Source organism: Apium graveolens, chromosome 1, assembly GCF_009905375.1.
Source record: "Apium graveolens cultivar Ventura chromosome 1, ASM990537v1, whole genome shotgun sequence".
Taxonomy (NCBI): Eukaryota; Viridiplantae; Streptophyta; class Magnoliopsida; order Apiales; family Apiaceae; genus Apium; species Apium graveolens.
In genome coordinates this window covers 184,554,842-184,620,474 of record NC_133647.1, presented here as the reverse complement: position 1 = coordinate 184,620,474, position 65,633 = coordinate 184,554,842, and the positions used below count along the sequence as shown (strand labels likewise).

Here is a 65,633-nt window from a genome sequence, read left to right as displayed (position 1 = left end):
AATCATTGAATGATACATTCAACAGATTTCAGAAACTATTGAATGGATTAAAGCTGTATGGGAGAGTGTACCAAGTCAAGGACTCCAATCTAAAATTTCTAAGGTCTCTACCAAAGGAATGGAAGCCTATGACTGTTTCTCTAAGAAATTCTCAAGATTATAAGGACTTCACACTTGAAAGATTATATGGAATTTTGAAGACTTATGAACTTGAGATGGAGCAAGATGAGCTGTTGGAAAAGGGAAAGAGAAAAGGAGGATCAGTTGCACTTGTAGCTGACAGTGAAAAAGTTGAAGCCAGAAATGAGGAAAAGACAATGCCAAGTCTCAAAATTGGCACAAGCAAATCAGAATCAAGCAAGGGTAAAGAGCAAGTTGCTGAGGATGAAGACAATTCCAGTCAGGATGAATCTGATGATATTGATGAACATCTGGCCTTTCTGTCCAGGAGGTTTGCAAAGATGAAGTTCAGGAAAAACATAAAGTTCACTAAGCCAAACAAAAACATGGTGGACAAATCAAAGTTTAAATGTTACAACTGTGGCATTAGTGGACACTTTGCAAGTGAGTGTAGGAAACCAAATTTTGAGAAAAAGAAATTTGAGCAAGTCGATTACAAAAGGAAGTATTTTGATTTGCTCAAACAAAAGGAAAGAGCTTTTCTCACTCAAGATGATTGGGCAGCAGATGGGGTAAATGAAGATGATGATGTGGAATATGTCAACCTAGCCCTGATGGCTAATTCTGATGAAAATGAAACTAGTTCATCAAGCAACCAGGTAATTACTACTGATCTCTCTCAGCTTTCTAAACATGAATGCAATGAAGCCATAAATGATATGTCCAATGAATTATATCATTTGCGTATTTCTCTTAAATCACTAGCTAAAGAAAACACTAGGATCAAAGAAAATAATGTGTTTTTAAGTGATAGGAATGCTGTGTTAGAGAGTCAGGTAATTGAGCTTGAAAAGATTAAACTTAAATGCTTGACTGTCGAGAGTGAACTAGAAGAAGCTGTTAAGAAAGTAGAAATTCTTTCTAAACAGTTAGAAAGTGAGCAAGAGGTAATCAAGGCCTGGAAAACATCTAGGGATGTTGGTGTTCAAATTGCCAAGGTTCAGGGAATTGAATCATTCTGTGAGGATGCCTGGAAGAAAAACAAAAAGAAGTTAGAATTAATTGATGGATTGTCAACGGATGTGGAATCAACGGATGATGAAAGTTATCCGTTGAAGGAAGAAAAGGAGCATCCGTTGAAGGCTCATCAATTAAAACAGGCAAGTTCTTTTAAAAATAAAAAGAATGATTCAACTCTCAAGAACTTTATCAAAGAAGGAGCTAGCACATCCAGAGATGTTAGTAAGGTGAATATAGGACACATGACTTTAGATCAGTTGAAAGATAGGCTTAAGTTGGTTGAGGATAAGAAGGAAACTAAAAGAAAATCTAAAAGAAATGGGAAGGTAGGGATTAATAAACATAACAATTACACACCTGATAGGTATGCTCCTAGAAAAGTCTGTGTATATTGTAAAAGTGTTAATCACCTATCTGATAATTACAAATCTGTTAAAAATGCTCCCATGCCTTCAAATCGCTCCATGCCTAACATGTCTATGTCACCTCTGCATGCTATGCCTGTTATGTCTCACCAGAATCCCCATGCACATTTTGCAAACATGCCATACATTAACAATCCTTACTTTACTGCATTTAGTATGCCTCAAATGCCATACAATATGCCTATGTGGAATAACATGTTTGCACAACCTATGCCTTATCAAATTCAATCAAATGTGTTAAATGATTCTGTGACTAACCCTACACTTCAACCAACCACATCTGAGACCAAGGTTGACCCAAAGTTACCTAAGTCAAAAGATGCAGGAGGAATGAAGTCTAGGAACAAGACTAACAAGGCTGGACCCAAGGAAACTTGGGTACCAAAATCAACTTGATTGATTTTGTTGTGTGCAGGGACAAAGAAGGAATCTATGGTACTTGGACAGTGGTTGTTCAAGACACATGACAGGAGATTTTACCCTGCTCACAGAATTTAAGGAGAGAGCTGGCCCTAGCATAACCTTTGGAGATGACAGCAAAGGATTCACTATGGGATATGGCTTGATTTCAAAAGAAAATGTCATCATTGATGAAGTTGCATTGATTGATGGTCTCAAACACAATTTATTGAGCATCAGTCAACTATGTGACAGAGGGAATACTGTTTCTTTCAATTCTGAAGCCTGTATTGTCACAAGTAAAAAGGACAATAAAGTGGTTCTAACTGGAGTTAGAAAAGGAAATGTGTACTTAGCTGATTTCAACTCTACAGATGCAGAATCCATTACTTGTCTTCTCAGCAAAGCAAGTCCAGTTGAAAGTTGGCTATGGCACAAGAAGCTGTCCCATTTGAATTTCAAGACAATGAATGATCTAGTCAAAAAGGACTTAGTTAGAGGAATGCCTCTAGTGGAATTCACAAGGGATGGATTGTGTGATGCTTGTTAGAAAGGAAAGCAAAAGAAAGTATCATTCAGTAAGAAGCTTAAATCTGCAATTGATGAACCACTGTAACTTCTACACATGGATCTTTTTGGACCAGTCAATGTATTGTCAATTTCAAGGAAAAGATACTGCCTAGTGATTGTAGATGATTTCTCAAAGTTTTCATGGGTTTATTTTCTTGGATCAAAGGATGAAGCTAGTGAAATCATCATCAATCATATCAAGCAAGTCAACAATCATCCTGATTTCAAAGTAAAGAATATTAGGAGTGACAATGGAACTGAGTTCAAGAATTCAACCATGAAGATGTTCTGTGGAGTAAATGGGATCATGCATGAGTTCTCAGCTCCAAGAACTCCACAACAAAATGGTGTGGTGGAAAGGAAGAACAGATCAATAATTGAAGCTGCAAGGACAATGCTTGAGGAGTCAAAGCTCCCAACTTATTTTTGGGCTGAGGCTGTTAACTGTGCATGTTACACTCAGAATATTTCTCTAATCAATCAAGCAAAATGCATGACTCCCTATCAATTATTCAAGAGAAGAAAACCAACTTTAAACTTTCTACATGCCTTTGGTTGCAAATGTTACATCTTAAGGAATCAATCTGATCACAAAGGAAAGTTTGATGCAAAGGCTGATGAAGGAATATTTGTTGGTTATTCTGCTGGAAAATCATATAGGGTCTACAATCTAAGAACCAACATTGTCATGGAATCTGTACATGTTGTGTTTGATGATAAAAAGATTGATGGACTAACAGATGAGGGACATCATGAAGGACTCAAATTTGACAATATTGAGATATATTGTGATGATAGTGAAGATGAGAATGATGAAGAAGGCATCTCAAGAAGAAACCAGAGTCTGCCTTTGGATAATGCACAGAATGTTGCATCCGTTGAAAGTCAAAATTCAGCTTCCGTTGAAAGAAGCAATGCAGCATCCGTTGAAAGACAAAGTGCATCATCCGTTGAAGTTCATAACGAAGCATCCGTTGATCACAGTCTGTCAACGGATAATCACTTCACCTCATCAGTTGATAGAACTCCCAATTCCTTTCAAAGGATCAGCAACTCAGGGGGAGTTTCAACAAATCAACATTCTATCTCACATCATGACAATACTGAGGCAACCTCATCAAGGGCTAATCTACCACCTCAAAGGAAATGGACCAAGAATCACCCTTTTGAACTGATCATTGGTGATGCTACATCTAAAGTACAAACTAGAAGGGCTACTCAAGATGAATGTCTGTATAGTAGCTTTTTATCACAGGAGGAACCTAAGCGAGTGGAAGAAGCTCTTTTGGATCCAGATTGGATTTTAGCTATGCAAGAGGAGCTAAACCAATTTGAGAGGAACAAAGTGTGGAAGCTGGTACCCAAGCCAAAGAACAAGAGTTCTATTGACACAAAATGGGTATTCAGAAACAAGATAGATGAAAATGGCATTGTCATAAGGAATAAAGCCAGATTGGTTGCCAAAGGCTATTCTCAACAAGAGGGAATAGATTTTGATGAAACATTTGCTCCAGTTGCAAGACTTGAAGCCATCAGAATCTTTCTAGCCTATGCAGCTAATGCCAATTTCAAAGTCTATCAGATGGATGTCAAGAGTGCATTTCTAAATGGGGAATTGGAGGAAGAAGTTTATGTAAGCCAACCTCCATGTTTTGAAGATCCAAATTTTCCAGACCATGTGTATTATCTGTTGAAAGCACTCTATGGACTAAAGCAAGCACCTAGAGCCTGGTATGAGACTTTATCAAAGTTCCTTCTAGATAATCACTTCACAAGAAGTACTGTTGACAAAACTCTCTTCTTTAGAAATGTTAATGGCTCTAAGATACTTGTACAAATTTATGTAGATGATATTATATTTGGATCTACAGATGATAAACTTTGTAAAAAGTTTGCTAAATTAATGCAAAGTAAATATGAAATGAGCATGATGGGAGAGCTAACTTACTTTCTTGGTTTACAAGTTAAACAAGTTAGTGGTGGAATTTTCATTAGTCAAACTAAATATATTTATGATCTTTTAAAGAAGTTTGACTTAATGGATTGTTCACCTGCAAAAACTCCCATGGCCACTGCCACCAAGCTTGAATTAAACAAGGCTGAAAAGTCTGTGGATATTACAAGTTATAGAGGCATGGTTGGCTCACTTTTATATTTAACTGTCAGTAGACCTGATATTATGTTTTCTACATGTCTTTGTGCTAGATTTCAAGCTGACCCTAAAGAATCTCACTTAGTGGCTATTAAAAGAATTTTCAGATATCTCAAGGGGACTCCAAATCTAGGAATTTGGTACCCTAGAGAGTCTGGTTTTGATCTAATTGGCTACTCAGATGCAGATTATGCAGGTTGCAAAATAGACAGGAAAAGCACAACAGGCACCTGTCAATTTCTAGGAAACAAGCTTGTATCATGGTTCAGCAAGAAGCAGTATTCTGTTTCCACATCAACAGCTGAAGCTGAATACATTGCAGCTGGTAGTTGTTGTGCACAAATACTGTGGATGAGGAACCAGTTATTTGACTATGGTATAACTGTTAACAAAATTCCAATATTTTGTGACAACACAAGTGCCATTGCCATTACTGAAAATCCAGTGCAGCACTCAAGAACCAAGCACATTGATATCAAGTACCACTTCATTAGGGAACATGTGATGAAAGGAACAGTGGAACTTCATTTTGTTCCAAGTGAAAAGCAGATTGCAGACATATTTACCAAGCCACTTGATGAATCAACATTCACAAGATTAGTAAGTGAGTTAGGTATGCTTAACTATTCATAATCTATGTCTTCTATGTAATCTGTCTCGTAGCCTGAAATGTATTTGCTGCAAGAACAAAGTTGGCTTTAATCAAGACTTATCCTATCAACGGATATTCCCTATCCGTTGAAAGCCAAAATTGTTCTATCAACGGATATTCATTATCCGTTGAAAGACAAATACATTTCTGGTAATTTTATCCTTCAACGGATAAAATAGGGTTGTTCATCAACGGATAACTATTTACCTTATCCGTTGATGTGTCACGACAGTGAGTCACAGCCGTTGATTCTTTTACTCAACCGTTGATACAGATATACAGTGTTGTATGTATTTGTATTTACGGTAGTTTTCAGAATTTCTACAGTTTCATTTATTCATGAACGGCTTTCACTTACTTAAAAGTATCATTTAATTATTTTACTTGTGTTTTAATTCAAGAAAGTATAAAAGCCCAATTGAATTCTTATTTTCACTTTACGCTTTCTTGCAATTATCATTCTCTTTCTCTCTCAATTCTCAAGTTCTTCTCTGCAACCTCTACTCACAAAAATGGCACCAGTAGTCAAAATTATGTCTCAAACAGGATTTGTTTATGAAAAGAATAATTTCATAGTCTTGGTTGAAAAGAAGGAAGCCCATTCTGATTATCACAAGATGATGGACTTCATCAAGAACTGCAAACTGAGCTATGCAATGCTGGAAGCCCCAACCATCTACTGTGAAGTGATTGAGGAGATTTGGACAACTGCAGAGTTCAACTCCACAGATATGACTATTGCCTTCTCTCTCAAAGGTAAGGACTATTGCATTAATTGTGATGATTTACAATCTTGCTTTAAGTTGCCTGAGAATAATGCCATGACACCACACACTGATAAAGATGTCTCTGTTATGCTAGATTCCATAGGCTATGCTTTTGATTCTGCTAGTTTAGGTAGTATTAGAAGGAAAGGCCTTAGGAAAGAATGGAGTTTTCTTGGAGATGCCTTTATTAAGGTTTTCTCTGGGAAGATTAGCAATTTTGATGCTATCACTTCATCTCTTGTTAATATGCTCTATATGCTAGTTTCTGATAGGTACTTTAATTTTAGCAACTGTGTTATGCTAGAATTAGGTTCCAGATTAGGTAACAAAGCTAATAGACCACATAACATCTACTTTGCTAGATTCTTTATGTTATTGGCTAACCATGTTGCTGAAGGTTTGGTTATATCCAATGAGAATAATAAACTCAAATGCTGGGCACAAGAGAAAAGGGTCCTTGCAGACCTTTTGAGAATGAACCTCAACAGCCAGGTGCCATTGGTATACTTGCCAATCATGAATGCACCACAGGTAAGTGAGGTAAATATTTCTATAACTCCTACTATTTCCAACCCCAATGTTTTTTTGCCTTCTAGTGTGGCTATGGAACATGTGTCATTGTCTAAACAGGTTCCTACCAAAGCCACCAAATCTAAAATCTCCAAAGTCAAGTCAAAGAAACCTACCTCTGTTGTTTCTCAAAAGACAACAGTTGTAACAACTACCATAAACCCTGAAGGGAGTGAACAGGGTGTGAGTGGTGAGGGGAGGGGTGAACATCAAAAAGCCCCCCAGGATAAGGTGGGAGAGGTGAGTGGTACCCAATCCAGCCAAGCTACAGTCTCTCAAAAGACTGTAGTGGTTCAAAAGGAGTCCAGCACATCCCTAGTTGCATCCTCCCAAAAGGATGTAACTATTGAAAATAGTCCCCAACCAGGGACACAGAACAAAAGAGGGAGGGACACTGAAACTACACATTCACGAATTCAAGCCTTTTCAAGGAAGAAAAGGCCAAAACCCTAGTTTCCACATAAGGGACATACACAGCACAGATACACCCACCAGTATCTGTGCCTTCTCATATTCAGCTTGATGTGATTCCAGCAAATGTGGAATCACAGCCCCATTCTCTCAATATAGAAACACATCATTCCTCAAACTCTCCAACACCCTCTCTGGATGTGGATATGATATTCACATCAATTCCTGATTCTCCCTCATTAAAACTCAGGGAGGAGCCCCACTCAAAACCTGGTGATCATCGTCTTTTAGATGATTTGTTGGATCATCAGCCAATTCTTTCAGATGTAGTTGCAGAATCTGTGTCACCACACTTAAAATCAATCTACACAGATTCAACAATTATATCACTTTCTATCTCTACATCATTTCCTTCTTCAACGGATATCTCTCATCCGTTGACAAGTGGTTGTTATTCAATGGATAAGCTTAACAGCAGTTATCCGTTGATACCATCAGTTTCTACTTCAACGGATACTCCCTATCCGTTGATGGCCTCTATACACTTAACAGAAACAACTCTAACTGTAGAGGACATGGCAACTGTACAATCACTTTTAGGCTTGAGGGAAGGGAGTGATTTTTTGAGTGAGAGGTTGGGTTGCTCCCAGGCAAAAGGAGAGGTTGAGCGTCACCAAATACATGCTATTTCTTCCAGCATGGCAAAAGTAAGTGAGAGGAGTGCCACCTCAGAAGGTGAAGGTGAGGGTGTGAGGGTGTGTGTGAGCCAGGGGGAGCCCTCGATGCAAGAAAAGAGAGAAATTGAGAGAAAGGCAGGTACAGAAGCTATAAGGGTGGATCCAGCTATTGCTAGTGAGTTAATGAAAGTGGATGATACAGATAAGGAAAGACAATTTCAGCAACACTACAAAGCTGTCATTGATAACATTTCCTTGGATGCTGACACTTTTACTCACCCTGTTTCAGCCTATCAATTATTGGCTGCACAGGGCAATGTGGAGGCAGAACAGACACTACACATTGTACACACTTCAGAATCTCTTCTCAGAGACAAAGCTGCTGTCAACAGGCTGCCTTCTCAAGCTGGTGAGCCATCTGAAGAATTTGGAGTAAATTCTAATGATGATGACTCTAATTCCTTGAATGAGAGCATGAACTTAGGGGGAGTAGCAGGCCCAAGTTCTGTTCCTAATCTTCCTGCATGGGCATGGAAAAAACCATCAACACCAGGAGAGTTTGGTGTCACTTTGGTCAAACAAGTCATGACAATTCAGTAGGCCATTCAGGAGACTCAGGATGCTGGTACCAAGGCAATTCTTCAAGCTCATCTGGAATCTCTGCATCTCTTGCAGTTGCAGCATTACCAGCAAAATCTAAGTGTGGATGAGCTCAAGCTGGACATTGCTGATCTGAAATCCTACAATGCTGAGAAATTGGATTCAGTTATACCCTATGGTACTATGCAAGATTTGTTGGGGAGACTAAGGAAGGCCTCTGATGCTGACAAGAGGCTGGCCAGATTGAAAGATAGGGTTCAAATCATTGAAGACTCTATGGTCACCCTTCTTCAGAATCAACAAACTCAAACAAATCTACTCATGCAGCTGGCACAAGCACAAGGCTTGACCCCTACCCTTGATGATAACAAAAAGGGGGAGAATAAAGGGGAAGGGGAAGGAGAGCCATCTACAACAGTTCAGATTTCTCAAGTGCTAGTTCATGTCATCACAACTTCTCCACCAATTCAAGTCAAAGGAAAGCTAGATAGAATTGATCTAATCCAGATAGCAGCAGCTGAATTGCAAGTCAAAGAGCAAAGGAAGAAGATTGATGAAAAGATGCAACTAATATTTGGTTCTACAACTTCTCAATCACAATATGTGAAGCATAGCACAAAAGTGGAATCAATTATTATGGAAATCAAGCCAGTAGGGAGGCATAAGGATGGAGAAACTTCTTCCAAAGATCTGCAACCTATGGTTCTCAAGCCCAACAACAGATGCAATAAGGACTCTACAAAGAATCCTCTAAAAGAGGTGGATTTTCCTCTTCCAAAAGCTGATGAGGACAAGCTTTTAGGTAGAAGTATTGCATATCTCAAAGAGACCATGGATGAGGCTGTAAGGAGAAACATGGCTATTATCTTCAGAGAGGGAAAGAGCATATGTGTGATGCAAGGACATCCCAAATTCTCAATAGCCAAGAGGGAAGAAACCAAAAGGTTGAAGGAAGAAGCCAAACAGCAAAAGGCTGACAAAAGAGCACAAGCAAAGCTTGAAAAACAGCTAAAGTCAAGTCAGGCTGAAGAACAGAAAGAAATTGAAGATAAAGGTGAAGATGAAGCTATGGGGGATATGGTTGGTACTGAGATGGAGGAAAGAAGTAAGGAAGAATGGCAGAAAGGGAAAAGAAAGAAGGTCAATGCAAAGAGAAAGAAGGTAGATAAGACTGAAGAAACCCAATCAATATCCAAACCACTACCCTCTATTCCTGAACCCATTGTACCTGACCCCTTCATGAACATTCATGGTGAAACAATCATTCCCAAGGAGGAACCAATTGATTGGGACACCATCAAATTGCCCACCTTCCTAACCTCTTCTCCACCATCAAAGAAGCAGAAAAGAAGAATCAAATCAACACCCTCTAAAGCCTCAATCAAATTCACACAGAAACCTAAGCCTAAACCTCAAACCTCTAAAGATGATTATGTTCACATCTGTGACATAAAAGAATTTTCAGACATTGAACTCTATCTGGATGAGCTGGAGGATGTAAGGGGAATAGTTGCCTACAGACAGCTACCAGAAAGACTAGTGCTCAAATACAAAGGAGCTGGGGAAAGAACATGGCCTCTTCACAGAATTCTGAATGAAGGCTACTCTACCTTGATTAGAGTCTACTCAGCCATACATAAGGATTCTGGCTTTACCAGAACTGCCAGGACTAAGATTCTCAACAAGATTGCCATCATAAGGAAAACTTGGAGGGAGCCCAATGCCTTGCCTAGAACTTTACTCATTCAAGAGAGAGGTATTGCAATTCACAAATCACCTCATTGGTTGATGGAGTTCAGAGACAACAAAGGAGTCAGAAGATTTTTCAGAATTGAAGATCAGCTAAAGATTTCCAGTAATGAAACTCTCAAGGATATGCAATCTAAGTTAGATATCAATGAAGAAGATGAAGCTGAATTCTACAGACAACTTCAACTTCAAATAGAGGAGAATGACAGGAGGCTAGGAAAGAAAACCAGGGATCAAAGGAAAAGAAAGTAATTTGCTCAGGCTAAAGGAGCACCCTTGGAAACAATGTATTTCTTCAATTTTATCTCAGCATATACACTTTTGCAGCACTTTTGAATTTCTGCTTTGTTACAGTTTATATATTTGTTAAGTGTTTTGTTATCATCAAGCTAAACCCAAATTTATGCCTACAGTTCTAGTAGACATAAATAGGGGGAGATTGTTAGGAATATGTGTATTAGTTTGATGATAAGTTCAGCAAAACACTTAAGTAGAAATCTAGTGTTTGTAGCCTCAACGGATAAGACCATCTTGTCTATCCGTTGAATGAGTAGCCTTACTTAGCAATAAGTTTGGTATTATAGCACATCTCACTTTCTGATTTCAAGCTGTAATTCTTAGATGTTGTTAGGAGATAATCAGTCATGTTGACTGCTAATGGATGTACAAATAGGAGGGCTAATTGTAAATATTTCATGCCTTGTAATTTTATATAAGTGAAGAAGTGTCAACGGATGTTGAAGACCTTCAACGGATAAGAAACTAAGCTTCAACGGATGTCTCTAATGCTTCAATGGATAATATCCATCAACGAATAAGTGCTTCAACGGATAAAGCTTCAACTGCTAGAGCATCAACGGATAAAGCCAAAAACGGATGAAAGCTTCAACGAATCCTCAGTCTCATAGCAGTTGATAGTGACAGTTAACAAAGCTGACAGAGGCACATGGATTGACAGAGATGTGGTAGCCTATTTCAGGAATAGCAGAAAATGCAGCCGTTTTAGTCTGGTTCACAATGGAAAGTCAACAGATAATTCTATATTACACTGGATAAAAATGGAACAGAAACAAGTGGAGAACTATTGTCTTATTGTACTTTATCTTTGTCTTCACTTGTAAACTTGGTGTTATATAAACCAAGTAGTAGCTAGTAATTAGGTGTGAATTTTCCCTTAGCTGTTTAGAAATATCAAGAGAGAAAATCATCTAGTTTGTACTAGGAAGCAGCTGTGATTTAATTTTGAATCACAGATTTTCTGAAATAACACATCTCTGGTGGAACAACAAATCCACCAGAAAATTTTTTAAGTTCTTTGTGTTCATTACATTTGTGTTTAAATATATATATGTCTGCATCAGCTCCAAGCAATTCACACACATTTGATCACTCAAACACTTAGTCTTACAAATTGCTCAAAACTTGAAAAAGTTTTGAGATTTACATTCAACCCCCCCTTCTGTAAATCTCATTGTTAGTCCACTGGGAATAACAAAATTCAACAAGACAAATCTGATTGAACTAATATGACAATCGGTATGACAATCAATAGTCATACCGAAAGTCATGTTAGTACAAATAATTGTCTTGCCGAAAGTTACACTGGAAGAGGATTGTCTTGCTAGTTCAATCAGATAGTCTTGCTAGTTCATTTGATAGTCATACCGAAAGTCATACTAGCTCAACTGATTGTCTCACCGAAAGTCTTGCTAGTTCAAAAGGATTGTCATGCCAGCTCTATTCTATTCGGTTGATTACTTAAAGACAGAAGCAGCCATTCAACAAAAAAAATTATCCAGAACACAGAAGTCAAGAACAAAGCAGAAAAGAAAAACAAGCAGCAATATTTCATCTTTTCATCTGCATATTTCAAGATCATATTTCTAGTTTTTATTGTTAAATCCAAACCACTAGAAATCTTTATCTTGCTCTTGTGTAACAATAGCGGATCAAAATCCCTAGAACTTAATCTTCAATCGCGTTTAGCATTTGATTCTAATTATTGCAAAAATAGAAAAAGTTCATGTCGAATTTATTCTAAATTTGTGATAATTAATTTGAGATTAATTCCTTGTAATCGATACAGTTGTTGTAACACCTTTCAAGTTTAATAATATTATTATTTAACTTGAATTTTGTTTCACATTTTTTATTCCACATTTAATTCGATTATTCGGTACTGTTTGTATTCAACGCCCCCCTTCTACAAACACATTGGGACCTAACAATTGGTATCAGAGCCTTCTGATTAACGAACAAATCAAGATCCTAGACTTTTATGATTTTTCAACTCCTTGAATTTTTATTTATTCAAAAATTCATAAGGACTTCACAAAAAGTTGGAACCGTTAAAATTCCACTATTTGATAAAGAAAATTACATCATGTGGAAGAAAAAGATGCTATTATTTTTACAAGTTGCAAATCCCAAATATCTGAACTTGTTAAAGAAGGGTCCAAAAACTCCGATGGTTATTGAACCAGAGGTGATAGAAGATGATGTTGTGATTACCAAAGCTAGAACCTATCCAAAAGAGCCTGAAGATTTTACTCCTGCTGAAAAGGAAGAAGTCTCCTTGGATGCCAGCCTTCAATTAATATTAATTGATTCCCTTGATCCCTTGATGAACAGACATGTGATGAACTGTAAAAATTCCAAACACATGTGGGAAACTATTGAGGTGATTAATGAAGGCACAGAGGAAGTTAGGGAGAACAAGTTGGAGATCCTAACCTCCGAGTATGAACATTTTAAATCAAATCCAGGAGAAGGAATTTCTGAAGTGTTTGAGAGGTACAATGCATTGATCAATAACCTGAACATAAATGGAAAATATTATTCAATCAGGGAGGTCAACAAAAAGTTCCTTTTAACACTATCAACTCATCTTGAACATAGAATCACTGTCATTAGAGAAGCTAGAGATCTGAGTGAGATTTCTTTGGATAGACTCTATGGTGTGTTGAAAACCTATGAGTTGGAGCAGATTCAGCAGAAGGAAGTCTACGGGAAAGATAGAATGGTCAGCACATCTACTGCTCTTGTAGCTGAAGGTCAACAACAACAACAATCTCAACAGTCGGAGAGAATGGTACAGTTTTCCAAGGCTGAGGAACATATGATAGTAGCAGAATATGATCCTCCTACTACAAATCAATCCAGTGATGATTTTTATTCCTTGGAAGAGCTGGAGCAATTGGAAGATGAGTCAATGGCCCAAATTGTCAAGAGATTCTCCAATGTCAGATTCAAGAGAAATCCCAAGTTCAAGTACAAGTCCAACTACAACAGATTCCAGACAGGTGGATCTTCATCCTCTAACACCAGTAGTGGTGGATATAAAACAGGGATGGTTGATCGGAGCACCATTAGATGCTATAACTGCAATGAGTTGGGACACTTTGCCACAGAATGCAGGAAGCCAAAGCAAGTAAGGAAGAACTCTTATGATTCAAATCAGAAGAGTAACTCTGAAAGGGCTTACCTAGCAAGGGGAAGAAGCTGGGATGATACTGATAGTGAAGATGAAGAAGATGAGAATCTTGCTCTTATGGCTATTGATGGAAAAGCTTCATCGTCAAGAAAAGAGGTAAAATTTACTGATGCTGAATTAGTTTATCATCTAGGAGGTTCCTTAGATTGTGTTCGTCGTGATAATGAACTGTTAAGTCAGCAGATCAAAGACCTTGAGAAAGAGGTCAATGAATTAAGACTTGTGCACATTAATCAAGACAAGTTAAAAGAACAAGTATCTTTTCTAGAGAATAGAGTTGACTGTTATAGACAACTCGAAACTATTCTCAAAGGCAAGATCACCAGTCTTGAGACTAAGGTTAGAGCCTACTTCAATTCTTGTTCGAAGGCTAAAGAGTTCTACAGTAAGCAAGTTGTTAATTAAACATCTGGAATAGGTTATGATTACAATGTTGCTATTGGAGAATTAGGCATAAACTTCCCTCCTCATGTTTGTGTGCTAAAGGGAGGGAAGTATCACATGTGCTTAAGGGTGTTAATGAACCCCTCTATAAAGCATCAATTGCTGAACCATTTGATGCGACCTCTTCTGTTATTCAAGAAGAAATACGTGCTGAAGATCATGCTAATGAGAAGGTTATTTCCAAGTCAAGTGTGTCGAAAGTTCCGGTCAAAGTTGTGAAAGCAACTGAGACTAACTCAGACACACATGAGTTGGATAACAAAAATGCCATGTCTACCATGCATAAATTGCCTACTGTTAATATCTCTCATAAAGCATGTGGTGTTTCTAATTGTATGTCTTGTGCTTTTAATATGATGTATGCTTATTTTAATGGTAAGCATGTTTCTAATGATAAGACTACTCCTCGTCAGCATGTGAATAACAAGAAGCATGATAAGTCTAAGACTGCTAGTCCTTCTAAGGCTAGAAAGGAGACATTTGTGCCTAAGCTTAAACAGAAATTTGTTAAGGCTGTTTACAAGGTCAAATGTTCAGTCATTGAGAAAGTTGAGACCATTAAAATTAAAAATGTTGTTTTGCCTGACAAAGGACAATTCTACAAGTATGCCGGGCCCAACCAAGTTTGGGTTCCGAAGAAGGTCTAATCCATTTGTAGTGCAGGGCATTAAACAGGTGTAACCGGTAGTGTGGATTCTTGACAGTGGATCATCAAGACATATGACCGGAGATAGAGCCCTGCTATCAAATGTGGATTGAGAAAGCTGGCCCCCTGGTTACCTTTGGAGATAACAACAAAGGTTTATCTGAGGGATATGGCTGTTTGCAAGCTGGATATGTTATCAGTGAAATTTTGTATATTGTGCTAGGTTATTATCAGGAAGCAGTATCTAAAATATAGCACCAATGACGAGACTTGAGAATATTACGACATATCAGGCACCTGATGCACATTACACTTGGAATTGGACTCTAGTAAGATGTGTACAAGTGTACTCCTGGTTGGTGAGTCAAAAGAGGAAGTCAATGCACCTCAGTTCATGGACTTTGCAGTTGCAGATCTATTGGACTATGCAATCTCTTCTTCACAATCTCACTTCAGAATGGTATGAACTAGTGTACTGCTCAAGCAATCGTCATATTTATAACTCTCTTATCACTAGGCACAATCATATTGTTTTATATGTGCAGTGATATATTGATAATGCTATCATTGAACTCAAACTTCTTTATACATTAGTGATTTCCTATTTCATGTAAAATCTTTTGAAATCACTATTGTAAATCATTTTCTATCTATTACCATATGTTCTGTGATACAGGTTCAGTCTCCAATGACTTTCTTTCATTGATAGTCATGAGGTTGAAAACCCACAACATCTATCCAAGACTGTAAAGACAAACACAGAAACAGATCTAACCAACACTCTCTTACCACTAAATGTAGTATGAATGAGCGTGAGGGAGATAGTGCCTTAGTGCACCACATAAGGAAGGTTCTGTAGTCAACCCAGTAGCTCTGTCTCCTACATAGATGAGTAGTATTTAAACCGAGACAACTGCTAGCCCCATACATCTTCTCAAAAAGATGTAATGGCTGAAAAGGCACAAAAACAGTTACTAGATTCATTCTCTCAACAGGGTGCGTCTATTGAAATTTGCCTGTCGGCCAAGGCATCCGATGTAGTGTCACCACTTCAAATATAAACAATTCTTGATGCACAAGGAAAGGTTACACACACAAAGGATGAGTTGACGGAAACAAGAGTTTCGACCATTTTAAGGTCAGATTCAATTGTTCAAGGTTCGTTAATGGACCAATTGTCTTTACAGGTGTTAGGAGAGGATACTGATTCAAAAGCCATATGTCAGTGGTCAGTGTCTACCTCCCCAGGCTTAAATCCCCTGGATGCATCTGCGGATAGTGGATCTGACATAGGTGCAGATCGGCAACTTGTTGACAATGATTTAGATATTACCTGATGAGTCACAAGGAAATGTCTTCACAGACATTAGAAGGGAACCTTGATCTTTATGCTAAATTCTTTGGATCATTGTTTACCTTCCCAGAATTCAAATCTGGAACCCTAAAAGGGAAACTAGCAACTTGTAGATTATGACTCAGATTCATCTGACGAGTTTAACAAGGATGGGGATTTACGAACTCCCATTGCACCACATGTGACCTCCTTAAGGATGGCTAAGGTGATTTTCCTTGCAGGTACAGCTGAATATTGGAGCTATGAGAGGAGTGATACACTTGTGAGAATGAGAGTAAACACGAGTGGAGAGAAGAGTGAAACACATGTGAGGTACACTAAACAGAATCACACACTCACAGTGAGGAAGAAAGAGAAACTACTTGTTATTTCTTTTCCAACCAAGTGAAATATGAGAACTCCTTCAGACGACGGCATACATTCCTTCTTTAAGGGGGAGATTAAAGCTTAAGTAATAGTTTGGAGGATTCCTCAACTAAGGGGGAGAAATAGCAGGGAGGAAGAAAAAGATCCTACATGTACACTACACCACACCATGTTGTTTGTAACTACGGATCCTATTGTATGGGAGAGGTGGTAAACACAAGGTAATTTTCTAGTAAGGGAAGAAGCTGTTTTCTAAAAGGGGAGTACCATTGGTTTTTATCTGCGGATCCTATTGTACGGGAGAGGTGGTAAACGAAGGTGATCTTCTTTAATCAGTTGATTCTCATAGGGGGAGAAGCAAGACAGCTATGCGCTTCTCAAACAGGAAATGTGGTTGTACAAATGAAAATGAAACTACTTGAAGATATGTTCAGTCTAGAGGAACATCTATTTGGAATCTGGAAAAGGTTAAATGTTATCCAGAACTTTTTTTTTGCTATTTACTTTGCATTTCTGTTTATATCTTTTTCTTATTTGTTAGTTGAGTTATCCTCTAGGTATTTGTGTGTTATTGTCTAACAAACAAATAGGGGGAGATTGTAAGGCATATGTCATAGCCTATTTGTATATTCGAGGATTTAACTCAACTCAAATAAGAATGTAATAAGTAAATAGTGGATCTACCGTCAAAGAGATCTCGCAAAGTAATATCTGTCAAAGGATTCAGAAACAAGGTTCATCTACAAACTTGAGGAATTTATTCACTGGAAGAAGTTCAAGAAATTGATCATGCCTCAGTGATATAAATCAAGGTTGTGGATTTAATCAAGTGACAGAGATCTCGTTAGGGTATCAGAGAATCACAAGGATTTAATCTGAAGAAAATCAAGTATCAAAGTCAAGACATGAAGAAACGTCACGGAAGTTAGTCACTCATGAACCAGACAGTACATCGAGTGTCAACATTGAAGTGGTGGAATTGATTCATAATTGACTGTGATTATCAGAAGATTTTCAGAAGAATGGTTGCTGCTCAAGATTAATATTAATTCTCTATTAATTAATTAAGTCATATAATTTAATTAAGAAAATAAATTATATCTGTAAAGATTAATTTATTGATTAATTGAATTAATTCAGAATTAATATTAAGGATTTTCAGAATTTAAATTGGATTAAAATCTATTTAAATTCAACAAGACAAATCTGATTGAACTAATATGACAATCGGTATGACTATTACAATCGGTATGACAATCAATAGTCATACCGAAAGTCATGCTAGTACAAATAATTGTCTTGCCGAAAGTTACACTGGAAGAGGATTGTCTTGCTAGTTCAATCAGATAGTCTTGCTAGTTCATTTGATAGTCATACCGAAAGTCAAACTAGCTCAACTGATTGTCTCACCGAAAGTCTTGCTAGTTCAAAAGGATTGTCATGCCAGCTCTATTCTATTCGGTTGATTACTTAAAGACAGAAGCAGCCATTCAACAAAAAAAATTATCCAGAACACAGAAGTCAAGAACAAAGCAGAAAAGAAAAACAAGCAGCAATATTTCATCTTTTCATCTGCATATTTCAAGATCATATTTCTAGTTTTTATTGTTAAATCCAAACCACTAGAAATCTTTATCTTGCTCTTGTGTAACAATCTAGCGGATCAAAATCCCTAGAACTTAATCTCAAATCGTGTTTAGCATTTGATTCTAATTATTGCAAAAATAGAAAAAGTTCATGTCGAATTTATTCTAAATTTGTGATAATTAATTTGAGATTAATTCCTTGTAATCGATACAGTTGTTGTAACACCTTTCAAGTTTAATAATATTTTTATTTAACTTGAATTTTTTTTCACATTTTTTATTCCGCATTTAATTCGATTATTCGGTACTGTTTGTATTCAACCCCCCCTTCTACAAACACATTGGGACCTAACATGACCACTATGCCATTTTCATCCATCTTATTTCTGAATACCCATTTGGTGTCAATTGGATTCTTTCCTTTAGGCTTGGGTACCAGCTTCCATACTTTATTCCTTTCAAGTTGGTTTAGCTCCTCCTGCATAGCTAAAATTCAATCAGGATCCAACAAAGTTTCTTCTACCTTCTTTGGTTCTTCCTTAGATAGGAAACTGCTATATAGACATTCTTCTTGAGTTGCTCTCCTTATTTGAACTCTAGAAGATACATCACCAATGATGAGCTTAAAGTGGTGATCTTTTGTCCATTTTCTTTGTTGAGGTAGGTTAGCTCTAAATGAAGAGGCCTCATTGTTGTCTTGATGTGTAACTGAGTTTTGATTATTAGAAACTCCCCCAGAGTTTATGGATCTTTGATTTGAGAAAGGGGAACTTTCTGTAAGTGATCTATTCTGATTTTCAGCTTCTTTTGATGACCCGACGGATGGTGCATTTTGAGTTCCGACGGATGAAGCTGATTGTCTCCCGACGAATAAAGCAGATTGTCTCCCGACGGATGAAGCATTTTGAAACTCGACAGATGCTGAATTTTGTGCTTCATTAGTAGTAGATTTTTCTGCATTATGCTTTATCATTATTTCCTGATCACTTTCGTCACTAACCATCTCCACATTATCAAATTTGAGGCTCTCATGAGAGTCTTCATCTTGCAGTCCTTCAATCTTTTTATCATCAAACACAACATGTATTGATTCCATAACAATGTTGGTTCTAAGATTGTAGACTCTATATGCTTTTCCCACAACATATCCAACAAAAATTCCTTCATCTGCTTTAGCATCAAACTTCCCATGTTGATCAGTCTGATTTCTCAAGATAAAACATTTACAGCCAAAGACATGAAGAAAATTTAGAGTTGGCTTCTTGTTCTTGAAAAATTGGAAGGGTGTCATACACTTTGCTTGATTGACCAAAGAAATATTCTGAGTGTAGCATGCAGTATTTATAGCTTCAGCCCAGAAGTATGTTGGTAACTTTGATTCTTCAAGCATTGTCCTTGCAGCTTCAATAAGTGATATGTTCTTTCTTTCCACTACTCCATTTTGTTGTGGAGTTCTTGCTGCTGAAAACTCATGCATAATCCCATTCTCTTTACAAAATGCTCTCATAACAGAATTCTTGAACTCAGTTCCATTGTCACTCCTGATTCTTCTAACTTTGAAATTAGGATGGCTATTGACTTGCCTTATGTGATTGATGATGATTTCACTAGCCTCATCTTTAGACTTTAGGAAATATGTCCAAGAGAACTTTGAGAAATCATCTACAATTACTAGGAAAAATCTTTTCCTTGAGATGGACAACACATTGACTGGTCCAAACAAATCCATGTGTAGCAATTGCAGAGATTCTTCAATTGTTGAATCAAGCTTCTTCCTGAATGATGCTTTAATTTGCTTCCCCTTCTACCAGGCATCACACAGTCCATCCTTAGAAAACTCTACTTGAGGAATACCTCTAACCAGTTCTTTCTTGACAAGCTCATTCATGGTCTTGAAGTTTAGATAGGACAGCTTCTTGTGCCACGACCAACTTTCATCTTGACTTGCTTTACTGAGAAGACAAGTGATAGATTCTGCATTTGATGAGTTGAAGTCATCTAGGTACACATTTCCTTTTCTCACTCCAGTGAGAACCACTTTATTGCTCCTTTTGTTTGTCACAACACATGCTTCTGAATTGAAGGTTACTGAATTGCCCTTATCACAAAGCTGGCTGATACTCAGCAAATATGCTTGAGACCATCCACTAGGGAAACCTCCTCAATGATGACATTGTCTTTTGAAATCAAGCCATATCCCACAGTATAACCCTTGTTGTCATCTCCAAATGTAATACTTGGGCCAACTCTCTCCTTGAACTCTATGAGCAGGGTAGAATCTCCAGTCATTTGTCTTAAACAACCACTATCCAGGTACCAAAGATTCTTTCTGTTTCCCTGATTACTTGAAGAACTTGTTTCTGTTTCATCATATTTGGCCATTACGGCTAGATTTACATAGTTGCCATCTTCATCCTCATCCAAACCATCTGCTTCCCAGTCATTTTCTTGTGTAATAAAAGTCCTTTCCATTTGTTTGAGCAACTCAAAATACTTCTGTTTATAATCCACAAGCTCAAACTTCTTTTTGCTGGAATCTGACTTTCTACACCCACTGGCAAAATGCCCTACCAAGCCACATTTGAAACATTTAAATTTTGATTTATTCACTATGTTTCTATTTGACTTAACTGCTCCAAAGTTCTTCTTGAACTTGAGCTTGGCAAATCTTCTGGAAAGAAATGCAAGATGTTCATCAATATCATCTATGTCATCTTGGCTCAAAGAATCTTCATTTTCAGCTACCATCCCCCCGCCCTTATTTTCACAGACCTTTGTAGTAGACCCAACAGCTTCTACCTTCACCTCTTTCTCTTTCTCCAACTCAGCAACCAATGCTATGGACCCTCATTTCTTCCTTCCTTTCTCCATCTTCTCATCTTGTTCTATTTCAAGCGCATAAGTTTTCACGATGCCATACAATCTCTCCAAAGTAAACTCCTTATAATCTTGAGAGTTTCTCAATGAGACTGTCATTGGTTTCCATTCCTTTCGAAGAGATCTAAGGAACTTGAGATTGGAGTCTTTTGTCTGATAGACTCTTCCATGCAACTTCAGAGCATTTAACAGTTTTTGAAATCTACTAAAAATGTCAGTGAGAGACTCACTATCTTCACAATGAAAGTGTTCATATTGCTGAATTAGCAGCTGCATCTTATTCTCCCTTACTTGCTCAGTACCATCACAGATAATATGAATTGTGTCCCAAACCTCCTTGGCTATTTTGCAATTAATGATGCTATCAAACATATCACCATCAACTCCATTGAATAATATATTCATGTCCTTCTTATCTTTCCTGACTTGCTCAATATCAGGATCTGACCATTCATGCCTAGGCTTAGGAACAGATGGTTCATTGCCTGTTGCAGCTCTCATTGGCACATGAGGACCTCTCTCTATGCAATCCACATAGGCCTCATCTTGAGAAAGAAGATGTAGGTGCATCTTCACCTTCTAGTGGTGATAATTGTCTTTGTCCAGAAATGGAATCTTGACTCCAACATCCTTCTTGTTCATCTTGCTGTTTTGTTGTGATCTTTAAACTCTTTGTACTTTAAGAGCTTGTTCTGATACCAATTGTTATTCCCTAACAATACAACAAGAATTACAGAAGGGGGGGGGGGTTGAATGTAATTATGGTTTCTTTTTGAGATATATGAAAAATAGTTCTAACTCAATTTATATCTAACTGTTTGATTTGCAAAGTGCGGAATACAGATTCAAGTTAATCAAACATACAGTAATAAAAACTCAGGTCTTTAAAACTTTCTGGTGGATTTGAATGTATCCACCATTTATATATATATATATATATATATATATATATATATATCAAGAGAACCCTGTTAAGCTTGAATAACTCACAGCTGCTTTACAAGTGAACAAACAAACTACAGAGAAATTCTACAGAATACAACTTACAAATGTTTCTCTGCTAAAAATGTGTTTGCTTAGTTGGTTTGTTGTTTTTGTTCTACTTGCTACACTTGGTTTATATGGCACCAAGTTTACATGATAATAAGACAAGATAATAAAATAAAACCTATCAAGTTTAACTCCATGCTGCTTCATTACTCTATTCCAACATCTTTGAATATCTTCATAATAGCATGGAAATTGAATGCTTCTTTGTTCTCAAAACCATGCTAAACAGGCTGTCACATTCGTTTTGCAAACACTCGACGCATGTGACTGTGTTGTCACTGTCAACAGATATTTGAATTGAACATTCGTCGGGTACATGTTTGTTATCCGTCGGGTGGCCTTGTCGATTATCCGTCGGGTAGCTTTGTCGATCATCTGTCGGGTAGCCATTTATCACTTGACTCCATTTCATTTGTGCAGAATTACAAGACATCTTATATTTACATTTAATCAACCTATTCTGCACATCTACTAGCAGTCTACATGATTCATAAGCTATTACAGAATCTATACAAAGTTGTTTGCAGAAATGTGCTACCATACTATTGTTACATAAGCTACTCACCCGGCGGATATCAATTAGTCATCCGTCGGGACTATATTGAATCATCCGTCAGGACTATACTTGATCATCCGTCGGGTGCTACAAAATTCACTAAATTAAATCTATTAAGATGTTTTGTTTAGCTTATCATCAAGTACACAACATATTCCTAACATAAAGTATAGTTTTATAATCATGATTAACCGCATTTTATAATTTTGAACTGAATTTAGCAGGAAGCACCGTCTAACCATCAAAACTGTCCGCTTTCCTCTACTAAACAATGTAGAAAAAAATGTTAAAAATAACAATTTTTAGTGCAAATGGCTGAAAATATCCATTCTGAAAGTGGATGGCGAAAAATACCGTTTCGGATACGCATTTGTCATTTAGATATTCTATTTTGTACTATATACGCATTTGTCAACTGGTTATTCAATAGTATTTTTTTTAGATACGAATGCGTATCTCAATAATAATATTCAAACTAGAAATGCGTATATTTACTAATTTTTTTACATACATAATTCTCAAATGCGTATTACACTTACCCAATTATAAAATACGTAATCAAAATCGTATTTTCATCCATATATTTTGAAAATAGATATTTTGATCAATTACATCCCAATCCCCGTGGGTATTTTTAACTCTCACCCAATAATATATATATTCCATTTAAACAGTAATTACCCAGTGAATTCATGAGTGCTACTAAACGAAATATGGGCCACAATCTATTCGATTATACTAAAACGTCTGTAAACAAACGACTTTTACTATAAATTTGTGTCCGAGGGGAAACTCATAATCTTGATACGGAATCCTCATCAATCATCATCCCTGTGGAACACAATCTTCTGGTACCACCTGGAATTTCCCACGTACTCAATTTGTGGCACTCCCGTGTCTTGCTCACAAAATGTTTGATTATATGCGCAGCTGATTTCTATCTGTTCAAACTTGTCTGTTTATAAATATGGCCATCACAATTTCACCTTTACCACAACTTGTACATATTCATAGTCAGCAAAACTCTGTCATTGCCCTCAGATCAGATTTTCTCCCACTGCCCATCTTTTCTACTAAGGCCAATGTGGGAAATAGAAGATTCTGTAACAACATAAGGAGTAACAAATGTCAAGACAATTGTTATTCTTCTACTACAATTGTTTCTGCTCTTAAGCATGTTAAAGACCCATCTTTAGACAAGAATGTAGAGAAGCAAAACAAGCTTAGGTTTGTACAAAAACTTAAAACACTATTGCTTTCAAAACCTAAGCATTTTATGCATCTCAATGACTTGTGTAAGTGTAGGTCTTATTTAGCTGTTTCTAAGCCCAAATCCATTATTTCCATGATTCATCGGTACCCGACTATTTTTGAGCTTTTTTGGATTCCAATGCCTTCTACACCGCTCAATGCTACAAAACCACTCACTCAACTTTGTGTACGTTTAACCCCGGAGGCAACAGCACTTTCCAAGCAAGAAAGTAAGCTTAAGTCTGATATGGCTGTTTCTTTTGCTTTAAAATTACAGAAACTTTTGATGCTTTCGTTGCACCACAGGCTTCTCTTTGCGAAGCTGGTTCACCTTGCCCCTGATCTTGGCCTTCCTCTTGATTTTCGGACTCGTCTCTGTAATGAACATCCAGACCGCTTTAAGACTGTAGACACTTCATATGGCCGTGCTCTTGAGCTTGTGTCGTGGGACTCACAGTTGGCCAAACGTATGCCATCGACAGAGGTAGCTAAACCGAATGATTTAATAGTGGACAGACCCTTGAAATTCAATCAATTAAGACTTCGGAGAAAGGGGTTTACTGTGAAGAGGCGCCACCGAGAGTTTCTGAAGAAGTTTGAAGAATTCACGGATGTATGCCCATATAATACAAAAGCTGGAGATCTGGAAAAAGAGTCACTGAGAGCTGAAAAGAGAGCTTGTGATGTGGTGAGGGAGGTGTTAGGTATGACAGTTGAGAAGAGGACGTTGGTTGACCATTTGACACACTTCCGGAGGGATTTTGGGCTTCCCAACAAGTTGAGGGGTTTGTTGGTAAGGCATCCTGAGTTGTTTTATGTGAGTTTGAAAGGTCAGAGGGACTCTGTCTTTTTAGTAGAAGGCTATGATGACAACGGTGTACTTTTGGAGAGGGATGCAACAACAGTGACAAAGGAATTATTGCTGGATTTGGTTAATGAAGGGAAGAGGATGAGGCAAGAGAGGAGGAGAAAGGCTGACGACATCACTAGCAGTCCTACTGAACACCAACAAGTGGAAGTTGACGATGGAGATGATGAACCTGATGAGTATGGAGATGATTTAGATAATTTATTTGAATCCGATGATGATGATTATGGTGCTGAGAGCAATGATGATGAGAATGGGAGGGACGTGTTGTTTGAGATTAACAAGAAAGCTCAGCTTTGGACTGCCAAGGTAGATTTTTCCCTTAAATTTGAGAATAGTGGAAATTTGGAACCTTGGTGAGATATTAGGTATTCAGGTAGTATGCACCTTTTTCAAGTATCTCTCTGGTTCTAAAGTTGCTCACCCTGCACTAAAACTTGTATCAAATTGCGCAAGACCAAAAAGTGCTTTGATCACTTCTAAATAATACTGTAGTATGATTGTATCTTCTTAATGGCATGAAATACAGTAAGGTCTGTTTAAGTTAATAAATTTATTATTTCTTTATTATATGGTGGTATGTTGTATACACGCTTCTGTAACATATTCCAACTTTTGATTTGTAAGTTGAGGATTTTTCTTTATTAAAGAATGTCCCCCTATAGTATAGTTCAGCCTTTTTAAGTTTGTAGTGTTTTATGAATTGTTCAGTTTGCAGTTGCTGCACAACTTCTGTATACGCAAGCAATAGTTTTGCGTTGAGTTTTGATAATCACACACATTTATACATGATCTTGTTTTCTTTGACAACATTCCAATCCTTGACCTCCTCCTCCCATTAGAAGGGAACTACATACTAATTTAGACCTACACCTACATAACAAACTCTATGTTTTCCATGCTACCATCACCTGTTGAAAGTTAAAATCACAGCAGAGGGCCTATGTTTTATCTGCCAAGCTACATTTGTATTATAGTGGTAATTGATGGTTATGTATAGATGTTTTACCACAATCCTGGGAGAAAACAGTTAAAAAAAGAAGAAGCTACAAGTGTATTATGATACCGAATGTTGCCTATAGATACGTGATTATGGAGATCACTCATATTGCAGAATTAATTGAATTACCTGAAGACCATGTGGAGAAGAAACTGTCGCAGATGATTCTGGATAAGAAATTTGCAGGGACTTTAGATCAGGGCGCTGGATGCCTCGTGATATTTGATGATCCTAAATCAGATGCAATATACCCCGCAACATTAGAGACCATTTCAAACATTGGGAAGGTTGTTGACAGCCTCTTCACAAGGTCTGCCAAAATTATGGCATAAAAATATACTGCATAGTCTTCCTTCCATCTTTTGGTTTAATGTTTGTTCTTCACTGGATTCCTGCCTCAGGCTTGCTGCCAAATTCCAGCGTAGTGAACCTATAACAATTATTGCTATGTTATATTTATTATTTACTTGTTGGCGATTTTGTTACTCCGGAGTCTAGACCTTACAAATATTCTGATGTCATCATCTGCTACCCTAACAAAGCATTACAATTTACAAACTGTGTTTACATGAAGTCTAGAACAATCGAAGATAGACAATAGATTATACTAGTATACCTATTCCATAATAGATGACATCATTTAAAAATTTATGCAAAGTAATGACACCTTCTATATTGATCTCCTAATTACAAATACAATCTCTTAACTAATCTCTTAACTACTTAGGGTCTCGTTTGGTTTGCTGTTGCAGACAGCTACGACAATTTTTTTAATTTTTTTGTGTTTGGTAAATTTTAAAAGCTGCCGTCTGGAAAACGCTTTTATTATAAAAGTTGCGGTTAGCAAAAGCATATCACACCGTACTTTTGGAAAAAGCTATTTTTAACTTTTGCATTTTGCAGAAAGTGGATATCAATTTCACCGTTAAACCTTCTCAAAAACATTAATTTTACATATTATATCTCAAAATATGCAAAAATTAAAAAAAAATACTAAACATCCCTTTTTCCACCAGCATTTTTTCTCACAGTACAAGTGTTTTGAACAGCACTCCCAAACGGAATCTATATTTCAGAGGAGAGAGTTAGAGAAAGAACAAAACTAGTCCGGTTAAAATATATTGCAAATATAATTAAAAAAAAATAAGCAAGTACAAACTAAATTTACCGCAATTATTTTCGAATATAATTTGCATTGACGAATATTTCAAACTTTTTAATCTGACGTGGAATACTAATCTGAATCTCAAATCTGTTTCTGTACGACTTAAACCTCGACCGACTTATACACACATCCGCGTTGACCCTTGACTGTTCTTACCTGAACCTTTCCTATCCATTTCTACTCAAGTGTTAAAACCTTTTTCAAATCTAAATCACACGCTAAACTTTTCTTACTCCCCATACACAAGCTACTCATTCCAATCCAACTCTTCCACACAACTTATAAATAGCTCTTTATAAATCACATCCATATCCCATACAAAATTCCTCTATCTACGTAATTTTTGTATTCGTAACTCCAACTTCTCATTACATATAAAATTTCTTATTTGTAAATATTCCGTTTTAACTCATTTATATTTATTCTCACAAATTGTCACGTTCTCTAAAATTTCTCAACATTATATTTTTATATATATTTTTTTTCATCACATTCTTACAAATTTCTCTATATTCAATTTTGGTATAAATATAATTTTCACATTCTTAAAAATCTTTTAAATAGTAAAATTTTCGCGTTCATTACTATGACGTTCTTTTAAAAAATCGAAAACAAAATTTTCGCATTTATCCGAATTCCTCTAATATATTGAATTTGCCGAATCAGGAGAATTTACTAAAGGCGTTATTATACGAATATACAATCCTAATCGATAAATATTATTATTAGTCGCGCGACTCGCGCCAATATAAACTCGTTTCAATATTTTTTATATTATAAACACAATCCACTTGAACTCATATCATATAGTATATAATATCGTTTTAATTTCTGGATCCGTTGAATTATACGAGCTTTTGAATTAGTTGCTGTGAATGAGTGGAAGTGAAGGAAGCTCCGGCGGTTCCGCCGGAGCAGACGCCACCGGCGCACCGGAGACGAAGAAGCAAAGCAAGGCTAAAGTGAGCAGAACGTCGTTGATACTGTGGCACGCGCATCAGAATGATGTAGTAGCGGTTAAGAAGCTACTAGAAGAAAATGGATCGCTCGTGAATGCGAGAGATTACGATTATCGAACTCCGCTTCATGTTGCGGCGTTACATGGTTTAATTGATGTTGCTAAGTGTTTGATTAAATTTGGAGCTGATGTTAACTCTTTCGATCGCTGGAAGAACACGGTAACTATTTTTTGCGTGGACGTTTTGACTTTTTACACGTATTTTAGTTCACGTGACTTTTGACACGTATTCAATTGAAGTCTTTTTAACTCTGTAATTACTTGCATTTCGGTAATTGACTGTTTAAGTTGTTTTAACTTTTAACACGTATTTCACTTTATTTACATGTTTTAACTTTTGTTAAGTGTGAACTATATTAATCGTTATTTGGCTTTTAGCATGTATTTGTCCGAATAACTGTTAATTTTTTTTAATGTATGTTGAAATGAGAAAAATCAAGTAGTTGTGCTTAATAGTTACATTATATATGAATGAAAAGAGTACTGTGGATACGTCGCTTTTTTAATAAATTTATCTGTTTGATTTTTAGTCACGCGGTTTTGTATTTTTTATTATTATGTTCATTTTTGCATAAATTAAAAGTTCTCATTTGGTTTGGTTATTTATAGTTGGTTTAAGTGTGTTGACTGAACTTGATTTAATTGATGCCAGCCTCTAGCTGATGCAGAAGGAGCTAAAAAACATAGCATGATTGAGTTGTTGAAGTCGTATGGTGGCCTTTCTTATGTAAGTTATCCGGTTGTTGAACATTTATTTTGATTTGGACCGTAGTATAAAATGTGGTCGGGTACTTTTACAATGACATAAATATCTAGATTTTCTCTACATGTGTTGATATTTTCTGAATTTGCTGCAATTTTTAATGATGGCGCAGATGATTGTTATTTGTATCCGTTGTGCTAAACTAATACTGGTAATGCCGTAATGGTTGCAGGGTCAAAGTGGAAGCCATTTTGAACCAAAACCTGTTCCGCCCCCTTTACCTAAAAAGTGTGACTGGGAGATTGATCCGTCCGAGCTGGACTTCTCGCATTCAACTATGATCGGAAAGGTACCTATTGATGATCGTGTATCCTGTTCATTCGAATCTAGAATATTTCACATGTGCATTCTAGCATTTTCAAGATTGCTGTAGTTACATGTCAATTCCTTTTTGTGGTCTCAAGTTTTGGCTTACAACAAAAACTAGCAAAGTATCTGAAGAAATTTGTTGTATGCATATATTGCAAATCATAATTTGATAGGGAAAACTTAATATTTACGAATAGCTTATAGTCCCGGATACCTAGTTAGCACTAGCTGAAGTCTCTTTGACTAGAGTTACATAAAGGTGCCTATAGTTCAATTTGCAATCCATCTGTTGTATATGATTATCAAACGTACATAAGGTTTTTGATAAATTACAGTGTACTCTTTCGTTGTCAAGAAGTTGATGCTAACTTTATTAATAAAAAGGCCATAGGCTAAGCCGGCCGAATGTATTTTCAGGCTTCGGGGACCTTTTATATTTTTTTAGGCATAAATCCTAGAATCTCCTAGATATTTCATCTCTAGATATATATGCAGCCTAAGGTCATGAACCTTGATTTCATGTTAATGATATGTATATGGAAACATTTGATTGAAGATATGAAGTTGCTATGAAAATAATACAAATTATCTACCTGTAGTTATGATTCCAAAAATCTACTGACTGCCATTACAAGAAAAATGGTGCAGAGCTCTATAAATACATTTTTTTAATTTTCCACTTGTGTTAGGGGTCTTTTGGTGAGATCGTAAAATCAGGTTGGCGTGGAACACCTGTAGCTGTCAAGCGCATCCTTCCTAGTCTTTCAGATGACAGATTAGTGATGTAAGTGCACTTTGCTTTTATTATCTTTTTACTTCTTTATATTAGTAATATATGGAAGTATAGAAGATATTCCTTCAGCTCAAATGTAGATGACACTATAACTTTGTATCAAACATTAAACATGCATCTTTTCAAGGACGAGAAAGTATTATAATAATCACTGAAATGATAAGTTCCATTTGACCTGGATAAAGTTCTCCACTTCTTTGCTGAAAATATTCCATTTTTTATGCATAAAATTGAATCTGATAAGCTTTTGCAGAGAGATTATGGCGATAAGAAACTGCTTGCAGTTTAGTACTACCTCCGTCCCCCTCATTTCTTTACATTTTTTTCACATGCTTGACACGCATTTTAAGGCAACTATAAATTATAGTTCTGTAATTCATTTTTAAATATTTTTTTGTATAAAAATTTGAACATTATAATTTTATTTAGAAGATTTTTTTTAAAAAAAAAATACATGCAACTACATTTAATAAAAGCATTAAAGTGCGTGCCGAGCCCTCGTCCCCCAATGTAAAGAATTGAGGGGGACGGAGGGAGTATGATATAAATATTTGCATCTACAGTATGAAAATAAAACATATGTTTAAAGATTAATTCTTAATAGGTGAATTTTAACTATAAGAGAATCCATGCACCGGGGAATACAATATATAAGTACCTTGAGCAATAGGATATGAAATCAATATTCATTTGCTGTTTGTTGCTGAGCGACTCTGTTTGTCGCTAAAAAGATGTGTGATTAGTATTCACAAACTCTTAAGAAGTTTTAACACAACTATGAGATTATTCCTTCTAAATATCTTGATTACGTATTCATATTATTTCAATGATACAGTCAGGATTTCAGGCACGAGGTGAATTTGCTAGTTAAGCTTCGCCACCCTAATATAGTGCAATTTCTTGGAGCCGTTACCGATAGGAAGCCATTAATGTTAATTACTGAATTTCTACGAGGGGTAAGTCAAGGCATATGCATTAATGTGTATACTCTGGTTTTAGTTTCTTCATATCTGAATCTGATTGAGATAATCTTGAAACATTCAACATAAATCTCTACATTCTGTATCATGTGAGGTCACATTACTTTAACCATTGTATCTAATTTTGTACTAGGCAATAGGCATGTCATAAAATGTGTCACCCACACTCAAATTGGAGAGGATTTAACTTGCACGATGCCATTTTTCTTCTTGAAAAAAAATATATAAATTCAGTAGGCCATTTTAAAGTTTTAATCTTATATATGGTCATAGGGTGATCTCCATCAGTATCTCAAGGGTAAAGGTGCACTTAGTCCAGCAACAGCTGTCAGCTTTGCATTAGACATTGCCAGGTACTTCTAACTTATAATTTTCTACTATCTCCATTTTTTTGATATCTTATTTGGTAGTTGGTACATGAGCACAAGGCATTTATAGGTACTTAAGTTGTATCATTAAAAAATAGCATAAGGAGATCGTTGTGATAGCACTCTTCCCAGGCTTCTGTTTTCAAGTGGCAGGTCTTGATGAGATGAGTAAAGTTTTAGCTTGCCATTCAGTGAAAACTGCATACACAATCTGGGCTGGAATAAATGGACTATAAAAATCGTCTAAATTAAAATAGAAATGAATGTATTTAATTGTCTCTCTCTCCCCAAGAAAATGAGATGTTTTATAGGAGAATTTGGTTCAGCATTTTTGCGGTCCTGTAAAATGTATTATGTGTTGCCCCACTAGTCAGTAACCAAGTAGTTGGCTAATGGCGAACCTTGAACTGATAAAATGTGATACATATATAATATCATCAAAACGGCTCGTAGACACTGGTTCTGCTATATTAATTAGTTTCATCCTTGAAAACTGTTGCATGTTAGTTATTATACCAACTATGAGTACTGGAGGTATAACCTGTGGTGAACTTGAACTAAAGTAGTTGGGGCTCGTTTTGCATTGAATTAGACTTTTGGCTAACAACATTCCAGTTCGCTATTTCATTAACTGGAAGTTATTTGCAAGTAAAAACAAGACAAATTTTATCGCACTATATATTTGTTATAAATAATCCAGATAGGTTAAGAGTACTCAAATATGCATTCAACATATTCTATTTGAGTTTTCCGATTTTCTTAACTATAGGTATTAATTATTAAAGAATTTTTTTGTTAAATACAGGTAACAATATAAATTGTATAATATATACCAATAATTATTTAAATTATGAATATAAATTATGATTTTTTTTTATATTTAAATGCAACTTATAATGTTAAAATATAAACTGTAAATACATTAAACTTGTATTTAGTATTTTTTATTCTACAAAAACTAATTACTGAAAATTCATGAGTAGTTCAACTTCAACTTGTTGGAGTAGTTTAAATTTGACTGGGAACACACTCGAATTCGTTGGTATTCATTATATGAAAGGACTAGAATCTGTCCTTACTAATACTTTGGAAGTATTGCACTCATTTTGACCTGTGATTCCAACTGGTCTATCCTTGATGGCCTTTAGAATTAAGCAGAACTAATTATTGGTTAGATGAAATTGTGTTTTATCCAAGTTTGCCTTAAGTTATGTGTAGTTATGTGTAGCATGTGCAATAATTTTTCTCCTCGTGTGCTTTCCAGTTTTGCGGAAATAGTCCGTGATGAAATTTGAGATAGGTTAATAAATGTTTGTATTTTCTTCTGCTAATTAAATGCTGATTATTACTATATTTATAAATTTTAAACTGGCAGAGGCATGGCGTATCTACACAATGAGCCGAATGTCATAATACACCGAGATTTGAAACCAAGGTTTGTTGCTTTATGTTTAAGAATTAAAATTTAATAGATGTTTGTATGTGTCTGTACTGGTATGTTAAAAACATACCAACTGCAAGTCTGCATATGTACTTACCTTCACAGAAATGTAAGCATGTACGTACCCACATGAGTATAGACGTACTGGTGGCAGGATTCATGTATATATCTTTTGACTGTACTGACTGGTGAATTTCACAGAAATGTTCTTCTAGTCAACTCCAGTGCTGACCATTTAAAAGTTGGAGACTTTGGACTAAGCAAGCTTATCAAGGTGAAAGATTCTCGCGATGTATACAAAATGACTGGCGAGACTGGAAGTTGTAAGTGTTTGTTATATATACCTTTTACAGCTTTAGAGGGAGTATAAAACACTTTTTACTCACTCTTTTCTTCTTTTTTGTTGATTTTTCTCTGGAATTAAATTAAAGACCGGTACATGGCTCCTGAAGTCTTCAAGCATCGTAAATATGATAAGAAGGTTGATGTTTTCTCTTTTGCGATGATACTCTACGAGGTAATATTCTCTTTCTTGAAGTTCCGGAAAAGTTTACAAAGATATTATAAGAAGTCTACTAGCTGATCGTGTAACTTGTTGCAGATGCTTGAAGGTGATCCACCTTTGTCACACCATGAACCTTATGAAGCAGCCAAATATGTGTCTGAGGGGCACAGGCCCATGTTTAGGGCCAAAGGCTTTACTCAAGAATTAAGAGCGTAAGTCAAACTATTCAACCATCTTTAGTGTTCATGACTATAAAATTCTACGCGCATACACTAAAGTTAGCCAAGTTGTATGATCATTGGGTTTGTACATATTCTTGCTTGCTTTGCAGAATAATACATGCCGTGCTAGTTTTAATTCCATTAACCTTTTTTCAGCTTGACTGAACAATGCTGGGCAGCAGATATGAACAAGAGACCTTCATTCCTAGACATTCTTAAGAGGCTTGAAAAGATTAAGGAAACTTTACCAGCAGAACATCACTGGAAAATCTTTTCTTCTTGACATATCAAGCCCGGCCAGATATCAAAATATAGGAGCTGAACTAAGCAGTTGACAGCCAAAGATATTTTTCTCCCTTCACCAATTTTATGTTGGGTTAATTTTTTCTTTGTTTTTTAAGTTAGAACAAATTTTTAGAGTATACATAATTAATTCAGATCCCTTCATATTTAGTTTCATTCATTTAATTTTTTTTTTCAAAAAAAGAAAAATTCATGTAAACAATACTATCACCCGTTGGTTGAAAGTTGACTTGATCAAAACTGGATGTGATTTTACTTAACTTTCATTTGTTTGTTAGCAGTTAGGAATCAATGCATACCAGTATATAGCGATTGAATGTAAAATATAATTCAAAAGATTAGTCAAGTAATCATGTGGGAAGAAAATATAGTTTATCTATTGGAATCTAGATATGTTGAACAAACATTTACAGGGAAAATGCTCCACCGATAAAATCTGAAAAAATGCAGTAATTTGATGTTTGAGCAAACTAAATAATCAGCATGCAAATAGGCGAACTGTTGATGAATTAACCTCTTGCACCACCCGTTTCTCGAAGGCTCAAGCCATGAAGATTTATAAAGTAACAATATCTTGAGCCCCCATCCCCCCCCCCCCCAACACACAAAGGACAGTGCCTTGATTGGAAAAAAAAAAAAAGAATCCCATATGGTTCATGTAAGCATAGTTTGACAATTAAATCAGCTTAAAGAAGTCGATGATATTATTGAATTAACCAAAATACCGCGAAAAAGTTCTCATTCTATAACAGTTAAAACTACCATCTTATATGTTTGAAAATTTTCTAACCCGGTGTCCTTTTGACATGAGGTAATACTAATAAAATAAATAGTCTACACAACAAGATATATATAACCCGAGTTAAATAAGCTTCTTCTTCTCGAAAAATGACTTCAAATGCCACAACTGCAAACCCGATACTGATAAACAAATCAACAGTGACAGCAAACTGAGCCATCCCATTTTGGAGTTTGTTGTGTGATTAAGGTCCTGCATCTCTTCTTCCCTGCAGCAATAAAATATTAAGCCATAAACTCTCAGCCGTTGTGAAAGATTCAAATTCATTAAAAGCGCAAGAGCGGGCATTGACAAGCCGCTTGCAAAAACCAATCAATGCACACTTTAATCAAAAAAGAAAAGTACGTGACATGGTCACAAAACAAAAAAGAATAGCTCACAGGACTTTAATTGACCAAGTCTAGCAACTCAAGAACTTAAAAATTTTCAGTTAAGCATAGGAAAAAAATGATAGAAATAAAGAGGAGAATCACAGTGGAGAAGAAATGGTAGAGCCAACGCGTGAGAGAGACAAAACGATGGAAGAGAAGAGGGTGACCATCCAAGAGAAAGTGAGAGAAACGGATTAGGATTTTGCTTATGGGAGGTGAGAAATTTAATCTTATTACACAGACATGCCTGTTTCCAGTGCGAATTTGCGTTTAAAGCACTCTTTATTGCCATCTTGTTATTCGTGTAAAACCACCTTTTTGACTTGCAAATTATTCTTATTCGTGCAAAACCACAACTTTTTGAATTGCAAATTTGTGCCTACTCATGTTTTATAACACTGCTCTTTGCTATTAGTAAGATGTCTTTTCTCAAAGCATTTTGATTTACCAAAATGGAATTTTGGACATGCGGGTATCTTGAAGATGACTTTCCCACATGGAATACAACTATTTTAACCTTTGAAGGATGAATATTCTATCAACAGAACTCAAAGCCTCTAAACATTCTTTTTGTGAGTAATTTATCTTGATCTAAACCCCTACCATGCCATTTTGTGCAACTAGCGTGTGAAAATCCAGAGAGGTTGGGCTAGAGACAACCCAGCCAGATTTAACCGCCTTCTAGGGAAATCCCAGAACCAACTACAGATTCATTAGGGAGGAAATCTACCTGTAATCTTTTCCCCTCGTAGCTTAGTTCTTTCTAGAGTTACTTGGCCATGAAATGGAAAAGGCAAGAGAAAGATAATGGATTTGTTTGTCTTTTAATGAATCTATTTCATGACTCGATAGATAATTTGATGAAATGATTTGGACTTTGTCAAAGCAAATATGGTTTTCTTTGATTCATTGTTACTCGAAACAGTGATAATGTAATTGACTGTGAACTGATATTGGCTTATTTACGTAATGGGACTGGAAAAATTGCAAGAACCTGAAAGATTATACAAGCAACAATTATGTTAGCTTCATGCCTTTGCTTGTATATTAGTTAAATACTTATTTTATGGGCCTAAAGATATATACGATTACATCGCCTTTTTCCTTTCTCTTTTAAATCTTGTTTAGCTTAAATTCCTAAGATTGCTGGACTTTAGGTGTGGGCTCCAATAAGATGACTATCATTAAAAAAATTACCACTTATTTTTAGTTTTGATGTAGTAGATATAGCTGCTGGAAATCAGCAAAAATATATGTAGGTACATAAACAAAATATTATATGATTTTTGAACAATTATGGTGGTCACCTTCATATATAAAAATTTGGGTCATCTGGTAAAACCTACTCTCACTAGTGTGGAGTACTAAATAGTAAATTTATGGTGTCACTGTCAGGATTGGCTTAGTATATGCCTGTATTGGTCTTCACTATGCTGTGTATGCTGGTAACTATATATACCAGATTTCTGTATTGTATCTGTTATGTTGAATATATGGAAAAGGCATTTGCCACCAATCTCTCTCTCTCTCTCTCTCTCTCTCTCTCTCTCCTGTAACTAACTTTCTCTCTCTAAACTCTATCTTCATCCCGAAGTTTCTTCTCTCTCAATCTAAGCTCTTCTGATCTCTATTCTATCTCTAATTCTCCCTCATTTCTGTCTAATCTCTCTATCTCTTGCTGTTACAGTTCTTAAAAACACAGAAAACACCAAAAATAGTAACAAATTAGATCAGGAACTCACTCATTCCTGACAGTCACTTTATACTAAAGCCTTCAAATGGTAATATTAAAAAAAATGGGTTCACAAGATGTTCAATGATCATATGAAGCGTAATATCCAAACACTAAAAGTATATAATATGGTGATGAAAACAATGCCAAATATACAAGTACTGTAAGGTTGTGAATAAATAGGTATATTAATAACAATTTAAATGAAATATAAATTAATACCTTTCGCGAAGATAAGACATCTCTTCATGAATAGATGTAACAGTTTCGTACAATTTCTTCACCTCTATTTCCATGGCCTGGTAACAAATGTGAGAGCAAATTGTTCACCATAATTTATTTATATACATGTCTGTTTATACTGGTACTAATAAAATTTGGCGAGTACATTTCAAAAATTGAAGAAAATATCATAACCAAATAATCAAAAGCAATGCATACGGACTTCAACATAGACTTACTTAGGCAAATAGAATCATACACAGAACTGTTAATGGAGGAATCTATTACCTAATTATTATGTTCAGTCCTTTATTCGGTATCAAATTCCTATTCTACAAGTTAGGTCCCAAGAATGCCAAAAAGAATAGCTGACACTGTAATATTGTATTCCTTTATAAAATGATTAGTTGAGGTGAGATTTTGAGCATTATACTTGTTGTGCTGCTCTCGTTGCGCATGAATGTGAAAATTAAGTATACCACAAACACAAGGAGCATGTTTGTTTGCAATTGTTGCTGATCTGGAATTATAATCCCATCAATTGTAGCCCTAGGCACATTCAAACTAAAAGTGTTCCTAACTTAAGGTTTGTCAATCAACAGTCACCTAATTATGAAAGTATTTGATATTAAATTTTATCCCCTTGACACAAACAATACAGTTACTTATCACATATTATTGCAATTAAAAATCCAATAGATATTGCTACAATCAGTTTACGCCTTACTTAATAAAAGCCATACTCTGCCCTCTTGCCCGAAAGACTTATTACCCTTTTTACCATAATAACTTAATATGCATTTCTTCAAGAGAGAACCCTCTTATATAGAGAACCGTAGAGAACACTTGATTCTATTATAGAATTTCATCAAATTTGTTGCTAATGTAGAGTAATAATTATATTTAAATATAATAAAACGTTTAACAATTGAAATTTGAAAAAAGTAATTGATTTTAAATTTGATTCTACTGTGGAATAATTTTGGATAAGTGTGATTTTACTGTGATTCTACTACAGAACCATTTTAAACTATTTCATCAAATTTTAATGATTTTTTAAATAAAAAAATTGTGCAACATTTTTTTTTAAAATTTGGTAAATAAAATTTGTAACTATATATGATGAAAAATGAAATAAAATATAATGGTTCTCTACCGACCTCTATCTAAGGGAGCCCTCCATGGATTGCCACCCATATATACATGTATTAATTAACAAGTCAAGTTTATTGGGGATTTCCGTCATCCATTACTTCCATGTAACCACAAAGTTGAGTAATCAAACATAAATCGTAACAAACAGTAAGAAAATGCTTACATCTATAGAGCCTTTCTTGGCAACATTAGACCAATCCTTGGCAGCCACACCTGACCTCCAATCAAAATCAACCGTCATTGTTGTTGCTGGGCTCTGATCAAGCGCCCAGAAACAAGCCATGTAGTCTCCAGCTTCTACTGCCTGAAAACTGAACTGACCAGACTGCACATGATCTGCATAGTGATAGCTATTTCCAGATGCAGCCGTCACCTGCACTCAATATCGCAGTCTGAACATCCCATACAATAATCATATAGAAGCTCTATAAACCATATCTCTAACATCAGTTTAATTTAGTGAACAACTAAAACTTGGATTTTAAACCAAAACACTAATAAGGTTTCATTCTTTCATTGGTTCCACCTAACCATCTAAACCTAATTTTACATAGATACTCTAATTTCATAACTAAAACGCATAATCCACTAAAAGTCCAATCTTGCAAATAAGCTGCAAGAAAGTTTCGTTCTTTCATTCTTTCTATATAATCAATTAAATTGCTGAACCCAAAACCATATTAACACAAGTCCTTCAGTACCCGTATAACACAAAATCCAATAAAAAACCAATCTTGCACATAAATTACAATAAAGTTTTGTTTTTTCATATTTACACCTAACCATCTTCCCCCATCATATACAAACACAAGTTCTTGATTCACCTATAAACACATAATCCACTAAAAATCAAATCTTGCAGACATATTACAATAAAGTTTTGTTTTTTCATAGTTTATACCGAATTCTTACCCAATGTATACAAAATCATATTAACACAAGTCCTTCAGTACCCGGAAAACACAAATTCCAATAAAGAAACCAATCTTGCACATAAATTAAAATAAAGTTTTATTTTTTCATAGTTTACACCCCATCTTCCCCCATCATATACAGACACAAGCTTGATTCATTTATAAACACATAATCCACTAAAAATCCAAACTTGCAGGCATATCACAATAAAGTTTTGATTTTTCAAAGTTTACACCTAACCATATTCCCCAATTTACACAAACACAGGTTCTTGATCCATCTTTAAACACACCATCCACTAAAAATCCAATTTTTCAAATACATCACAATAAAGTTTTGTTTTTTCGTAGTTTATACTTATTCATATTCCCCAATTGTATATGAACACAAGTTCTTGATTCGTCTATAAACACATGATCCACTAAAAATCCAATCTTGCACATATTACACAATAAAGTTTTGTTTTTCATAGTTTACACCTAACCATCTGCCCCAATTTTACACAAACACAAGTTCTTGATCCATCTAAACCAAACCATCCACTAAAAATCCAATCTTTCAAACATATTACAATACCAAAAACTTAAATTCAACAAAAATAAATAAACACAAAGATAAACATTACCCTGACAGTAAGTTTGTGAGAATCAGGCAAAGGCTGCTGAGGTTCTTGAGAAAAAGTGTGATGGGCTTCATTGGGATTAACAATTGTGTACTTCCCAACAGTCATAGAGTTAGCTTTGATGTCTTCAGCAATGCACTTGGTGTGACCTGATTCAAGATCAAATCTAACTGCTTCTGTTATTGTTGTTAAAAGCACTTGAATTATAGCTAAAAAAATCCAGAATTTGAGTGCCATGGTGTGTAAATCTGATTAAATTTAGACAATTTTATGTGTATGTAGATTGTATAGGTATGTTTGGGGAAGACAGGCAGAGGAGATATAGGGAAAGAAAGAATTTGATACAATTTTTTAGGGTCTAGGAATATCAAAATTTATAGGAGTAAAACTTTTTTGTTCACATTTATTTTATGAGTTCGAAATAAGAAATCTTGATCATTGTTTAATTGAAAATTTCCCTCTCTCTTTTGTTGTACATTAAACTTTAGAAAATAATTCTGTGTTAATTTGGCTTGAAGAAATATGTCATTAAGGAGTACTTAGGGGGCTCGTCAGAGTACCTAATTATTTTTAATGATAGAATTATAATTTTTTTAAATTATATAATTATAATAATACTCCTCGTGCATTTATATGGGAAAAAAAATTGTACTAATCTAAATTACTAAATTAAGTTAGTACGTACTTTATATCGTATATATAATTAGCATAAGGAGTTAATATGGCATGGTTTAGTCGTCAGAGGTAAAATAATAATTTTAGAAATAGTAGTATAAAGTAAATGGATACAGGTTGGACTCCGACTACAACAATTAACTTATTATATTTTATATATGATTAGTATAAAGGAATTAAATTGATTTGGTGGTTGGGACTAAATTAGTAGTAGTTTACCTATTTGGCTAAAACAATAATTCTAAATGTATAAAACATAACGTGAATTAAATTGATTTTGTGGTCGGAAAGAAAGTAGTAGTTTAACTATTTGGCTAAAACAATAATTTTAAATGTATAAAATATAACGTGTATACAATAGATACAAGTATTAGAGCAGACACAAGCAAAATACATAACATATAATTGGATGGAGTGAACGAAAATCAATATATACAAAACTAAAGTAGTTGTTTAATTATTTGGCTAAAACAATAATTTTAAATGTATAAAACATAACATGTATACAATAAATAGAATATACAATAGACACAAGTATTAGAGCAGATACAAATAAAATATATAACATATAATTTGATGGAGTAATGAAAAATGAAAATTTATACTTAAAAATTAAATATTGGAAAAAAAATTATAAATCATCTCGTGCATCGCACGGTATCAAGCTAGTATATATAATAAGCGAAATATGATTTTTTTTGGTAAAGTTCGTTAACACCTTCCTACAAAAGTTTGTTAACACCTTTCAAAATAAAATTTAAACAAATATAATTTAATTAAAAAATTAATTCATGTATGTAATATAATATAATACTATACTATTATAATCGAAACCATCTATCTATACTATTATATTAAAAACTAAATATTGAAAATTTAGTTATTGGTCTTTGGTCACCTTTATTTTGGAAATTTTATATTGAACATAAAACACTCTTCTTAATAGATCAGTACTCGGAATATAATTACATAAAAATAAATAGAATTATATACTATTATATTAAAGATGAAACATTGAAATTTTGATTGTTGGTCCTTGGTCACCTTTATTTTGGCAACTTTATATTTAACATAAAACACTTTTCTTAATAGACTAATACTCAATATAATTATATAAATACAAATAGAATTAAATATATATAATGGTTTATGGCTAAAACAAAATAATATATACTATTGACCCGGGCCAAAAAATTATGTTATTGAGCCGGTGTAAATTAAAATAATTAAATATATATAATTGTCTCTTGCTAGAAAAGCCGGTGTAAAACAAAAGAATTAAATATGTATAATGGTCTTTTGCTTGAAAATATATATATATATATATATATATATATATATATATATATATACTAATCACCCGGGCCAAAATAATTATATTATTGTACGGATTAAAACAAGATTAAAATTAGAATAATTGGTTGGTAGGTATGACAGTCCGGGATAAAATAAAATAAAATAAACTATTCATATAGGTTTAAACAATATTATACTATTGATCCGGGTTAAAATAAAAATAAAATAAAACCAAATATTGTTAGTTGATTTGTTATATCGGCCTAAAAAAGAATAAAAAATAATATCGGTACGATTTTAAATAATATATAGTACTTATCCGGGCTAAAACTAAATACAACTAATTCATACTCCTCCGGAATAAAATTAATTACAACTAATTCATTGGTTGATATAATGAAATCGAGTTAAAACAAATAATATATATTTCCCATCTAGTCTAAAACTAAATAATATTTAACCCAAACTAGAATATGATCACAAACAAACTAAATATATTTACTGTTTGGTTGATATAAAGGTCTTATATAATGAAATTCGATCTTCTATTTCTACAATATCCATTTTATTTTATAAAAACGAAACTAGAGAGAGTATCCATTATATTAAAGACGAAACATTAAAAATTTGGTTGGTAGTCTGGTCACCATAATTATAATAATATTAAAAATAAAATACTCTTATAAATAGATAAATATTCATATTATAATTATAATATATCTAGTGGTTTTCGTTAAAGCAAAATAATATATAAAATCCACTCGGTCGGGCTAAACAAAATTATACTATTGATCCAGTTTTAAATAAAAAATTAAAAAAACTACATATGGTTAGTTGGATTTGAAGAATCAAGCTAAAATAAAATAATAAATATTATTGATCTTACTAAAAACATAATACTATTGGACCGAACTTAACAAAATAAAAATTTGAAAGGAAATTCGTGCAGTTGATATAATGTCATCAAACTAAAACAAAATAATACATATTATCCATTCAGTCTAAAATAAAATAATAATCAACCCTCCTAAAATAAAATTAAACAAAATAGTAAGTATAATTAACTAGATTTGGTTGATATAACGAGCCTGAAGCTAACATATTTTTTTTTGTCATTGACACATAAATTTTTACGATTGATTCGGGTATAAACATATTAAACTATAATAAATCTGATTTCTGAATATAGTTAGTTGGATTTGGTTGGTTAAGAGACTAATAACAATTCGTATATTATTGATCTTAGCTAAAATTTATCTTTTAATTAAATATAATAATCTTTCGTTAACACATCTATAAATTTCAATAAAAATATAAATTTCAATCATTACATTATCTTTTAAAACTGTATTATCACTAACTTATACACCTATGTGTATATTAATAAATATTATCATTAAATTTCAAATAAATAAGTTCCATAACTTAAAATTCTTACTTCGGATTAAATTTAAAAATAATTATGTAATATTAAAAATAATTCGTGCATCGCACGGGTTTTAGGCTAATATTATATTAAAGACGAAACAATGAAAGTTTAGTTGGTAGTCGATATGGTCACCCTAATTATAGTAATATTTAAAATAAAATACTTTCATAAATATATAAATATTCATAACACAATTATAATATGTCTAATGGTTTTTGTTAAAACCAAAATAATATATATAAAATATTCCAAACTGGGCTAAACAAAATTATATTATTGACCCAATTTTAAATGAAAATTTTAAAACTACATAGAGTTAGTTGGATTTTAAGAATGAGGCTAAAATAAAATAATAAATATTATTGATCCAACTAAAAATATTATATAATTGGACCGGACTATAACAAAATAAAAAATTGAAAGGAAATTTGTGTGATCGATATAATGTCATCAAATTAAAACAAAATAATATATATTATCCATTCGGTCTAAAATAAAATTATAATCACCCCAGACTAAAATAAAATTAAATAAAAGAGTAAGTATAATTAGCTAGGTTTGGTTGATATAACGGGCCTCAAGCTAACATAATTTTTTTGCAATTGACACATAAAATTTTACCATTGATTCGGTTTAAACATATTAAAATAACATAAATCTGAATATAGTTAGTTGGATTTGGTCGTTTAACTAATGACAATTTGTGTACTATTGATCTCAGCTAAAATTTACTTTTTAATTAAATATAATAATTTTTCGTAAACACACCTATAAATTTTAATAAAAATATAAATATTAATCAATACATTATTTTTTTAAACTATAGTATCACTAACTTATACAACTATGTGTTTATTAATAAATATTATCCAATCATATTATTAAAATTTCAAATGAATAAGTTTCATAACTTAAAATTTTTACTTCAAATTAAATTCAAAAAAAATATGCAATATTAAAAATAATCCGTGCATCGCACGGATTTTGGGCTAGTTGTTTTCTTAAAAACGAAACTGGACATTATTCGTTCATTTGTATGATAGGGTCGGATAAATACAAAATAATATATACTTTCATCCGAGCTAAAATAAATTTATATAGTAAAATCAAGATAAAAAATTGAAACCAAAAAATAATTAAACCAACTAAATAAATAAATATATATATACACTACTTTTATTAGGGCTAAAAAATTTGTATAATATATCCGATTTTAAATAAATTATATTAAAATTTGAATATGATTACTTAAATTTTGTCGATATAATGTGTTAAGGCTCAAACAAAATTATGTATACAACTGAAGGTTAAAATAAGGCTAAAATCGAATTAAAGATGATTCTTATTAAAATATTAAAATTAAATAATTAATAAAATTTAAAAAATTTAAATAATAGAATATTAAAATTAAAAAATTTAAATACCTGTATTTAAAACAACCGTGCATTGCACGGGCTATAGGCTAGTATACTATTATAAGCGAAATATGATCTGGTTTGGTTGGTTGGTTAACATCTTACTAAACAAGTGTTAACAGCTTCAAAAATAAGTTTAAACAAATATAATTTAATTAAAAAATAAATAAATTATGTATCAAATCTATACTATTATATTAAATACGAAACAATAAAAATTTGTTTGATAGTCGGTCTGGTCACCATAATTATAAAAATACTTCAAATAAAACACTCCCATAAATTGATAAGTATTGACAATAGAATTATATAAATATAAATAAAATTATAACATATCTAATGAACTTGGTTTAAACAAAATAATATACAATATTGTTCACCTGGGTTGGACTAAACAAAATTATAAAATTGATCCAATACCAAATAAAAATTAAAACTAGACTACATACAGTTAGTTGGATTTGCAATATCCCTTTAATACTCTTCCTTTTTAACATCAATTAGTTCTCTTTTTAACATCAATTTGTTCCCTACATTATCTTAATTTAAGTTATTTATCAGATTAGGGCAATTCCAAATTCTACCAAGTAAAGATTGAAATCAAAGAAAATTATTATAAGCAACACAACAAGTAATTGCATCTTTATATGTCTCAATTGTACTTTCCTCAAAAAAATAAAATCGAAAAACATAGCAAAAAATTCATCCACAGTATCTTAAATCTTTTATTCTTTGTTAATTCTACTTTCTAGAAGCCTTTCTGTTAGACTTTTATTCAAGTTGACGGGTGCATCCACAATATCTTAAATCACCTTTTTTCTCTATGTTGAACACTTTTTTTTTATCAAAATCAACATGATCCAAATGCTCTGCGATCATATATATACGTACAACCTTTAAAATCTATACTATCTATATTACGATATATATTATGATATGATAGACGTAATATTAAAAGTTTATTACTCGACCGACGGATGTTAACTTAAATTACTTAGAAGTTGTATTTAATTGAGATTTTGAAGGATTGATAATAATCCATGGATTTAAAAGATTTTCGTTTATTTTAATTTTTTGCGAATTTTGACGGAGTTAACAAAAAATCTTGCAGAGCTTTAATGATTTATAATATATACGGGTTTTAGGCTAGTATAATATAGTACTGTAATGTTATAAGTGAAACATGGTTTCGTTTGGTCGGTTGGTTAACACCTTTAAAAGTATGTTTACATCTTCCAAAATAAAGTTTAAACAAATATTATTTAATAAAAAAATTAAATCATATATCTAAATAACTATAAAATGCATGAATTACTATTTAACTTAATTTCTAATCACACTTAACTTATTTCTTACATCTTTTATAGGGAATCAAACACTTTCAATATTAATTTTAGTAATTTAAATTATAATATAACAAAATAATTAGTAAATCAAGAATTTTTTTAAAAAAATAATATTAAATCATCCACATATTATTCAAGACTCCCACTTTCCTCTGGGCTAAGCGACTTATAGTCTGTAGTATGAGGACTTCTTAAGATTTTAACTTTTTAAATTTTGAATAATTCAATAATATAAAACATACAAAATAATACATAAATAGTTTAAATTTATTAATCTCAATAATATATAGTTATTGTTTTTTATAATTTATTTTTATAAAATAATAAATTATAAATGTTATAATCAGTTTGTGTATTGCACCAGTTATAGGCTAGTTTTATCATTAATATGTAATTAGCGTCACGGATTTCTTATCCAAAATTTTGGTCTTGAACCGCCAAAACAATCTCAACCATTAATCTGATATAATTAAAAATAGACTGTTAATATTATATATTACTAGAATATAAGTATATTCTTAATACAATTATAAATAAAAAATGATTACATTGGTCTAATACTATCAAACGTCTTGCGAATATCCTAATACAAACCTAAATAGGATATGATTAAATAATTAATCAATCATAGATATAAAAGGATTATATTGTTCTACTACTATTCAAATACCAAAAAAATGATATAGTGATATCAAAGTATGTTAGATATTAAATGCTATGAAATATAACACAGATTAGGTGAATGTGTTTCTTGGATTTTTCTTTGTTTTAAGCTTTATAATGTAGGATTTGAACAAAGCAGTTTAGGAGATGTGGAAATTATGTTCAACAGAATGAACACAAACACACTATATCAAAAACTCACTTAATTGTACTAATCAAGTTTGTCTTGCTACAAATCTGTGTTCTGAAGAAAATAAGAACTCAACTTCTATCTTGAGAGGATACAAGAAAATCTAGATTCGTTTGTTACTTATTAACTAAGGACCCGTGCATGCTTTATAAACTAGCAGCACGGGTTTACAAAACTTGCACTAAACTGTACTAAACTAAACTCTTAAACAACCTTGTCTATTTTCTTTTTTGGTCTTAGCAAATATGTGCAGAATTTTGCAGGTCTGTGACCACCATTTGTCCGGTTAATCTTTGTTGTTGATCTTGTATTCTTCAAACTGCTTTTGTAGATTTTCCATGTGACGCCCCCAGTCCCGAAAGTCCCAACTTGGGCACGGGTCCGGGGTCCGTCAAATCCAAATCTTTTCTCAAAATTATACTCACAAAAATTAAATTAATATAAATAATAATATCTACAATTTCCTTTATTTCTACAAATCCGACATCTCAATATATTACAAACCTTGATACAAACCTCAATCAATATTGTGCTATCAACTCTACATCGTTCAACATATCTTCACCCAAGATACTTATTCTCGAGTCCATCATATTCTAGAAATCTCCTGTAAGATTAAGTAAAATATAGGGGTGAGCTACATAGCTCAGTAAACATATACTATATAATTTAACCGAGGCTTATTTAATAAAATAAAGTTCTTCGGTTCATCAAAAATACCAAAATTTTGAGAAAAACAAATAATTCATCAAGAGTCATGTTTGCATCATCACAAGATATCATAATCATCAAGATTTTATCAAAATAGTTCTCACAAGATTAAAATGGAGTATTCAAGCATGATAGGTTCATTAATTCATCAATTCATCAAGTTCATCGAGTTGGGATCCCGACCAACCAGCTAAACAATTGGTTTAGCTTACTTCCGACAAGGAAGCATCATCATCAGTTCATCAAGTATAAGTGCAAGAATACTCGTTTTTCATCAGTAAATCATCAATTAAATCAAATCAAGTATCATTTAAAGATCAAAGCATCAACAGTGAAATAGTACAATATATACTTACAAATACCGCCGACAATCAATTGTTATTACTCGTGTATCCTCCGCGTTTACCACCTAAACAATTATGATACACACAAATATTTAACAGCATCTCTTTGAATTAATTAACTGAACTCTAAATTATAATCAATAATATTTTGAGTTCTTAGGTCTATCTGAAACTAAACTCTCAACTAGTTCAAAATCGATAATCAAACCATCTATTGAAAATGTCATTGCGCACACTTCACTTATGCATTTTTAATAAATCGGAAATAATGTTCTTAACAAGATATTCTCCAGATCTCATCCTTAATATCTTTCAAATCACTCATAAAAATTTGATCATAGAACTAAACTTTTAACCTAGCAAACCAATTGCTCAAATTTGCAACAGAATACAAAAAATTATGCGATGCGCTGCCTTCACTAAAACATTTTTCTTAAATCTAAAAATAACTATTTTAATACCAAATTTATACAAAACCGTCCTGGAAATCATATCATTCTACCATAAAAATATTGAAGCGGAACTAATTCATTATATAACTAAACGATTCATTTTAATATGAACAGAACCCCTAAATTTCTGTTCTGCACTCCTCTACTAAAACATCAATTACTCTCAACTTATATGTTCAAATAACGTCCTATTTTGTATGCATATACTAGAGACAATATAGAAAAACTTTCATTCAGAACCTATCATCAAAATAAGTCATTAAAGTCTTCAAATTACCTATTCAAAAGTTGCATATAATCTGTGTGGCTTTTAAAGCTATCGCAAGAGTTTCTTCTTTCATCTATCTTCTTTGTTTCTTTCTTCTTCTTGTGTTCATAGCTTAATGAGAGAGAGGAAGTGATGTGATAAGGTTGTGCTTGGCTAGCTTATTTGAGAAGCTTTGAGTGGTTTTTTTTTCCTCCTTATCTTCTTTATCCTTCATATTTATCTCTCTTTTTTCTTCACCCCCCCATAATTATCCACAAATAACATAAGAAATATCTAGACATCCTTATAGATATTTCTCATAATTTCTAGACATTGGGCTTGATTAGAAATGCTTGACTTTGGGCTTGCTCAATATAAAAATCAACCAAAAATTTTCATAAATCTTATGGACTTTCTTAATAGTACTTTTGGTCCACTACTCTATTTAAATTCTTAAATATATTTTACACCTTAAAACCCCAAAATTATATGATCAAAACTCTGTCTTCTAATGATTCACAATATATTCTCCAATTCAAAAATCTTTCACTCCACTTGAAATGTTACGCTATTTACCCAATTTACGTGCCGCCTCTAAAATTCCCAAAACTAATCTCATGAAATTTATTAAATCTTTATACCATATCTAATCATCCACCAAATATTTTTACTCAAATATAAATTTTCTCTAAGGTCTCCAAGGCCTCTAAGTTTTTTTTCTTGCATTTCCCAGTCCATTCAAAGAATCCTCCTCCTTAAAGTATATTAAGATTTCATTAAAATAAATTTTTGTAATATCCCGTAATTTTTTGATATCTATTAATAATAGAATAATATAATAAAAAAAACTTAAAATAAATTAAGATTAGGATTTAAAATTGGTTTAGACTAATGGGCCTAAAATTTGGATCATATTCTAATATGGATAACTTTTAGGTTAAGATATAGGGTTTTGTATCGTTATTAATACACCATATTCGTCTTCCTCGCCTCAATTATTAAAATTCGTAGGGCTTTATTCACAAAAATCAGCAGTCTTGTAAAATTCGTAGAAAATTCATCGTAAATCATAATTCACTGATCCTGGACTTTTCAGAAATCTCTTTTCGTTCTCTACAACTTCCGTGTTTCGTATTTTTCAAGATAACATCATTTAGAGGGTCAGAAAGGCTATATTCAGATCTGGTCACGTTTTGAGGTAAGTACTTTTTGACTTACTTTTGTTTTCGAAAAAGTTTTGATACTCTTATTTTCGAATTTCGTATAAGATATAAGAATTCTGTTTCGAACTATATAAGAAATAAGATACGAGAATCTTTTGAAACCCAGTCTCTACGTTTTCGAACTCGTTCGTAATTTACGCTATAGTTCCAGAACTAGCCTTAGATACCCTTAGTAGGCGCACCAGTGTGCAACTTTAGATACCTATTAAGGGCGCGTAATTATTGAATTTTAGATGCCGACCACTGGCAAAGTGTGGTAAATAAGAATAAGAATAAGAATAAGATGCCGGCTACTGGCAAAGTGTGGCCGTAGATCAAGATTGTGGTATTTATAAGAATTATCGTTTCGTTCTGTTTTACTCTGTTCTGATCTGTTATAAAAATCTACTCTATTCTGTTTTAAATTCTGAATTTTAAAATATAAAACTTTGGGTTGGATCTATTTTTAAAAATTGTTTTACAAATTATTATTATTTTGAGAAAAATCGTTTTATTAAAACACTCATTATTTTCCGGTTAAATAGTTAGTCAATTTGTACTTGCTGGACTTTATAGCTCATCCTTTCAATATTTCAGGTTCGGCCTAAGAGTTCGAGTTGGATAGCATTGAAGTTCGAGGACTTAGGATTTGATTAGATTAACTTTTGGACCGCTTCCGTTAGCTGCGCTTTTGTAATAGTCATTTTTGTAATAGAATTTCGTATTAGTAAATTTGTATTTTGTATTAGTTTTGGTTTAGAATTAATAGTCCGGAATTGTGGGCTGTTACAGTCTTCCTCCAACACAATTATTTGAGTCTTAAATTATTTATTTCCCAATTAATCTTTACTTGAAATAATAAATTCTATTTAAACATTATGTAAGTTAGGGTATTACCTTCCAATTCAGTGAATGAATTGTTTGTTAACTGATAATCTTGAATCTTGAACTTGTCTGTATTCTGAAATTTGAGAAGTATGTCGAGATCTCCAATTGTTCTTTAGAAAAGTGACATATCGATAAGTATAATTACTTATCGATATCTTTTAGTTCTCTATAGGTAAATTTAACTTGTCGAGGTCTCGAGTTTTCTATATGTGAAATGACTTATCGATATCTCTGAGATCTTTACATGGAGAAGTGACTTGTCGATATCTCTGAGATCTCTATATTTATCGATATCTCTGAGATCTCTATATGAGAAATTGACTTATCAATATCTCCAATTCTTCACATCTTCATTTGGTTTGTCGATATCTCTGAGATCTCTATACGAGAAACTTGTCGATATCTCCAATTCTTCATATTTTCATTTGACTTGTCGACATCTCTGAAATCTCTACATGCAGAAATGACTTATCGATATCTCTAATTGTCTATATCTTCAGTTGACTTGACGATATCTCTGAGACTTCTCTTTAGACTTCTTTACAAGTCATTTTGGACTTCTCGATATAACTTGATCCGTGACCTGTTGATATCTTAACTTATAACATTTTTCATATAACAGATTTATTCAACTCCAAGCTTCCACATCTTTTCTCTGAAGCATGATCATGACTTGATCTTCTTCCAAAATTTATTCCGTAGCTTGAAACTGTTCACAGAAAAACCCCTAGTCTAATCTACTGTCCATTTTTATAGACTTAAGAAATACAATTACAAAATACAGAATTGATTATCAAATAACTTAATCTTAGGGCTGTCAATGTGAATTAGTCTTGTTATTGTACAAGCATGTCTCAGACAACACAATAGATAGAATATGATTAAATATTGTACTATACATAGCTGTAATTTAATTCCTCATTGATACCCAGCTTTTAAGTCACTTCTAACTTATACACCCGCAACAACTTATCGCTGAGTGTTTGTCGACCCAACTTATAAGTTAAATTTTCAACTTATAAGCCGATAAGTTGAATGGTAGCAATGACGTACTTTTTTCAACTTACGTTGGTTTTTCATTTTTTTTATTAACTTTAGCTTTAAAAACATGTTTTAGAATGTTAATCAAATTTAAAATTCACGAATTAAGATAATCATATTTTAAAATTATTGATTTTAGTTCATATAAGTAAAAAAACTGGCTTATAAATAAAATTATCCAAACAATAATATAACTTATAAGTATTTATCTACTCATCACTTATAAATCACTTATTCATTTTAAATCATAAGTTACTTATTTTAAAATTTTCAAGATGAGCACGTATATTTCTCTATATATACATATTTGCTACAAAAATATTACAACAAATTACCAAAAATGAAAACAATATTACAACAACATCAGAAATAATGATATATATGTACATTAAATTTTTTATAAATAAATTTAAAAAGGTAAATTTTAAAGAACCGTGCATCACACGGGTTATAAGTTAGTATATATAATAATCGTAACAGATTTCTTATCCAAAATTTTGGTCATGTACCGTCAAAACAATGTCAACCGTTGATCCGATATAATTAAAAATATACGATTAAGATTATATGTTTTTAGAATAAATATATTCTTAATACAATCATAAATATAAAATAATTACATATATCTATCTATACCATTATATAATAGACGAAACATTGAAAATTTGGTACGGTAACTATTTTTTGGTACACGCTGATTTTACCGAATTACCCTTATTTATAAAATTTTATAAATAAGTATTTTTATTTTTTCTATATAAGTACGAAGTATTAGAAAATACGAATTAGACACCAATACACATACATCAATATCTAAGCATTTTTTCAAGAGAGAACTCTCTTATACAGAGAATACTTGCTTCTATTATAAAATTTTATCAAAAATTATAAAATTTTATTTCAAAAAATATATAAATTCGTTGCTAATCGAGAATAATAATTATATTTGAATATAGTAAAAAGTTTAGCAATTAAAATTTGAAAAAAATAATTTTAAATTTCATTCAATTGTGGAATAATTATAGATGAATGTGATTTTATTATGATATCAATACAAAACCACTTTAAATTATTTTATTAAATTTCAATGACTTTTTAAATAGAAAATTGTGCTAACTTCTTTTTACAGAACACCTATTTACAGAACTAGCTTTTATAAAGTCGTACTTTTTTTTTGAGAAAAGATATTATCATTAAATCAGCAAACTTTCCGACGATATTGTCTCCAACAGATGGTTTGGAGGAGACGGAAACACCAAGAAACTATTGACCTCTCAAGGTATTCTAGCCATTTTATGGGCAACCTTGTTGGCTTGGTTTCTAACAAAACTCACTACCAATCTATTATTACAATACAACAAATCCCTGCAGGTCTGAATCATATCCCCAAGTTCCGGTAAGTTTTGGTGGCCTTGCTGCACTGCCTTAATTTCCCAGAAGAGAGTCACTCTCAATCAAAACATTTCCGGTCGTGACCTCTGTAGCCCAAACCAGAGCTTCTGCTATCCCTGCCACCTCAGCTTCCAACACTGATAGTGAGCCTATCGATCGACTTGTCCTTCCTAGAAGGTACTGACCAAGGTGATTCCTCAAAACCATCCCTATTGAATAATAATTCCGCCCTTCCACGAAAGAAGCATCAACATTGATTTTTAAACACCGTCTATTGGAGTTTTCCATATGTTCTCAGCCTCCCGATTCTCTGCAATTCTTGTATCAGTATCTTGAACCTTTCTGTTTGCTTCTTACCACTCAACTGTCTGTCTTCTACTCCATGCCATTATAAAATCCGGAGTCAGAACTTTATTCTCAAAAATCCTTTTATTCCTTGTAAACTACACACCCCACAAGACAGTCACAATTTTGAGAGTCTCCTCCTTACAGCCAGTAGCCAGCTTTTGTAGAAGCCATTCACGGCTAATCTCGATATCCCAGCTGTCTACATTGATACCCAGCTTCAGCCAACATTCCTTTGCAAAACTACACTCAAAAAACAGATGTCTCAAGTGCTCAATCTCCCCAACACACATTGCACATGTAGTGGGAACTAGCACCCCCCCTTCCTCTCAACAATATCCTGATTGGAAGAATATTTCGACAGAATCTCCATAAGAACTCCCTGATTTTATGAGGGATGTTTAGACTCCATATTTTACTCCAGCCTTTAAATCTCTGAATACCTTCAACAGCTGCTTGATTTTGACACCATTGATAATAACCAGCCTTCACTGTATACTTTCCATTATTTGAATGGATCCAGGCCAATCTATCTTCAGTATACCTTTGTGGAATTCTGATCTTCAAAATTGCTTCGACATCTTCACTGCTAAAGTAGGAATTCAGTTTACTCAAATCCCACTCTTTCTTGTTCTTTCGAAAAAGATCACAGACTTTTAGAAAACTTGCATCCCCTCTGACTTCATTTATGTTAAAACAATAATCATTTTTTGTACGAAGCCAACGATCATGCACAACTCTGATCGACTTTCCATCCCCCACAACCCATCTCAAACCCTTTTTCATCTCCTCCTTAGCCTCCCATATTCCAGACCAAGTGTAGCTTGCTCCACCTTTCCTATCTGCTTGCAGAAAACTTGTATTCAGATAATACTTAGCTTTTAACATTCTAGCCAAAAGTGACAGAGGTTCATGAATTAGCTTCCAATATTGTTTACTCAAAAGAGCAATATTAAAGCCAAAAATATCTCTGAAACCCAATCCCCCATCGTTCTTCGACGTGCACATTTTATTCCATCCAAGCCAGCGAATACCCTTTCTAATTGCAGCCTTAGATTGCCACCAAAATGAGTTCATCACCCTATGGATCTCTTGACATAAAGATTTCGGCATCAAAAAACAAGACATTGCATATGCAGGGATCGATTGCACGACATTTTTCAGCAACACTAACTTTCCAGCCCGAGAGAGAAGTTTCGAATCCCAGCTTTCAATCTTCTGTATAATCTTCTCTTTAAGGTAGTTAAAAACCTTCTTTTTAGACCTATAAACCAACGACGGAAGGCCAAGATATTTACTTTTCCCTATATCCTTATACACCCCGATTTCATTCTTTATTGCTTCCTGCTTGTCTCTTCTAACATTTGAGCTGGAAAAAATCGCTGATTTCTGAAAATTCACAGCTTATCCCGAGCTAGCTTCATACTCATTTAGCAAAATTTTGATTGCTACAGCTTTTTCCTTAGTGGCTTTAAAAAACAGGAAGCTACCATCCGCGAATAAGAGATGCGTAATAGAGGGAGCAGAGCTACAAATACTACAACCATTAATACGATTACTTTCAGCAGCTTGCTTTAAAAAAAATTGAAAATCCCTCAACACACAACAAGAACAAATAGGGAGATAGAGGATCGCCTTAACGGAAACCTCTACTAGGAATAATAGGACCTATCATCGAACCTTGAAAGGAGATAGAGTATGTCACAGTAGAGACGCACAACATTACCCATTTTATCCATTTTCCTGAGAAGCTCATGCTTTGCATTCTATATCGAAGATAATCCCAGTTTACTCGATCATAAGCCTTGCTTATATCGAGTTTTAAAGCCACCTCCCCATCTTGACCCCCATTCTTTCTCTTCATGTAATGCAATAATTCAAAAGCCACCAAGACATTGTCTGTGATATTCCTTCCTGCTACAAAAGCAGACTATTCCTCTGATATGATGCCCGGGAGAATTTTTTGCATTCTAATAGCTAAGACCTTAGCTACTATTTTGTAGAGCACGTGACATAGTGCTATTGGTCTAAGATCTCTTCGATCTTCTACCTTGTCCTTCTTCGGAATTAGCACCAGTGTTGTATCATTAACTCCCTCAGTGATTGCGCCGTCCTTCAACCAATCACAGCAACAACGAAACACCTCCATACCTACCATCTTCCAAAACTGTTGAAAGAAGGCCGGGTTGAGCCCGTCAGGGCCACTAGCTTTATCAGGATGCATACTCTTCACCGCATGAGAGAACTCCGTAAAAGTCAGTCAGCTGTCAACCTCTCATCCTGACTATTCGATATCAAATGGGCCAGATCCTCCTGATATACCAATTCGCCTCTATTCGACTCCTTGAACACATGACTGAAATATTCTTTTAGAAGTTTACACTTCCCTTCGTGACTTGTTACCACCTCCCCATCTTCTGATTTGAGGCTTGAGATATGGTTCAACTTCTTTCTATTCGAAGCAGCTGCATGAAATTTTTTTGAGTTGGTATCAGCGTCCTTCAACCAAAATTTCTTAGCCCTCTGTTGCCAATAAGCTTCCTCATGTTTTAAAATTTCATCCAGTTTATCTTTTTCTTCAAAGTACATTTGAATGCCACCGTCATCTTCTCTATCCTTCAAATCATCGACTACCTTTTTCTGCTTTGCTAATTTCTCTCTGAACTTATGAAAAAAGTCTGTTCCCCATTGAGCCATGTGCTTAGAAAGCTCTACTAGTTTAGGAAGGAGATGCAGAGATGGTAACTGCTGCCATAAATTCGAGACTTCGGAATGGAAGTTAGGCTCCTTTAACCACATATTTTCGAAACGGAATCGAAATTGTTTTTTATGAATAGATGTATTCATGAGCTGAAGCTTTATTGGATCATGATCCGACAAAATGGTATGGAAAATCGTGAGAGTACAAAGAGGAAATTTATTCCACCAGTTCTCATTAGCAAAATATCTATCTAACCTTTCTCGAACCCATCTAGTGGTACCTTTGCTTTTTTCCCATGTGAAAGAACCCCCCTTCAGATCCACCTCTGTCAAAAAACTATCTTCCACAGCTTTACGAAATCCCTCCCGGAGATAATTTGGATGATCATGATTCCCTTTCTTATCACTATTATATAATAAGTCATTGAAATCTCCAAAAATGCACCAAGCTAACTGAGAAACACTGAGGCTAGATGTCGAATAAAATCCCAAGAAGCTTGTCTCCTTTCACGCTCAGGGAAACCGTAAAAATAGGTTAGTCTCCAGTCCACTCCATTCCTTTCTTGAATTCTAATGTCTACATGATTTTGAGAATCACTAAAGATAGTACAATTTATCTTATTGTTCCAAAAAACTTCTAAACCACCTCCCTGACCATGTTTATCTACTGAGTAAAAATTCAAAAAACCAAGTTTTGGTGCAAGAGTTGCAACCTTATTACTATCAACTTTAGTCTCAGACAAGAAAAGTAAGTCGGGCTTATGAGCTTTTACCAGCTCCTTCAACACACGAACTATACGAGATGAGCCCACACCTCGACAGTTCCATCCTATGGCATTCATTGCTGATGGCTGGCTTTCATTGCAAACTTAGCCGGACTTTTACGAGAAGAAGTTGATAAATCTTCATTTGAAATATCAGTTTCTGTTTGGAGTTGCCCTGTTCGATTGTCACCATTTTTGGGTCCCACATCAATATCCATAATAGCATGTCCAGTAATTTCTCCTCTCCTACGTTTATGTTCCTCCAATTCCAAATGTATAACCCCACTAACATCCTCATTTGACTCGTACATCAGATTTGACGTTATTTTAAATCCCTTCAATTGAGCGTCAAATATACTTAAACTTATCTCCTTTCCATTCTTAGAGATTGTTACAATCGCCCCCTAGAATCACTCACCAGCTTAACTTCCTTATCCTGATTTGAATTACTTCCCCCCGAAAATCTCTGATTGTGATTCTCTCCTCCAATCCTGGCCTCCCACGTGTCATCATCCTCTCTCCTCAACCATTTGCTCTGAGTTTGCCCCACCACCCTACGTGGTGGTGCTCGGAGCCAGCTGCCCCACTCTTTAACCAGACCTTCCTCTTCTCCACCAGTGTTGCTCCTACAAAACCTGTCTATATGACCTACTAACCCACATTCAAAACAAAACTCCCCCAATCTTTCATATTTACACTCAATCACAAACTCAGTTCCATCTTTCTTTATAGTCTTCTTTAGCCTAGAGCAAATCCAACAGTCTCTTAATAAATTCCTTATAAATATTATAAAATATTAATTCTTAGTGATTTAAGACATAATTTTGAATTTCAACTCCAACAATGTTCCTTATCTTCAATCCTTATTATTAAAATAATAATAAATTTGAATGAGATATGAAAGGAAGAGAGAGAAAAGAACTAAAAAGATGAAAGAGAAATCAATTTTTTATTAATAAAAATGATATAAGGGATGACTTGTGTTTCCTTAAAGATAAGGTATGAGAGAAGTGTCTTAGTGATATAAGGAACCACTAAGACACTGTTGGAGTGCAATTTTATGTCATCTTCCTTGTATTTGGATTTAAGAGCATGTTTAAGGGAGCTGTTGGATTTGCTCTTACGTACATCAATTCTAATACGCACCCTCATACATTCCTTCCAGATTGTGCTGAATTTTAAGACTTACCGCAAACATCGAGTGGATTGGTCATGCGGCTTAAATACTATTTGTAGGATATATATGGTCTAATACCTTAATATTTATATAATAGCAGCCTAGGAGGAAAATGAAATTAATTTTATTACAAAATATCAAGAATGCTCGAATTTTACTATGATCGGTTATTTACTTTAATAATCATGGCCCACCCTGAAAGAGATATGTCCCAAGTCCAATCATGTATGAGGATTTAGGAATAACTTTTATTTAATCTGTTTTGATTTCATTGATATTGATAAAAGACTTGTTTTATTTTTATTGCGGGCTCTATCTATTTAAATGTTTAAATAAGATATACCACAGTTTAGAGTAAAACTTTTTAAGGATTGTGATGAGATCATAATAATGAGACCTAAAAGATGATAACTCTAAACTTAAATAGTTCCAGGTCGTAGGATTACTAACTGGTAATTAATAATCCGCAAAGATCAGTACATACTATGCTTGCTTCATTATGAAGGATGTCTGTTCTCATAGACATTTGTGTGGTGACACTATAGCTAGTGTGTAGGTGCTTATTATAGAATAAGTTCACTAAACATGACTCACACAGCTGAACAACTGATGGAGTTCACTCACGTGTCAGCAGTTGTTCACATAGTGATAGTTGTACAAGTATCCTTAGACTTGAGGTCATCATAGTCATCTTGTGTACACTGAACTATGTTTTGGTTTAGTTCTTAGTCTCAAGGGACAATTATAAGGGCTCTACTGGGTATAGGAATTTGTACACGAAGATAGTGTATGATCAATAAAGGATCTACCCCTTCCAGTGTAAGAAGAGAATGTTCAATGCTGATCCACTTATGTTAGTTCAGGAATCTCTGGCCAGAGTGAATGAAATTAGAAAGGAGTTTCTAATTTACATTAAATAGAACTAAGCATAGTGAATGGGAAAACAAGTGATTAAATAAGATAGGCTTGACACAAGTTCCATGCCTTGTATTTAATCGTGACATTGCAGGGTAGAAGGAATTAATTGTACGGTAACTACTCACTGAATAGGTTCTTGGTATTCTAAGCAGTGAATTCGTATTATTCGGATAGTCGCGATATGCTGAGAAGTATCCCTCACGATGTAGAATAAATATGATTAATTAATTAATCATATTTAATGAATTAGAGAATTTATATAAATAATGATAAAATAGCTTTATTATTATTTATTTCTACTACCGGCTTAATATTGAACCTACAGGGTCACACCATAAAAGAGAATGATTTAATGGTGGAGGAATTAATTAATAATGGCTGATAATTATTTATTTATGAAATAAATAATTAATTGGCAAATTTAATAATTGATTAAATGAGATTTAATTGATTATAAATTAATTAAGAAAAAGGTTCTTAATATTATTAAATAAGAATTTAATATTTGGAAATTAAATCAAGTGAGAGAATTATTTCTAAAGAGTTTAGAAAAAGAATTAATAATTAAAAGGTGTTTTAATTATTAGTGAGAATAATAAATGGTTAATAATAATAATATTTTATGGGAAAATTTTCAGCTGAAAATTTTGCCTATAAATATACTATTATAAACCCTATTTTTGCCTCAACCAAAAAGATTTACAAAACCCTAATTCTCTCCATCTCCTCCTCCTTCATTACATCGTTTTCTTGGTGGATACCGGTGGAGTGCTTCACACTTGAGGAGCAGCTGCTATGGATCTCCGTTCATCATTTTTTGGATCGCCATTAAAGACCTCCATCTTTCCATTAACGTAAAGTTTCTTAAGGTAAACATACTGAACTACGAATTAAATATTATTTTTTGCATGGATCCTGCGGAGGGTTTCGGTTTTTTTAAGATTTAAATTTACGTTTTCGCTGCATTTATGTGCTAAAAACCCTTCAATGGCATCAGAGCTACTTGCGAAAAGTTTTTAATTCGTTTATGTGTTTAACTATTTTCGATATATGAGCATGTACGTGATTCGCCATGATTTGATGTTGATATAATATGCTTATATATGTATGGTTTTGAATATATGATATTCATGTGAGTTGTATAATCATAAGATGATTATGTAATCTGTATATATACTGATATATACATGATTTATGTTTGTTCTAATTATGAGAATCATATTAGATACAGATTCTGAATTGGCTGCTGCAGATTTGCTAAAATCTGGGTCTGGTGTCCGATTTACGCAAACGAATACCCTATTCCATAGGTAAACGAGCGTTTGAACAAAACTAATAGCTAAAGCTATCAACGACTCGTCTGTAAGGCGTTTGACGTCGTTTACTGCCCATAAACAGTGATTCTTGTTTTTCTGATTTGATTCTGATTTTTCTGATTTTTGTCATATTTTCTTTTTATGATTAGATCATGGATAATATGATATGTTAAGATCAGATTATGTGTTTTAACATGCTTTTATGTGTTGTATGAGCATGGTGGATGGTTATGGCCTTTCGACCTTAGTGTAATGGTTTTGGTTTTGGTTTTAAATACGACTTGCATGTCGTCAATCTTTTTAATCATAAATCTCGAATGTAACTCGAGTTATTCTTGTAAGTTCATTAGATTAGTTTTACTTTCAATCATGTAATGTAATTGAAGACTCAAGAAGGCTATCCAATGGAGGTGATACAAAGAAGAAGACGAGGCATACAAGAAGTCTAAACAAAGAAGAAGACTTATGTAATAAGTAGTTGTATTTATTTCCATCACCATATTAGATTGACCTTGATCTTTATCATGAGCTTGATAAAGATCACATAGGATGGGGCCATAACCAAATATATTTACTTTATTGCACTTTACATTTACTTGTTTATTTAATTTTATATATGAGATATATGCCTATGTTTACCATGCGATGATAGATTTAGGTGAACTTAAATCAATATAAGGCGTGCTCTAGAAAATCTAGAATATGAATCGTTTCTTACCTTAACAATAAATATTATGAATACGATCATGAGATTCTTGTGTTTATGAAACACGTAATTGAATATGAATTTTCACTATTGAGAGAAAGGATGATTCTGTCAACAACAGATTTCTATCTGTAAGAAAGGGTTATTAAGTGACGCCTCTTGACAATGATCTGGGAATCATCTAATTATCGATTATTGATTTGAAATATTTAATTTAAAAGGAAGAATCTCTTTATAATATGATTATGATTGTAACGTAATATAATCCCTCTAAAATTAAATAATATCAAGTAGTAATTGGCCAATGACACAACGGGCTTGTGTCAGTCATAGCCTTCCAACATGGTAGAAAGTGGTTCTTATTTTTAAATCATTGTCTTTTCGTGCTACAGCCGAGGGCTTTGATTTCGAAATAAGAAATACTTGTCTATTCCATAGAGATGTGTACATTGAATTAGAATCTAAAGGTCGGTACGTGCTACAGCCGTGGGCCGTTGGAGACTGATTCAATTGTACGAAATGTTGGGTTAGACTTGACTTAGAATATTGAGTTTGTCGTGCCACAGCCGTGACTCAATTATTCAAGAGGCTAAAGTTATATTAGGGAATAACATAAGATGTAATTGACAAGAGTTGTCTGCCTATTGAACATCACATGACGTTTCGTGCCACAGCCGAGGTTGTGTGATGGAATGTAGGATCCCTATTCCCACTAGCATTATGAATGCTTAATTTTCACTTAGGGGGTTGGAAAAATTAGATAAACTAGTGGGAGACACTTATGAATAAAGACCCGATTCATATAGTATTTTGAAATGAAATTGAATATTTGTTAAGTGTTGTTATGTGTTTATCATTTACAGATTTACTATATTCGTCATGTCTTCTGCACTATCACTCCGGAGCATACTATATGCTCACAAGTTGACTGGTCCTAATTTAGCTGTTTGTTTTCACTGTAACAAGTTGGGGCACTGGAAGAGGAACTGCAAGGTTTACCTTGCAGAATTGAAGAAGAAGAAGGGTAGTAAAACTACCGCTTCTGATTCAGGCATGTTCATGATCAAAGTTAATATGTCACTAGGTCAAATTTCTACTTGGGTATTAGGTACCGCCTGTTGTTCTCATTTTTGCAATTCGTTGCAAGGACTAAAGGGAAGTAGGACTCTTGAAAAGATGAGGTGATTCTACGTATGGGCAATGGAGCAAGGGTTGCGGCCATATCTGTAGGATCATTTAGTTTACATATGCCTACGAGCAAGACTATTATTTTGAATAATTATTATTACGTTCCCTCTATTGTGAGGAATATTGTTTCTATTCCTATGTTGGATGTGGATGGTTTTTCATTTATTATTAAGAATAATGAATGTTCTATCCTTAGAGATAATGTTCTTTTTGGACGTGGCATTTTAAATAATGGTCTGTATGTATGTGACGTAGAGCATGATTTACTTCAGATTGAACAAACTAATAAAAGAAAACGAGATGATAAAAATCTGACCTATTTATGGCACTGTAGGCTAGGTCATATTAGTGAAAATAGACTGCGGACATTGCATAAGGAAGGGTTACTTGACCCTTTGATTTTGAATCATATCCTACATGCGAGTCTTGTCTATTGGGTAAAATGACCAAATCTCCATTTAGTGGACATGGAGAGAGGGCTGCAGATTTGCTATGATTGGTACACACAGATGTATGTGGACCAATGTCTACGCAAGCCATGGGTGAATTTTCATACTTCATCACTTTCATAGATGATAGATCTAGATTTGGATATGTGTATTTGATGAAACACAAGTCTGAAGCCTTTGAAAAGTTCAAAGAATATAAACATGAAGTGGAGAAACAAACCAAACACAGTATTATAACTCTTCGATCAGATCGAGGTGGTGAATACTTGAATGGAGAGTTTCTAGATTATCTCAAAGAAAATGGTATAGTCTCCCAGTGGACTCCTCCATATACTCCACAGTTAAATGAGGTATCTGAAAGGAGCAATCGAACTTTGTTAGACATGGTTCGGTCCATGATGAGGTATGCGAATCTTCCAGTATTCCTATGGGGTTATGCATTGGAAACCTCAGCCTATTTACTGAATAAGGTGCCTTCCAAATCCGTTCCTCAAACACCATATGAGATATGGATAGAAAGGAAACCGAGTCTTAAACACGTTAAGATTTGGGGATGTCCAGCTTATGTCAAGAAAGTTGACCCAGATAAGCTGGAATCTCGATCCGTAAAATGTAATTTTGTGGGATATCCTAAAGAGACTTTGGGGTATTACTTTTACACTGATCATCGGGTGTTTGTCTCCAGATATGCTACCTTCTTGGAAAAGGAGTTTATCCTTGAAGGAAACAGTGGGAGCAAAATTGAACTTGATAAAGTTCAAGAAGCATAAACTACTACGGATCAAGTGGAAACACCTGTTCAGACTGAACAACCTTCTGTGGAACAGCCCATTCGTAGGACAGGGAGAGTGTCTCGCCAACCTGAGAGGTATTATGGCCTTGTCATTGAGAATGATAATGAGTTGTCAATCATTGATGATGACAAACCTGTGACCTATAATGAGGCTATGGGTAGTGTTGACTCAGAGAAATGGCATAGTGCCATGAAATTCGAAATGGAATCTATGTATACCAACCAAGTATGGACTCTGGTTGAGGCGCCTGAAGGTGTTAAGCCTATTGGGTGCAAGTGGGTATACAAAAGAAAGATTGGAGCAGATGGCCAGGTGGAGACCTATAAGGCCAGGCTCGTGGAAAAGGATTCAAACAAAGGCAAGGGATTGACTTTGATGAAACTTTTTCGCCTGTAGCCCTGTTAAAATCAATTCGGATTTTGCTTGCGATTGCTGCTTACTACGACTATAAGATCTGACAAATGGACGTGAAAACGGCCTTCCTCAATGGGGAACTTGAGGAGGAAGTGTATATGACACAGCCAGAGGGTTTTCTTTCCAAGGGAAATGAACACCTAGTGTGTAAGCTGCTGCTAAACCATATATGGTTTAAGGCAAGCTTCTCGTAGATGGAACATCTGTTTTGATGAGACAATCAAAGAGTTTGGTTTTATCATAAACATAGATGAACCATGTGTCTACAAGAAGGTTAGTGGGAGCGCGGTAACATTTCTTGTATTGTATATGGATGACATACTTCTTATAGGAAATGATATACCGATGCTACAATCAGTCAAAGTATGGATATCAAAGAACTTCACCATGACGGGACTTGGGAGAAGCATCCTACATTCTCGGTATGAAGATCTATAGAGATAGATCTAGAAGAATGATAGGTCTTACCCAGGGTACATACATCCAGAAAGTGCTTAAAAGGTTTAGCATGGAAAACTCCAAAAGGGGTCTCATACCGATGAGCCATGGAGTGTCCCTTTCCGAAAAAAATGTCTCCTAAGACACTTGAGGAAAGAGAGGGTATGAGTAAGATTCCTTATGCTTCAGCAATAGGATCTATCATGTACGCGATGTTGTGTACAAGGCCTGATGTTGCTTATTCAATTAGTGTGACGAGCAGATATCAGTCCAATCCAGGTGAAGACCACTGGAAAGCAGTGAAAAACATCCTTAAGTACTTGCGAAGGACTCAGGACATTTTTCTTGTTTTTGGTGGTGAATCTGAGTTGAAAATAGAGGGTTATACTGACTCTAGTTTTTCAATCATAAAGTGATAGCAAATCCATGTCAGGGTGCGTGTTTACTCTGAATGGTGGTGCAATTCAGATTGTTGAAAGAGGAGATGTCAACGTCGAGAGAGTTGACACACATAACAACGTAGCAAAACCACTCACAAAGCCACTTTCTCAGAGTCACTTTGATCGTCATAAAGACAAGATGGGTATTAGATACCAGAGTGATTGGCTTTAGTACAAGTGGGAGATTGAAAGAGATATGTCCTAAGTCCAATCATGTATGAGGATTTAGGAATAACTTTTATGTAATCTGTTTTGATTTCATTGATATTAATAAAAGACTTGTTTTGTTTTTATTGCGGGCTCTATTTATTTAAATGTTTAAATAAGATATACCACAGTTTAGAGTAAAGCTTTTTATGGATTGTGATGAGATCATAATAATGAGACCTAAAAGATGATAACTCTAAAATTAAATAGTTCATGGTCGTAGGATTACTAACTGGTAATTAATAATCCGCAAAGATCGGTACATACTATGCTTGCTTCATTATGAAGGATGTATGTTCTCATAGACATTTGTGTGGTGACACTATAGCTAGTGTGTAGGTGCTTATTATAGAATAAGTTCACTAAACATGACTCACACAGCTGAACAACTGATGGAGTTCACTCACGTGTCAGCAGTTGTTCACATAGTGATAGTTGTACAAGTATCCTTAGACTTGAGGTCATCATAGTCATCTTGTGTACACTGAACTATGCTTTGGTTTAGTTCTTAGTCTCAAGGGACGATTATAAGGGCTCTACTGGGTATAGGAATTTGTACACGAAGATAGTGTATGATCAATAAAGGATCTACCCCTTCCAGTGTAGGAAGAGAATGTTCAATGCTGATCCACTTATGTTAGTTCAGGAATCTCTGGCCAGAGTGAATGAAATTAGAAAGGAGTTTCTAATTTACATTAAATAGAACTAAGCATAGTGAATGGGAAAGCAAGTGATTAAATAAGATAGGCTTGACACAAGTTCCATGCCTTGTATTTAATCGTGACATTGCAGGGTAGAAGGAATTAATTGTACGGTAACTACTCACTGAATAGGTTCTTGGTATTCTAAGCAGTAAATTCGTATTATCCGGATAGTCGCGATATGCTGAGAAGTATCCCTCACGATGTAGAATAAATATGATTAATTAATTAATCATATTTAATGAATTAGAGAATTTATATAAATAATGATAAAATAGTTTTATTATTATTTATTTCTACTACCGGCTTAATATTGAACCTACAGGGTCGCACCATAAAAGAGAATGATTTAATGGTGGAGGAATTAATTAATAATGGCTGATAATTATTTATTTATGAAATAAATAATTAATTGGCAAATTTAATAATTAATTAAATGAGATTTAATTGATTATAAATTAATTAAGAAAAAGGTTCTTAATATTATTAAATAAGAATTT

At 34.0% G+C, this 65,633-nt stretch overlaps 4 protein-coding genes and 1 long non-coding RNA gene across 5 annotated transcripts; 2 read left to right on the top strand and 3 right to left on the bottom strand.

The window, feature by feature from the left end:
• Positions 1-23,158: 23,158 nt before the first annotated feature.
• On the top strand, positions 23,159-26,069 carry LOC141673244 (protein WHAT'S THIS FACTOR 1 homolog, chloroplastic). The gene has a single exon (XM_074479977.1). The coding sequence runs from the start codon at positions 23,452-23,454 to the stop codon at positions 24,961-24,963; it is 1,512 nt and encodes a 503-aa protein (XP_074336078.1). The 5' UTR covers positions 23,159-23,451; the 3' UTR covers positions 24,964-26,069.
• Positions 26,070-27,209: 1,140 nt separating this feature from the next.
• LOC141673240 (serine/threonine-protein kinase VIK-like) lies at positions 27,210-33,709 on the top strand. The gene is made up of 11 exons (XM_074479972.1): positions 27,210-27,946; positions 28,439-28,513; positions 28,722-28,838; positions 29,548-29,642; positions 30,487-30,607; positions 30,905-30,984; positions 32,375-32,434; positions 32,642-32,763; positions 32,872-32,957; positions 33,042-33,157; positions 33,323-33,709. The coding sequence occupies exons 1-11, from the start codon at positions 27,644-27,646 to the stop codon at positions 33,447-33,449; spliced, it is 1,302 nt and encodes a 433-aa protein (XP_074336073.1). The 5' UTR covers positions 27,210-27,643; the 3' UTR covers positions 33,450-33,709.
• Positions 33,710-34,173: 464 nt separating this feature from the next.
• LOC141673237 (transmembrane emp24 domain-containing protein p24delta9-like) lies at positions 34,174-39,650 on the bottom strand. The gene is made up of 4 exons (XM_074479968.1): positions 39,289-39,650; positions 37,912-38,121; positions 36,594-36,670; positions 34,174-34,476 (listed from the first exon to the last, which is right to left on the bottom strand). The coding sequence occupies exons 1-4, from the start codon at positions 39,520-39,522 to the stop codon at positions 34,332-34,334; spliced, it is 666 nt and encodes a 221-aa protein (XP_074336069.1). The 5' UTR covers positions 39,523-39,650; the 3' UTR covers positions 34,174-34,331.
• Positions 39,651-46,348: 6,698 nt separating this feature from the next.
• Positions 46,349-48,235, bottom strand: LOC141722859 (uncharacterized). The gene is made up of 3 exons (XR_012575862.1): positions 48,084-48,235; positions 47,367-47,419; positions 46,349-46,906 (listed from the first exon to the last, which is right to left on the bottom strand). It is a non-coding gene; the product is annotated as an uncharacterized LOC141722859 (long non-coding RNA).
• A 4,784-nt stretch (positions 48,236-53,019) lies between these two features.
• LOC141713189 (uncharacterized) lies at positions 53,020-56,463 on the bottom strand. The gene is made up of 6 exons (XM_074516486.1): positions 56,084-56,463; positions 55,244-56,027; positions 54,906-55,148; positions 54,648-54,779; positions 53,466-54,310; positions 53,020-53,164 (listed from the first exon to the last, which is right to left on the bottom strand). Exons 1-6 carry the CDS (start codon positions 56,461-56,463, stop codon positions 53,020-53,022), a joined length of 2,529 nt encoding a protein of 842 aa, XP_074372587.1.
• Between the last annotated feature and the right edge of the window lie 9,170 nt (positions 56,464-65,633).

Bases quoted from the DNA above. Each gene is read 5' to 3' on its own strand.
- LOC141713189 (XM_074516486.1), bottom strand. From the start codon at position 56,463: ATGAATGCCATAGGATGGAACTGTCGAGGTGTGGGCTCATCTCGTATA. The intron at 54,311-54,647 runs GTAATGTTGTGC...GTGAATTTTCAG, and splicing joins CAGGAAAATGGATAAAATGG to AAATCAGCGATTTTTTCCAG. The intron at 53,165-53,465 runs GTATACTGAAGA...TTTTGAGTGTAG, and splicing joins AAGATCAGAATTCCACAAAG to TTTTGCAAAGGAATGTTGGC.
- LOC141673240 (XM_074479972.1), top strand. From the start codon at position 27,644: ATGAGTGGAAGTGAAGGAAGCTCCGGCGGTTCCGCCGGAGCAGACGCC. The intron at 32,435-32,641 runs GTTTGTTGCTTT...TGAATTTCACAG, and splicing joins CACCGAGATTTGAAACCAAG to AAATGTTCTTCTAGTCAACT. The intron at 32,764-32,871 runs GTAAGTGTTTGT...ATTAAATTAAAG, and splicing joins GACTGGCGAGACTGGAAGTT to ACCGGTACATGGCTCCTGAA.
- LOC141673244 (XM_074479977.1), top strand. From the start codon at position 23,452: ATGGCCATCACAATTTCACCTTTACCACAACTTGTACATATTCATAGT.
- LOC141673237 (XM_074479968.1), bottom strand. From the start codon at position 39,522: ATGGCACTCAAATTCTGGATTTTTTTAGCTATAATTCAAGTGCTTTTA. The intron at 38,122-39,288 runs GTAATGTTTATC...TATTGAGTGCAG, and splicing joins CTCACAAACTTACTGTCAGG to GTGACGGCTGCATCTGGAAA. The intron at 34,477-36,593 runs GTATTAATTTAT...TTATTGCTGCAG, and splicing joins ATGTCTTATCTTCGCGAAAG to GGAAGAAGAGATGCAGGACC.